Here is a 72,089-nt window from a genome sequence, read left to right as displayed (position 1 = left end):
TCCCAAGGAAACTAATGCCAATCCATCACTTCGTGGATTTAAATGTGAATAAAACATTAGTAAATGTGCTATATGGAAAAATTCTGTAATGGTAGGGACATGGATATCTAGATGAGATTTACTCATATTAATAAATAAAATAAAATAATATAATAATAATATAATATAATATAATAATAAAAAAATAGTGATTTTTCAGCTCTAGATTTTATGGATATTGGGATGTTGAGTTAAAAACTGTGACAAATTACTGTACACTTTTTATGCAAATATCTGAATGCAAATTATGTGGTTATTCCTGTACACCCTCCCAAGAAATCATACCATCTTTTATGTCCTTTCTTCTGCACAGAGAATAGAGGTAGTCACCTGTGACAAATCTGTGCTTTCTGAGAAGCAATATACTGTATTCCTCAGTGGCAAAGAACTGAATGGAGCTGCCATTTGAAAATGTAAATATTTACACACAGAGGGCAATTAAATCAGCTTTATATGATAATGTTATTAATGAAATGCTAATAAGTACTGTGAATGGCCATGTAATCACACCCTATCATTTCCCAATAATTTAACATAAAATGTTACTTTACATGAGCAAATACTGGTACCATTTGATGTGTAATGTAAATTGTTGTGTTTTATGCTATTTGGGCTTCATAGCTACTATTCTTGACAATGTCCAATTTCATCTTTTTATTATCATATCAGTAACAGTAATAATTTGCTCTGATATAGGACTTTCTTCCAAGGGACTCAAACTGACTTATAGAGCTGAAGGCTGGGATTTTCAAGGAGCCAAAGTGACTTAGGGGCCTAGAGTCTACTGAATTTCTGTTAGGGTTGTGGGACCTAACTCCGTTGGGCTTCTTTGAAAATCCCAGTCTAACATCCGAGGTCCAGATCCTGCAAGTTGCAGGTAGTCCCATATGCCCACAATGAGCCCTATTAAAGTCAATTGGGCTGTTCATGGGTTTAGGGGTCTGATTACATGGCACAGCTTGGAGATTCAGGGTCTTAATTAATAAAACTTTATAGTACCGATTAGGAATTGTAGGAAAGTACTGCCAGCCCCATTTTACAGATAGATAAAGAGAAGTTAGAGATTTTAAGGACCAGATCCAACCTCCTTTTCAAGGCAGTGGAAAGACTCAATGGAAGTCAGATCATGCCAGAGCTGATCAAATATTGTAAACAATTACTCATGAATAATTTATTCCATGACTAATGAAAAACCTGAATAAATTATCTGTCAAACTCTGTTCCAGCTGATTAAGGAGTTGATCAAATAATGCAAAATGTTATTTGTTGGATAAAAATGCCCCAAATCCATCAAATAAACTGTTGGCTGAATATTCTTTCACCATATCTATTATAAAATGAGACACTGGGGGAGCCTTGAGTAGAACAAAGAAGCCTTGATTCACTGTCCCATACTCTAGCCGCTCAAGAAAACTTACACAGATAACAGCAGATAGCCTTACGGAGGGTAAAAAATGACAGCACGTCACTATTGTGGCTTGTAAGTACCAGCAGACAACATGCAATGAGGAATCACCCCCGGAGGAGGAGAAGCCATGTACCCCCAGGCTGGGAGAATCACAGCCACCACTCCTAGGAGGAATCATTGGGTAGTGGTGGTTGGTGACTCTCTTCTGAGGGGGACGGAGGCACCCATCTGTCACCCTGATGTAGCATCCTGGGAGGTATGCTGCCTGCCAGGGGCCTGTATCCAAGATGTTACCAAGGAATTGGTCAAGGATCATCCAGCTCTCTGACTACTACCCCATGCTACTCATCCATGTGGGCACTAATGATACTGCGAGGTATGACCCATAGCAGATCAGAAGTGACTACAGGGCTCTGGGAGTAAGGGTGATGGAGTTGGGAGTGCAGGTGGTGTTCTCTTCAGTTCTTCCAGTCAAGGGTAGGGGCCCAGGCAGAGACATGGGATGCTGTTCCAGGAAGAAGGACTGCTAAGCAGAGATGGGGTCCACCTATCGAGGAAGGGGAAGAGCATATTTGGATACAGACTGGCTAACCTACTGAGGAGGGCTTTAAACTAGGTTCAAAGGGGGCAAGTGACCAAAGCCCACAGGTAAGTCAAGAACATGGAGACCTGGGAGAAGGTTTGGAATTTGGAGGGATCATGGGCTATTATAGCAGGGATAAAAGAGAGATAAGACAGAACTGGGAGGGGGGAATCAAATCAGTATCTTAGATGTCCATATACTAATGCAAGAAGAATGGGGAATAAGCAGGAAGAACTCAAAATGCTACTAAATAAACACAACTAAGACATAGTTGGCAGCACAGAGACCTGGTGAGATAATATGCATGACTGGAATAGCCTTCTGGATGGGGGGAGAGGTAGATGTGGTATATCTTGACTTTAGTAAGGCTTTTGATACTGTCTCGCATGACCTTCTCATAAACAAACTAGGGAAATGCAACCTAGATGGAGCTACTATAAGGTGGGTGCAAAACTGGTTGGAAAACCATTCCCAGAAAGTAGTTATCAGTGGATCACAATCATGCTGGAAGGGCATAAGGAGTGGGGTACCACAGGGATCTATTCTGGGTCTGGTTCTGTTCAATATCTTCATCAATGATTTATATAATGGCATAGAGAGTACACTTATAAAGTTTGCAGACGATACCAAACTGGGAGGGGCTGCAAGTGCTTTGGAGGATAAGATGAAAATTCAAAATGATCTGGACAAACTGGAGAAATGGTCTGAAGTAAATAAGATGAAATTCAATAAGGACAAATGCTAAGTACTCCACTTAGGAAGGAACAATCGTTTCACACATACAAAATGGGAAATGACTGCCTAGGAAGGAGTACAGCGGAAAGGGATCTGGGGGTCATAGTGGACCACAAGCTAAATATGAGTCAACAGTGTAACACTATTGCAAAAAAAAGCAAGCATCATTCTGGGATGTGTTAGGAGGAGTGTTGTAAGCAAGACACGAGAAGTAATTCTTCCGCTCGACTCCACACTGATTAGGCCTCATCTCGAGTATTGTGTCCAGTTCTGGGTGCCACATTTCTGGAAGGATGTGGACAAACTGGAGAGAGTCCAGAGAAGAGCTACAAAAATGATTAAAAGTCTAGAAAACATGACCTATGAGGGAAGATTGAAAAAATTGGGTTTGTTTAGTCTGGAAAAGAGAAGACTGAGAGGAGACATGATAACAGTTTTCAAGTATGTAAAAGGTTGTTACAAGGAGGAGGAAGAAAAATTATTTTTCTTAATCTCTGAGGATAGGACAAGAAGCAATGGGCTTAAATTGCAGCAAGGGAGGTTTAGGTTGGATATTAGGAAAAACTTCCTAACTGTCAAGATGGTTATATATTTGGGGTTCTTTTATTGGCCTTTGGGGTTCATATTTTAAAGATCTCTCTACAACCAATTGAATTAGAAACTCTGTAAGTGAAACCTGAGAGTCACACATAATCACATGACTACAGGAACTGGGGCTTTAAGAAAATAACAACAAATATTGGGAGACATGCAATAACTTCATGAGACTTGGCAAGTTTGTTAATGGGTAAGGGGGTGGGAGAGGACAAGGAGCTTGGATTAAAAATTAAACAATATGTACAACAAATGACACAGGAACAATACAAATATCTTAACACAAACTCAGCGCACTTACCCTCTTCCATGAGATGTCATCAGAGAGCTCTGCATGCTGCGTGAGTGTTTAAGGGTAGGGTAATTTACATTGTGTCTGGATTATGGTAATAAACTATACTCCTACAAAAGGGAGAGAGGTCACAGTAGCTTCCAACTCTGCTGTAATCGGCGTTCCCCTTTCTGTGAGGTTTGCCGAGATGCTCACCTTTGGTGTCCAGGGGGTTCTGGTGCTCTTGGAACTTCTTCAGCCTGGGCAGCAGGAGTCAGGCTGCTGTCTGGAACAGCAATCAAGGCAGGATGTGCCTCAACATGGTGCAGTGCGGCATCATCAGCAATCTGGGGGAGAAGCCTAGCTTTGCTGGAGTTGGCAACACACAGCTTCTCTCTCTCTTCACTTCCCAGTCTAGAATCTTCTCTCTCTAAGGCTACATCTACACTACCAGCTAGGGGTGTAATTCCTCTGCTTGTGTACACATACACTGGTGGTAGCTCGCTGAGAGCTATCACGAGTATAAATAGTAGTGTAGCTGCAGAAGCTCAGGCAGTGGCAGCTCATCTTAGCCATGCCACGTACATTTTCAGTAGTGTTTGTAGTTGCCATGGCCTAGCCATACTACTGCTGCCACTGCCTGTGCTACCATCGCTACACTACTATTTATATTTATCGAGTGACAGTGAGTATGTCTGTGCAAGAGTGAGACTCACACCCCTCACTGGTAGTGTAGATGTAGGCTAAGATGGATTCCAAGGAATGACATCTTCCACGTCCACTGCCAGGGATCTGCCAGCAGAGATGGGCAGGGACATAAGGAAGGCTTCCCTGGGAAACCCCACTATGATTCACAACTGGGCCCCCTAGAGTCTGGGAAGAGGTGACATGAAGAGGACAGCTGAGTTACAGTGGTCGATTTTTGCTTTTTATGCTGAAGAAAAGTAAAGGAATCTTGCACTGACTTTTCTGCTAGGCTAACTGTGTTCTACATTCTGTTCCATTATGCAGGAATTGATTATAAGCATTAATCAGGAGAGTATAATAAACATATATAAATATTGTATAGAAGAGAGTAAGTCCACTGAGACTGATGGTAATTAAATTGTAGTTAACAATTTAAAAACATTGCATTTGGTTTAACAACACGACACATATTTTCTTCCAGCTCAGATAGATCAAGCATGACAGACAAAGCCAGAGGACGAGTTTGCTGAGAACCAACATTTTGAGCTAATGCTAGTGCATTAGACTGAAAATATGGTGACAATTTGTCCTTCACTGGCTCGAGTGCAGGGGATGAAGAAAGAGGTCATAGAATTCCCTTTATATATCCACCTTGGCACGACTGAACACTGTCCCCTAATGTTCTAGTTAAACTTGTGGGCAATGTTTTGAACATACATTTGATTTGGCTAGGTTTCTGCCTCACTACAAATTCAATTATCTATTTCCCCTCAGTAGATTAAAGACATACATTTGCCTAACAGCATGGCCAACAATTAGTTCTAACAGTATTATCAGTAGGGCCATAGAAAAAGCTTCAGCATATTTTCTTTCCTCCTAACTAAGATCTAAAATCTTGTTCTGCTCTGTTTTATTCATTCCTTTTTCTCATGACCACATACAGTAACACAGCAGTGCAAATAAAAATTGGCTGGCTAGATGAATTAAAAGTCAGAGCATCAGATTTATCACCTGGCTTTATACAACTGCTCTTTTAGCATGGCTAATCAATACATATTAAACTGCTAAAATGCTTCACTTGGGTTAACAAATGTTTTTAAAATGGCCAGATCCTGCTAATGCCCAGACACAGCCAAAAAGCCAAGTTTAGTGGCACTGCAGGACCAGGCAATGGGAAGCATGCATAGTGAACTCCAAAAAAATACTCTGTCATGAATAAGATCTCCTTAGTACCTCTACACCACAGTACAGTAGGAATTTTGAAAGGCCTGGCCTTCAGGTTCGCACACAGTGCAAATATAGAAGAGGTTGCTTCAACTTCTCCCTACCTTCAGAAGCGGGCTGAAGACCAACTTGTTATCATTGCAGTCTCTGCTCAAAGAATGCCAATACTGGAACTGTGGGGGAATTTACAGGCCAAAGAATTGAGGTGCATTCCATCTATCCACTATATCTAAGGTGCTTCTAAGGCATACATCACAATGTTATCCAAGTGTCAAACAATTAAGAAGTAACTGGCAGTGCCAAAATTGTATTGTATCATGCTTGTTCACATTATGACTGATGATAGTTCTATAGATCCTTCGCACTTCTGGACACCAAATTCCCACATAAGCTTGAGTGAAAACATTAAAATATTCACACATTTCTAAATCGTCACACTCTTATTTCCTGTACTGTACTGTAGTCAATATGGCAAACCACGAGGTTACTACATCAGTGTGCAGGCTGGGTGGTTTTCTATTTGAAATTGAAACTCAGCTTAGAAATAAACGTAGGAATCGAGGAAGTGATCGTCTCAAAAAATGCGGCAGGTGGAATAAGCAGATACCAAAGATCTTAATTGTCTCCTGAACATTAGAAAAACCATATTGGTTATTTACATCAAAATCCAGCATGATTTTGCCAAAAGACTGATTGTTTTAAGTACTAGAAAAATGCTATGAAACATAACATAGCTGAATGGTATACAAGTTTGGAAGACTTTGCAAATCTAGAGAGAGCTAGATATCACCTTATTCATGCAGTTAGGGATTTTGAAAAGTGACTTTGTAAAACTGACCCAGTGAGCATCCACATTTATTGTCCTTTATAATTTCCGAATCAAATCTGACCAGCTTACACGTTAAAATATTTGTATTGCCCTAGCTACGAGCCATACAAACCCAGCCTGGTACTTGAAAGTTAAGATGAGTTCTTTCTGGCTCATGCATCATCAAGAATAAAGATTCTGCTATCTAAATTTAGTTAAAACAATTTTGCTGATTATGCATGAGCCAGAAAAGAATCAGGTCACTGTCCTGTAGTTCAATGGTTTCTGCAGTGCTAACAGGCGTATAAGGTAATAAACACTTGTTTTATTCATTAAAGTAAATGTATAGAACTCTTAATACACACACGTGGCAGACCTGCTGAGTAAGAAAGTGCCATTTTTACACATTGTAGTTATTTTCCAAAATAAAACTGCACATTTTTAGAGAAAAAGAGCATAATAGCTAGGCCAGAAAAATATGTTTAACAGTTGGAGACCCATGTGAAATCATTACATTTCTAATTGGTTGAACACAGCGCTGGAGTATGTGCAAAAGATATAATGCTTTCAGAAAACTGCAACATTCTTGTAACAGTCTGCAGTAGCTAGTCATTGTAGGTGCCATAAGGCGCTAGAAGGTGGGCAATTATAATTGAGCTTCACATAGCTGCCAGCCAAAGTATAAAGAATGTGTAGAGCCTCAGGATTTTCGAATGCGTAGGGGAATATATTGTTTTTATTAAGATGCATTAGGGTCTCATTTGTCTGATTCCTGTTTTAATGATACACCCTCTTGGCAGAAAAATATTTTTTCCATTATTTAACCTGATTCCGTTGAGGGATTTCTGTAAACAAAAAAGCCTTAGCACCAAATTGATTTTTGTTTTATTCAAAATAGATTAGTGCAAATAGAAAGATGTTTTCTGAGATGGTATTTTTTGGTTTTGGCTGGGTTGGTTTTTGTTTGTTTGTTTTTTTCCTGAAATGGATCATCACTAATCTAAGGTATTTTTAATTGTAGGAGCTCATTTCCATGGTCTCATTCCTTAATGAGCTATAGCTTTATTTCAGTGAAAAAATAAACTATGGAGACGCCTCATTTGTTCCTATTTATTTGAACAACAGCCAAAGTCTTAAAGCCCTTTTGTGAATTTCAGTTACATGGCAATAAATTATTGATGTAAACAGCCTCAACATTAAAATACTAAACAGTCAACTTTAGAGAGACTTATTGAGCATTATTTGACTCAAAAGGACAATTGTAAAGGTTGCAAAGCCCAACGTTTTACATACCTTGTTTGTCCTTTTCAGTATTTCTTTGCAAAATCTGTATAATTTTGATATACCTTGTACATTGCTTTTCTTTTCAGATTAAATGCTAGAATGCTCCATTTTCCAAAAATTAAGATGAAATTAAAGACAGCAATGTAGCTAAGTCATGCCAGATTCACAGATAGAGGGGTGTTCTTCTGATTAAGGGAGAAGGAAAAGCTAGAGGAACACGGGGTAAAGGGAGGGAGATGGAGAGAAGAAAGGATGAGGAGGAGCAAGAAGGGCAAGGAGACTGAGGCTGACAGCACAGGGATTGAGGTAAAAAGGAGGCAGAAGGTAGAGGCAAACAACCAAAGAAAATAAAGTCTGGAGTCCAAGGCAAGAATGCACTGTGTTGTCATCACCAGTGTGCCCCACTGGGTAATCCTTACGCCTTAAATGTTCGAGTTAAAGTATAGTCAGTAAGAGGCAGAGATGAGATTAAACTTCCTATGAAGCAAAATGCTATTTTTCCAGATACATCTGTTCTGGAGAACAATCCATTGTGGAGCATCTTATCAGGCTATTATGGGAAGTAGGTCAGCGCAGCTCAGACTATTCAAATGTCACTACCCGCTTCCGAGAATCAATCACCACCAGGTCTCAGATAATAAATGGAAATTCTCTAGCACAAGCAAAATAAAGCAAAGCAATTTCCTAAAACATCAATGGCCTCTCACAAACACAATATTGACTTTCTAGTATCCGCTGATAGATTATTGTTATAAGAAATAACAGGAGTGTCCCCTAGAAGATATCTTTTTTTCCAAATAATACTTCTGATTTACCCATACATCATTTGATGTTGAAGGAGGTTAGTTGGCAACTTGGCTATTGCTAACAGAGACTTCCTTTTTCTTTTATGCTGCTGTTGCTTTTGTTACTAAGCATGGATTAAGTCCATCCCATTATTGCAGGCCATTTGGTTATTCCATCCCTCCACCTACCACCAACTGACAAATGAAATAACACATCTGTCTTCTCTGGTACGGAAAGAAAAACAGCTCACAAGCATTAACAGGATGGCTCAAGTTATTACATGTCACTGCACTGTTTCCACTCAATTTTCTATACTGCCCTTCTCACACGGAACATCAACAATACAGAAACGTTCGAAAATTGTGAAATGTGATAAACATATGTATGGTCAGCTACTGCATTTCTAGATACAGTAAAAATAAAGCTAAATAAAACAGGGATTACCTGCAGTCATAAAAGCTTGAGGTTTATTTTAGCTGGGGATGGGGAATTTACAATCCAATATTTGACTCAATGACTATTTATTGAATTATTTCTGTGGACGCCCACCACTCCTCTGTGAGTGCAAATTCCCTGAGCTGACTCTATGCTACAGGACGTAAAATAGTATTTCCTTTTATTGCTTGTTCCATTTTGTTAAATATCCCCTTACTCTTATAGTTAGGTGCTAGGATGAGAAACACTTGAAGGGCCTGATCCTGAAAGGTGCTAAGCACCTGCAGCTCCCACTGAAGTAATTAAAATAAATACATGATAGGATGGAGAGTGGGCCACTTTCCATTAGCTACATCAAATTGCCTCACAGGCACAGTTGCCAACTTCCACGTAGTAAATCAGCATCCCAACTTTCACAATAAGTCAAAAATCAAGCTAATCCCATTTCAAAACAAGCTACAACAAGCAACAAGCCAAACAAGCAACAAGCCAAAAACTAGCCAACAAGCAACTCACAAGCCAATTAAGCCAAAAACAAGCCCAATTTCTGCATTTTTTTCACGGGTTTGGCATGTCTACTCACAGGGTATGTCTACACTGTAGCTGAGAATGAGCCTCCAAGGCCAGGTGGCCAGATTCTCACTAGTGAGGCTTGAGCTAGCACTCTAAAAAGAGCCATGTAGACATTGCAGCACCAGCAGGACTTGGGCTAGCCACCTGAGCTCAGACCAAGGGACTCACATGGTCCAGGCTTGAATGGCTAGCTCAGGCCTCTGCTGGTGCCACAATGTCCACACTGCAATGTTTAGTGCACTAGCTCGAGCTGCAGTGTAGACATATCCACATTCTTCTCTCTAGGAAAAATTAGTAGTGTTTTGACTGTGTTGTCATTACACACACACACACACACACACACACACACACACACACACACACACACTTCTATGTACTCTACCTATATTCCCTGCAGGCGAGGGTATGTGCATAGTATCACTCCTCCACTGAACTGAACGTCAGACCTTCTAGTATTTGTGGTTATAATTGATCTCTAATTGCTGGGCCAAGGAGATGTAAATTGACAGCTAATAACTATTCCCTATCCAGTGATAGGAAATTATTGGTCTGATGTTTCAGAGGTCCCCAGCACCCACAACTTCCATTAAAGTAAAAAATCAAGCCATGTGTTTTTAGAGCGGAAGACCCAGAATTCTAGCTCCACTTATCCAACCAAGGACCATCTTCTGATACCTTCTTCCTGGTGGATAGCACTTTGCTCCTCTGACGCTCCCACTAACTTCAGCCAAACTAGTTGCATTTGAGTTAATTGGATGATTCCCATTGACTTCAATGGGTTTGGGATCAGGCCCAGAGTAAAGTAACTACTCAGCATGAGTAAGGATGGCAGAATCTGACCCTACGTGGCTGGACAGTAGATAAAGACCATGGAAATGTTACATTCTTCTCTGAACTTTTTAGAATCTCTGCTGTATCATAAGAGTGAGACAACCAAAATATCCACGAGGACGTATCTTTGCCGCGTATTCAGACATCGGATTTGTTTTCCATTTTGATTGCATCTGAACCATCCTGTTCACCTTGTTATGTGCCTCTGGCACTGGGCAAATTTCACTGAGCTACAATGGCCTCAGTTAAGCTCCTTTTAGCTTTATGAGGGTAAGTGAGATGGAACACCTGTTCTACCCATTCGAAGACAGGTAGAATTGTCTTATCTAGTGGTGAAAATTAAAAAGAAACATTTTTAACTGCAACCACTGTATGAAGAATGAGATCAAAAACTTAGAACTTATCAAACGGTCCATAAATTAAAGTTTCACCAGTATATATAGTGCTTGCTATGAAAAAGAGTATCTGAGGTTATGCAGATACTCCCTGTTCTAACGACAGGAACATTGTGATATCTAAGATACCACTTTGTAGTAATTGTTGGTGAATTCTCACTTTATGACTGTATGAAAATGCACACAATACTAACATCTTTATTTTACTTTTATCAGCACTGTTACATTTTTTTAAATCTATTTTTGCTTTATATGAGACACACGTAAGATGCCTTTCTGAAAGTTGTGCTTTAGTCAAATGCAAGCTATTGGGATCTATAAAGAGTAAAGGGATAAAATTCTATGGTCTATGATATACAGGAGGTCAGATTAGATAGTCTAATGGTCCCTTCTAGTCTTAGAAAACTATGAATTTAAATGATCTAATGATCCCTTCTGGCCTTAAAATCCATGAATCTATTAATCAGAATTACTCTCATCCTCCTTACCAGCTACTCAGCAGCAGTGAATCAATTAGCATAAATAACTCTCAACCTTTTGGGAGGAACAGTTTGCATTCTCTGCTTCTGCAGACATCGTTTTCTTGTTCGTTTATAAGAATTCTGAGCTGTAAGGGATAACCCAAACCCATAGGCTCAGCTTGAGTCCACATGACACAAACGGCCCATTCCAACTCGAAGTCCCCTTATTTAATTCACTGGGGAATAGAAGGAGTCTTCAGTGGGAATTTTGCCTGATTAAGGAGCTGGCACCCAAGAGCATGTCCGTGCACCGTGTAAAGACAAAATTAGTGTAGATTAAACACAAAGGTCATGCTTCTGCTATCAAATGTAAATGAAATGGTAATGCTCAATCCAAGGTATTTCTGTAGTTTAACCTGGTTTTCACCTATAAACAGTTGATGGGATATACTATCTATTAGAGAAAAAGCAGGTGGAACAGACTGTGCACTACAGTCCATTGCACTCATAAGCATCTTAACAGATGTTTCTTTATTAATAAAGTGCATATAGAGGTCAAAAAACAAAACAAAAACCCCAAATACCCTTAAGTCTGTACCTTGCTAAGTTAGACATTTCTTTCAAGTATACCCCTTTCAGCCTGGGTGCTGATCTGGCTGAAGTTGATTATAAAAAGTAAGATTCATTCCAATAACCAGTCTTTAGGTCACAGAATCCTTTTAGATGACAGCTCAGGAGACCGGTGAGGACTGATTGTACAGTAACGTTAACATACTATATTAGCATTCCCTATCATTTATGGCTCCTGCCCTGCTCCACTTCCCTTAGCAGACAAAAGCCAAAACCCACAGATCCCAGTGAGGGGCTCACTGAAAAGAAAGTGACTTTTCCTTCCCCCTAACTTCATGGAAACTGCTGTGGGGTGCTCTGCAGAGTTCCAGGTCCACAGGCCACTGGATTGTTCTCCTCCCTCAAACCTTCAGGGCAATTATCCATGCACCATGTTGGCATTTGCACAAATTAACACCAGGGCTGAATTCAGGAGGATATATTTAGAGTGAAAGTTCCCTCCAGAGATAGACTTTAAGGCTTTATGCTTGGAAGGGGAGCAGTTCAGTTCAAAACTTAATCTGTTTCATATGGCTGTTTGTCTACACAGAATAAATTCATCTCAATATGAAATAAAATGCACATCCTTACTAGAGCTGCTACTAGCTTCCAAACTGCAGTTTCACTACTAGTGAAAGAGTATCTTATAGTAGTTTCCCCCCATACACACACACGTGCCCCAAAAATGCTAATTTGGTGTAGGGCTAACTAAGTATCCTCCATCTTTTTGCTTATAGAGAAATATAATGGCACCAGGATGCAACAATAAAAGCACCGCATCGTAATGCAACACAACGTAGAGCTATTACACAAGTGTGTTGTGGCAAAACCTCTTCACCTTCTCATGCCACACCACAATAGGAGTTTAACTTCCACGCCCCAAATTCATCCTGTGGATGTAACACAGCCCTGCCAAGTTTTATGGTGACAGGCACTCTATAAAATGTTAACTCACTTTGCAGGGTTCAGACTTCTCACATTGTTCTTGGGATGATCCGGTCTCAAGATGAGATTGGGGGTTGAACTACCACTGAAATTTGCAGGACACCACGTTCATGCCTTCCAAACAAAAGCCAAGTGATAAGTTCAAGAATTTGAGGCTATTTATTTACACACAGGCACATCCATTCCTGACATTTCACCCATTTCATTTAATTTTTAATACAGATCTTTAACACCATTATATTTCTTTTCCCGACAGCTGGATGTTAAGTGTGACAACTGCCAAAGAAGTATTTCCCCAAACATCAGTATTATGAGCAACACAGCCGGATATAAACAATGCTATAAGCAATGCTAATTTGAACAGCTTCTGAGCTTACATCTACATTGCTGACACCATGACATTATGTATACTAACCTTAATGGCTCCAGTTAAATGATGCCTCAGTAAATTTGCTAACATTAACTTACAACAGTGGCAACTTAGCATTCCCTCATGCTGACTTATATTGATTTGGAAACCTGCTGGTTCAGGAACAAAATAGCACAACCGTTAAACTGATTGCAGCTGTATATCAGTCATAAAGATTTGCTTGTTGGGCGATGTTATAGTTTAGTCTCTATGTGCTCAAAAATAAAATACTGAGCCCTGTTGTCTGTGACTCTGATTTGGCTTGCTGGTAGCTGCTGTAACCTATACTGAAAACACTGTTTCAGATAAAAGAACCAGGCCTGATCCATTTTCAAGTTTCATCTGAAAAAACATCGTTTCACGCTTGCTTGCATATTTTAATGTCTGTCTCTCCCTCTGTATTTACGCTACTATTTAAACTTGACCATTTAACCCCTTTGGGATCCAGCTTGTATGACAGACCCCATGGAAAATAAACTCATGTTGTACAGTAGTAGCATTAGAAGTGTCTGTATCCTAAAACCAGAGTGTTTTCCTTGTGATGTCACAGGATGTCAACAGTCTTGCTTTGTGCAGTTGTGCCCCACTCTCCCACCCCAGGCCAGCTGAGGCATTTTATAAGCTGTCCCCAGAGAGGTGGACATTAGTGTCCAACGGTGTCCAGGGCATGGTGGCCAGGTGCCAGGACCTGTTGTCAAGGAGACCTGTGAGACAAAGGGCCCTAACTGGCTACCTCCTATACCTCCAGCCCAGGGTATGTCTACACTGCAATTAAAAACCCGTGGTTGGTCCATGCCATCTGACTCAGGCTTTCAGGGCTCAAGCTAAGAGGTTGTTTAATTGCAGTGTAGGCTTCTGGGCTCGGGCTGGCACCCAAGCTTTGGGACCCTCCCACCTCACAGGTTCCTAGAGCCTGGGCTCCAGTCTGAGTCCAGAAGTCTATACTGCAATGAAACAGCCCCGCAGCCCAAGCCCAAGTCAGCTGGCATGGGCCAGGCATGGGTGTCTAATTGCAGTGTACTCATACCCTTAGATACTATAGTGATAGGCAGCAGTATAAAACCCTAAGCTTAATATAGCTTGCCCCCTCCACTGCTCTGACACTACTCCATTACAAGTGGAATGGTTTTATCATGGTTCATGAACAAAATTAAATGTTCCATCAACACAGGGATGGGAGGGAGAACTGTTGTATCCAGATCAGGTGACAGTAGGGTGACCAGATGTCCTGTTTTTATAGGGACAGTCCAGTTTTTTCTTTCTTTCTTATACAGGTGCCTATTACCCCCCATCCCCTGTCCCGTTTTTTCACAGTTGCTATCTGGTCACCCTAGGTGACAGGTTTCTAGTCTACTCATCCCCCAGCTTGACTCTGTTTGTGCTGGAGGTGGGGCCTGAAGGTTCACCTCAAATATTGTAACTAGACTGCTGCCAATGGAAATAATACACTTGCCTGGCAAGAGCTTCACATTATGTCCTGAAACTAAATCCTTGCCTTTTTAATCTTGGTCACTTTTTAATGAACTCTCTTTTCTCTGCAGTTTCAAAGTATTGGCGATCAAAGGACAGAATGAATAAAATAAGTGTTGCAGGCCACTTATATCTGGTTTCTTACCGTGTCATTTTGATATGTTGATATTCTGCAGTAGAACATGGTGACATTTTTCAGACAAAGTTTTTTCACCAGAAAATGCATATTCTACAACATTTCACAAATTCTTGTCAAATCTACCAAATTGTTTCTTTCAGGAAAAAAAATTCTGAAATCAGCGTCTCATTTTGACATTTTCAAAACAAAATATTGACTTTTTTTATTGAAGTGAGTGTTAGAAATTTTACTTCAATTTTAATTTTAAAAAGGTATAAAACCATCTAAAACTAAAAGAAGCATTTTCTTTGACCTGAAATTTTTCTTTCAAATTTTTCAGTTCAGCCACTAACCCAAAACAAGCAGTTATTCACACCATTCTAATTCTGGCTTCCTATTTCATTGGCGCTGCTCACATGAACTAAGTCACCAAATTACAATTAAATACACACAAACGCACACCATTTCTCAAGATTTGTGTGTGTGTCTGTACTTCCTGGAGTTGGGGGGAAGGAGAGACACATCCCAGCTGAGCTAGGGGGTAACTGATAGTCTTCAAAAGAAAGCCCCACTCAGTGTTTTTTAGCGATAAAGCAGGGCCTGACTTTGACTGTGATTTTTCTGAAACTCCATCATCAAGCACTTTCCACAAGCCCACAAAATTAACAATTTTCTGCCTATTGTCCTCATGTTTCCCCTCCTTCGACACATTACATACTGCCCCAGAAGTGCTATTAATATTGGCCCTGTGATATGCATCAGGAGCTAGTGAACACAAATCATAGAATTGAAGGATTGGAAGGGACCTCGAGAGGTCATCTAGCCCAGTCCTGCCATGAGCGCAGGGGACTAAGTATTATCTAGCCCATCCCTGACAGGTGTTTGTCTAACCTGCTCTTAAAAATCTCCAGTGATGGAGATTCCACAACCTGCCTAGGCAATTTATTCCAGTGCTTAACCACCCTGACAATTGGGAAGTTTTTCCTAATGTCCAACGTAAGCCTACATTGCTGCAATTTAAGCCCATTGCTTCTTGTCCTATCCTCAGAAATTAAAGAGAACAATTTTTCTCCCTCCTCCTTGTACCAATCAGTTATGTACTTGAAAACTGTTATCATGTCCCCCCTCAGTCTTCTCTTCTCCAGACTAAACAAACCCAATTTTTTCAATCTTCCCTCATAGGTCATGTTTTCTAGACCTTTAATCATTTTTGTTGCTTTTCTCTGGACTTTCTCCAAATTTGTCCACATCTTTCCTCAAACATGGCACCCAGAACTGGACACAGTACTCCAGTTGAGCCCTAATCAGCATGGGGTAGAGTGGAAGAATTACCTCTTGTGTCTTGCTTACAACACTCCTGATAATATATCGCAGAATGATGTTTGCTTTTTTTTTTTTTTTGCAACAGTGTTATGCTGTTGACTCATATTTAGCTTGTGATCCATTATGACCCCCAGATCCTTTTCTGCAATACTCCTTCCTAGGCAGTCATTTTCCATTTTGTATGTGTGCAACTGATTGTCCTTCCTAACTGGAATACCTTGCATTTGTTCTTATTGAATTTCATCCTGTTTACTTTAGACCATTTCTCCAATTTGTCCAGATCATTTTAAATTCTAATCCTATCCTCCAAAGCATTTGCAACTCCTCCCAGCTTGGTATCATCGACAAACTTTATAAGTGTACTCTCTGTGCCATTATCTAAATCATTAATGAAGATATTGAACAGAACCGGACCCAGAACCCATCCCTGCAGGACCCCACTCATTATGCCCTTCCAGGAGGACTGTGAACCACTGATAACTACTCTCTGGCAATGGTTTTCCAAACAGTTATGCAACCACCTTATAGTTGCTCCATCTAGGTTGTATTTCCCAAGTTTGTTTATGAGAAGGTCATGCAAGACAGTATCAAAAACCTTACTAAAGTCAAGATATACCACATCTACCACTTCCCCCCTAGCCACAAGGTGTGTTACCCTGTCAAAGAAAGCTATTGGGTTGGTTTGACACCATGTGTTCTTGACAAATCCATGTTGTTACTTATCACCTCGTTATCTTCTAGGTGTCTGCAAATTGATTTCTTAATTATTTGCTCCTTACTATTGGTAAGGTAGAAGGTGAAATCAATGGGAGAAGGATTGTGGTTTAGAGGTGCTGAGAAAGAACTAGAAAGAAGGAGACTAACAAGAAAGGGAAGAGGGAGGGGGAAAAGGATAGAGAGGTAAAGGCGTAAGAAACTATAGTGTCAGAGAAAAGGAAGGGGAGGAACATAGATAAGGAGAGAAGCAAGAAAAGGAAGCATATCATTTATGCCAGAAAAATCCACATTTTCTTCCATAAAACAGGCACTTTTTAGTGTTTCAGTCAACGATTCAAGTAGGGACCCATTTATGAGGTGCACTGGAGCTTGAACTGCAGAGCTGTTTTCACCACATCGAATCAACACACGTGGACGTTAACATTTATTGCATTGTATGCTCACTGCCTTGAAATTGTCGCAGGCATATGCCTCACAGGGGGTGCTGGGTTTATGCCGTACAAATGGCAGCAAGGATCCAGCTCAGTTGCTTTGTCCTATCAAGCCGCAGGCAGTGAAAAAACATGTAGTTTGCATATCCTCATTAAGAGAGATTATGGTCTGTCCCTGGCACACCTGTAGGCACAATTAACAGAGTCAATCACAGCAGCAAGAAGAAGTCTGAAGTAGGACTTTTCCTTGTGATTTCTTCTTGAGAAAAACTCACAAAGCAATGAGGATCACATTCAGCCTCTCTAGCACCAGAGCAATCCTGTCAAAATCATAAGAATAAACAGCTGAAGGGGAGGGGGGGAGGGGAAAGGGGGTTGCCTTTTGAACTGTTTGCCTTAGTTTCTTAACTATAAAGGCCCAGATTCTGATTTTACAAAAGGTATAAAATCAGAGTAATGCCACTGGGGTTTTATGTGAAACCAGTAGGGTGACCAGATGTCCCAATTTTATAGGGACAGTCCTGATTTTTGGGTCTTTTTTTTATATAGGCTCCTATTACCCCCCACCCTCTGTCCCAATTTTTCACACGTGCTGTCTGGTCACCCTAGAAACCAGCCCCAAACAGAACAGCTGAAAGGCAATGTACCAATCTGAAACACCTAGGCCTTGATTTTCCAAATAACTTTGTATGTTCAAAGGACAGCTCCCAAATGATTTCAGTTGCAGCTGTGACAGCTCAGCACTGCTACAAATCTGACCCCAGGTGTCTCACTTTGGGCATCAAATAATGAGGGACAAACAATTAGGGCTCATCTAGGGTATGTTTTCACTACCCGCCGTATCGGCAGGTAGCAATCGATTTATCCGGGATCGATATATAGCGTCTTGTTAAGACGCGATATATTGATCCCCGAACGCGCTCACTGTCGACTCCGGAACTCCACCAGAGCGAGCGGCGGTAGTGCAGGCGACGGAGGAGCCGCGGCCGTCGATCCCGCGCCGTGTGGACCCCAGGTAATTCGATCCAAGATATTTCGACTTCAGCTACGCTATTCACGTAGCTGAAGTTGCATATCTTGGATCGATTCCCCCCCGTAGTGTAGACCAGCCCCTACACTGGCAAGTTTCTGCGCAGTAAAGCAGCTTTTTGCACTCAAACTGCAGATGTGTACACACGGCCACACCAATTTGTGTTCAGAAAGTCCTCAGTTGCAGCACTGCAGAAAAACCACCTCGACGAGAGTCGTAAGGCTATTTGCGCAGAGGCTCCAGTGCTCTATTGCCAGTGTAGACACTTGTTTGCTTTCTGCGCTGTAATTGGACTCCGGAGATGTCCCATAATGCCTCGAGTGGCCACTCTGCCCATTGTTTTGAACTCGGCTGCCCTGGAGACATGCACCCCTCCCCTTTCAAAGCTCCGTTTCTGACAGCCGTTGGGTGCTGTGCTGATCTGCTCCGGGACACAAAGCAAACCATTAATATTGAATTCTCATGCTGTTTAACACAGAGGCAGGGAGGGGTGTGTGCGTGTGCAGAGAGCCCAGTGAGGGAGGCGGGGGCTGATGTCTGGGTTTCTCCCTCCCCCAGGACTGGTTGCTTCCTGCTGCTGTCTGAACTTACAAGACAGCATGCTGACACACTCTTTGTCCCCCAAAACACGCTGTCTCTCTCCCTGCCCTCCATACACACACACACAACCTGTCACACACTCTTCTCCCGCCCCCACTTCAGTTGAAAAGCAGCTGGCCATGTAGTAGGATGTCCATGGAAAAATGAAATTGGGAAACCTGCATCATGTGACACTGTGCCTGCCCCATGAGGCATTGCAAACCCTTCCCAAAGCAGCCTGCAGCCAGTTGCACAGTGGGATAGCTACCACAATGCACTGCTGTCTTTGCCATTGCAAGGGCTACTAATGTGGCTGCTCTCCAGTGTCACAAAGAGCACAGTGTGGACACGCAACAGCGGTTTAATTCCAGTGGTTTAATAAAACTGGTATAACTTGTGGGGCAGAAACTTGCCAGTGTAGTTTTACCCTTAGTAATCACCTGTGAACAGTCTGGTCTAAGAGGACACCTTAGGTGACTAGCTCACTGTCATACAGAACTCTGTGGCAGAGGCGGAGAAAGAATCCAGTCCTCCAGGGCAGCATTCAACTGTCTTACCCATGAGACCCTCCTTTCTCTTCCTGGAATCCCCTGCCTCATTCACTACAGTTTTGAACTTGTGCAGCAATGAGACAGAGGCCCTACAAGACAACAGCCTCCTTCTCCACCAAACCCAGATTCCTTTTCAGATCACCATCCATCCTGTGCACTGTGGAATGAATCCCTGGAGTCTTGTGGAGAAATAGTATTTGATTATATAATTACAGACTATATCATAATGCACAGCAGGGCCAAATTAACTTTGTGCAGGCAGTCTTAATTGTGGCATTCCCTAACTTTTGAATGCTTGACATTGCTACCTCAAGATTCTTTTAAGGTAGTTTTTTGGATGTAATTTCCTAATTTAAAAAAAGTGAGAAAAAAAATAGAATTTCTATCATGTGTAACAATATTGTTCCCTATCTTGGCTTACCAGCTGGGTCAGGACTTGTAGATACATAGCACAAATGTCTACCACGGGAGCTAACAGAGTAACTGGAAGCAGCAGTAGGCTTTTATCCTTTATGTGCCATGAGGGATGAGACATACACTTCGCCAGTGGGTTTCACAGCTGACAACAGAGGAAGGTAGAGATTCAGGACTCCTTGGTTTAATTCCAAGTCCTGAAGGGCAGTGTTCTCTAGTGGTTACAGATACTTCTGCCTCTGTGCTCTCATCCTAGCTCCTGCCCCACTTCCCATCTTCTCTTATCCACCATCACCCGCCGAGGTCCTGGCTCTTGCCCTCCAAGCCCTCCACTCTTCTCCACCCCTTCCCCCACCTCAGCTCTCCTCACTTTCTGCACCTAACCACCCCTCTACTCATGTCCCCTCCAACTCTGCTCCTATCCCCCAGCACCCTCAATCCTATCTCCATTTCACTCTGTTCCTATTTACTGAGGTTTATAGCGTGGCGATTTTGAGGCAAATTTTCATGGGGATGGCAAAAGGCACATTCCTGGCACCAGTGTGACCACCCTCCCAACTTGCAAACCCTTTCTCCGGCACATAGAAGCACTAGAGCTTCTCAACAAAACAGTAAGAATCTTTCTAACATGGACAAAACAATATATTTCCCCTTAATCTTATTCTCAGAAATGGCTGAGCTGTTTTAGTTGAAACAAAAAACCCGTGTGAAGCAGAAGTCCAGCATGGAAATTTTAGCCAAAATAAAGTTTGGCAAAAGCGAAAGCAGCACTACCAGGTCCTACCTATTTTAAAAAGTCAACATTTACCAGCAGTTGTCAGACCACTTATTTCAAAGTCTGTTAGGAATACTGTATTATCTCACTGATACTATTGTTTGGTAACTGTTGGCATATGTTCCCTTTTTAATGGTGGTCGCTGTATATCACTCATGCAGGTGAAGCTTAAGGAATTTATGAAGCACTTTCAGATCTCTTATGAAAAGTGCTAAGCAAATACAAAATATTATTGTAGAGTTCATGCCCCTATCTCAAGCAACGTTTATGTATGTTCTCAAAGGGTTAAATTATAGCCAAAGCTATTGTTAAGACAGTTCTGTGCTATAGGCTTGTTTTCTACTTGCCCTAGAACATTATCCACAATAAAATCTTTCTGATTGAGACCGCAACCACAAGTTTGGACAGGTGGAAATATACATTTGTCTTCATTTAGCAAGCTTAACGTAATTAAAGACTCCCAGCCCCAGCAGCATTAGGTGATTAACCAATCAATATACTAATACCATTCTCTACAAATATTGATAATCAATTTTCCCATAGTTTCCTGTGGTTTTTAAAAAGCTGCAAAAACAATGAGGCATATCCTGGTGTGCATCTGATCTGCACTGAGGGCAGGCTGCTTAGATTTCACCTTTGCATAGTTCTGAGCCTGCTGAAGCCTCCATGTGAGGCTGGCCTCCCTGATACAGACCAGCCTCGTCTACTTCATCCCAGCCACAAACTGCCTCAAGAAGCTGAAGCCACAGCCAAGAGTGGACATGGAGTTGCAATATAATTTAGCAGCTCTTCCAGCAACCACTGAAGTTGGAGGATAGTGGCTCCTGTTCATGACACGGGGTATTAACCTTTGTAACCCAGATGCCCAGCTGAATCTCTTCCCTGGAATCCAGAGTGTCGGACCTTTTTCTACAGTTCCTGAGGCAGTTTATACTAAATGTATCATGCTTTCTCACAACCCAATCCCATGGTCTTTTTATTCCATTCTTCTCACTGATTGGCTGTGTATTTACTTTAAGTCAGAGAACACAGACCCTCAGAGAGGTTATTGTTCAGTGATTTCCCCTTTAGTTTATGTACCCATATTTGCATAGTTTAGATGCATTCCCACAAGTTCAGAGTTAGAGCTGGACACAGCTCATTTTTTGGTTCTCTGGCCATTCCAAAACAAATTGGTTTGGGTCAACCCACATCTGAAAATACAACAACAACAAAAAAAACAAACATTGGCAAACCAAAAAAATCCATTTTCGGGCAAACAAAACACACCCTTCAACCCAAAATATGTTGGGGGGCATTTTAAAGGACTAGATTCACAAAACAGTTGGAGGAAGATGAGGTGCTGCCACCACCACCCTCATAACTTTTAGCCAAGTGGTTAGGACGTGGGAGACTCATGCTCAATTCCCTGCTGTGCAGAAGGGTTCTGAACTTGGGTCTCTGACCTCTTTAGAAAAGGCCTTAATCACTGAGGTATGGGACATTCTGGGGTGAGGTTCTCTCACTCTCTCCTGTTGAAGCTGTTCCACTTTTTATGAATTATTAAGTAGTCAATGGAGCAGGAGCTTCCCCGCTTCCAGGTCAGTGCCCTAATGAACCAGCAAGCTATAGAGTCCTTCTCAGTCTCTTTTCCCGGCCCAGTAACTATTAATTGCCACTATGAATGTTAACTACTGTCGAGAACTACCTATTATCACATTGATGAATCCAGCTCACTGAACCACCCAGCTGTTTAATTAGACAAATTCCTCCTCAATTCACCACTTGATGACTTCACAGAAAACTTATGTATGCTCCTTGAAGCAGGACCGTGCAAACAGATGTTACTGCCTGCTAAGAATTATGAGCCTGACAACATGACAACAAGCATAGGAACAACATTTTGGTTTTGAATGAAGAGACATGAGATAAAAGAAATTCTCTTATGTGCTGAGGAAAAAGCACTTGCAAAATCTGACTGTGTGATCCATTTTAAATAGCAGAGGTGGATGTCATGTAGATTCTTAACAGTGAGAGGAAAATGGCTCTGTAAGACATCGATGTGAGTGTCATGAGTCTGATGCACACGCTATATTCTTGGGGATATCCTTAGGCACAATCTTTCTGAAAAAAAGTTTCATTTATGTGCAAAATATGGAAATTAAGAACAGAAACAACCTCAGAGAACTGTTTTTAGAGATAAATAAAAAAAGATGTATGCAGAGATGCTACATTCTGCTTCTTGTATTCAAGAAAAAGCCATCTTGGTCACAGTGTTAGTCAAATCAAAACACATAAGAATGGCCATACCTATCCCTCCAGGAGCTTATCTAATTCCTTTTTTAGAACCCAGTTATACTTTTGGCCTTCACAACATCCCCAGGCAACAAGCTCCATAGGTGGACTGTGCGTTGTGTGAAGAAATACTTCCTTATGTTAGTTTTAAACCTGATGCCTATTAGTTTCATTGGGTGACCCCTTGTTCTTGTGTTATGTGAAGGGGTAAATAACACTTCCTTATTCACTTTCTCCACACCATTCATGATTTTATAGACCTCTATCATATTCGCCCCTTAGCGGTCTCTTTTCTAAGGTGAAGTGTCCCACTCTTTTTAATCTCTCCTCATACGGAAGCTATTCCATATCCCCTAATCATTTTTGTTGCCCTTCCCTGCACCTTTTCCAATGCTAATACATCTTTTAACACAGATAATTTAGGCCTTTTTTGGTTCGCAAATCAATTGCAAAACATTCCTGATTTCTACTAATGTATTTGCTATTTGTAAACAAGGCTTGTTAATTCAACTCTGGATCTGTCTGTGAAGTCATTTAAACAAACACTGACTATGAGGTCCAGGATTCAGTGTCTGATCTTTTCCCACACCGCATCTGTCCCAAATTCTTCTACTCTGCCAGCTCTAAAGCAATCTGTCTTCAGCCCCATGATAGGGCATTGGGGGGAAATAAAGAATGCATCCAGAGCTGGGCTGTGTGTTTGCAGAGGGAGATAGGAGAATAGTGGATGCAGATCTTCCATTAAATCAGAAGGTGGTTTATGTAAAATGCCCTAGGCCAGGGGCTGCTAAAGAAAAGCTTCATCCTAATTTATCACAAAGTAGTTCACATATCACACCAGGCAGCCCTAAAGTATACCATGAGCATTTCAACCCATGCCTAGAACCCAGAGGTCCTCTGCAGCTGTAAATCTGTAGCTGTGCGCTGATCGAGCCCTATTCATAAGCATCCACCATATGGCTCAGATGAATAATGTTCATACAATATAGTTTCATGAGCTGTTCAATTTGTGGAGAGAGTTTCCTAATCATATAAATAGCATCTTTTTTTTTTTAACTCATACTGGAAGGTACACGATTTCATTGCTGACTGTAGCCCAAAGTCACAGAAGGTATTGGAGTCACACACATTTTCACAAATAGCACTCATACAAATACCCCATGAATACCAGTGTATGTAACTGGGGAAATTTAGTCACATACATTTGTAGATCTGTCTTCCCCCAACAAAATTTATCACCTCTGCTCTGAAGGCACTTGGAAAGATTTCAAGAGTCACTTACATAAGGAGTGGCAGGAATCTGTGAATGATTGAGAACTTTCCTTAGTTTAATATCTGTGCTCCTCTACCCTGTTTGCCCTCCAGGTGAGGAGATCTTATAGGCTAAAGTATCATCTAATCACTTGAGTATCTATGGTACCCGCTTGTGGAATACCCTGGTACACTAGAGATACGAAAGACAGTCGTCAGAAACATTGTCTGCCAAACCGAGTGGGAAATGTGATATACCCTGATCCAGGGGCTATTTGCCAAAATCAGCTGAAATATATTAGCAGCTTGGATGTATTAACTCCAGCTGGTTATGCTATTTATTTCTTCCAAAGTAGGGAGTCAAAAGTACTCAACTCTCTATAGCTTTATTAAGTTCCTTTGGATCTAGACCAACCCTCAGAAGCTTCTGTGGTTATTCTACCAACCACCAATCAATTGGTTCACTGACTTTATAGCTTTTTAAGATCACCAGCTTGTAAGGTGGATTTAGGTTCACCAGGAGTATTTTAATAGCTGGAGTTACCCTGTGGGTCTACAGAAATATCATGTGCAGCCATTATACAACCAGTTTTATTAGCACAGCTAAACATTCTTCTAGTCTATTATTTTCACATAAGTCCCATTATGTGTGATGAGGCTGAGATTTCACACCGCAAAAAAGTCACAAAATCAGATGATCCCCATTGTTTTTGAAAAATATGTCAAATACTTGGAATAATGGCAAATCTTATAGAAACTAACTTTAAAGGCTTGCTTTACAGGATTTGTGTTATTGTGTACCATGCTGTACGTATCTGATGTACTTCCACTAAGGTTACTGATACCACTGCTTGGTGCTCTCATGACATTACATGCATAAAGGTCATACATATTTTAAGGACATTGCTTCCATAAGCTACATGTAGCATTAGTACAGAAGGATGCGATCAACAAAATGTGCATTAAGACGACTTACCTCTTCTGGTTATTTTTATTCCCAATGGACAAGTGCGCTCCCAAGAAGTGGGCAAGTGTGCTCCCATGCTACGGTATGCAAAATAAATAAATGAACATCCAATGCCAGATCAATACATTACAATAACAGTTTTGCATTGTTATATATCACTTGTCACCTGTAGATCGCCAAGTGTTCTACAAATGGGGTAGGTATTATCCCATTTGACAGATCAGGAAACTGAGGCACAAAGCAGTTAAGTGCCTTGCCCATCAATAGGACCTTCAATAACAGAACCCAGGTTTGACTCCCAGCCTGGTACCTTATTCACTAGGGACTTGATCATTTCCCCACTGACGTGCATGGTGCAGTTGTTAGAACATAATGCATTTTTCACTCACATAGCAGAACATACAACACGGGGCAATAGGGTTTTTTTTGGGGGGGGGGGTTAAACCTGATATTGGACATTTTAACTAACTTGTCATCTACTAAGCCAAATACTTTTTACATGTAACTTTGTTGTACTATAGCAGCAGCACAATATCAGTGTGTGGCTCCTTGTTAACTACACCGGACCCTCGCTGGAACATGGGACTTGGGATCCATGCGCAGTACCGCGTTAATGCGGGGACCGCGTTATAGCTGGGACCACGTTAAAATGAATTGCAATTAAAGTAATTACATTTGGGATCCACGGCCGCGACCACGTTATATGCAAATTCGAGCTATACAGACGCGCGTTCTAGCGAGGGTCTGGTGTATTATAATTGATTTCTATTTACAACAATTCCCTTACGGTACTTCCCTTCAAGAGTTGAGATGGATTCAAAGATATAACAAATGTATTGAACTGATCACAGGTTATGCTTTGAATTTTTTTCCCCTACCAATAACAACTACTACTGTTTTTCAGTGGTGTTACCCGAATCATAAGAGAATGCTTAAAGGACTGGAAAATATGCCTTATGGTGAAAGACTCAAGAAGCTCAATCTATTTAGTTTATCAAAGAGAAAAGATTAAAGGGTGACTTGATCACAATCTATAAAAATCTACATGGGGAACAGAAATCTGATAATAGAGAGCTCTTCAGTCTACCAGACAAAGGTGTAACATGATCCAGTGGCTGAAAACTGAAACAAGACAAATTCAGACTAGAAAAAAGGTACAATTTTTGCACAGTGAGGGTAATTAACCATTGGAACAATTTACCAGTGAGTGTGGTGGATTCTCCATCGCTGCAAATCTTTAAATGAAGACTGGATGTTTTCTAGAAAAAATGTTTTTCTTCAACCCCAATTATTAGATTTGAGGCAGGAATTAATTCATGGAAGTCTTATGGACTAGGTCAGAGGTGGGCAAACTACGGCCCGCGGGACCGTCCTGACTGGCCCTTGAGCTCCAGGCTGGGGAGACTAGCCCCCAGCCCCTCCCCTGCTGTCCCACCTCCCCCGCAGCCTCAGCTTGCCCTGCTGCCAGCTCTGCGGCTGCCAGTTCTGCTTCTCTGAGCGGCATGGTAAGAGGGTTGGGGGATTGGATAAGGGGCAGAGGGTCCCGGGGGGCAGTCAGGGGACAGGGAGCAGCGGGCGGTTGGATGGGGCGAAGGTTCAGGGGGGAGGCGGTCAGGGGATGGGGAACAGGGGGGGGTTGGATAGGCATGGGAGTCCTGGAGGGCCTGTCAGGGGGCAAAGGTGTGGATAGGGGTCGGGACAGTCAGGGGACAGGGAGCAGGGGGGTTGGATAGGGAGTGGGGTCCTGGGGGGGCAGCGGTTAGGGGTGGGGTGTCCTGGGAGAGGGCTGTCAGGGGAAAAGGAATGGGGGAGTTGGATGAGCCAGGGGTTTTGAGGGGGGCAGTCAGGGGGTGGGAAGTGGGAGGGTTCAGATACGGGGCAGGGGCCAGGCTGTTTGGGGAGGCACAGCCTTCCCAACCTGGCCCTCCATAGTTTCGGAACCCTGATGTGGTCCTCAGGCCAAAACGTTTGCCCACCCCTGGCCTAGGTTATACAGGAAGTCTGATTAAACGATCACAGTGGTTTCTTTTGGACTTAAAAAAAATAAATCTATGAATCATAAGCCTTTAAATCTGAATCTCACTCATTTCCAGATGCAAATCTCCAGTTTCTCCCTACTCCTCTTAGATTCACTATGACTATCTGATGTTTGTTTAGATTAAGTCATAGTTAGAGCTCAACCAGTAAAATGATTTTTTGATTTAGTGACCGAACCAAAATATCTGAAAAAAAAAAAAAAAATTTCAGATTGCTCTGAAACAATCTCTCTCTTTCTTTCTAAAACAAAAACACACCACAAAAATTTGTTTTTGGGTTGAACAAAACATTTAATTCTGCCCAAAACTAAATCTTTCACTCTGAGGTGTTTTTTTTACCACTTTTCTTCAATTAAATCTAGCTAAATTTCAAAACAAGAAGTCAAAATATTTCATTTTTAATATATAAAAATGAACATTTTGACTTTTTTGCATCCCCCCCCCCCCACTTTTCAGCAGAAATTATTAGCTGAATTGACCAGAATTCATGAATAGTTTGCATTTTTAGGCAAATAAACTATTCAAGCAAAAAAAAAAAAATTCACCCAGCTCTAATACAAGAAATTTACTTAAACATGTGATCCCAATTTTCACCTCTGTAGGATGAAGTATTTTAATTTGAAACAGAATCAAGACAATAACCATAGACGACTGGTACCTCCCCATATCGGGGGGAAAACAATCTAAAGGGGAGGACATGTGACCGCTCATGCGCCTCCTCTGCCCAGTGACCTCACTGCCCTGTGCCTATCCCCCCCATGCTCTCCCCGCCCACATTACCTGCAGGGGGGGTTCCAGCCGTCTCTCCCTGTGCCTCCTCCCTGCACGTTTATCTGCTCTCCCTGGCAGCTGGGCAGGGAATGGGACAAATCCGCTTCTGTCTGAGAGAACCTGGCGGGGAGGCAGCGGCGGCCCTCTCCCTGCCCGGGCTCGGCTGCCAGGGACAGGGGCAGAGCATTCTGGGGGAGGAGCAGGGAAAGGACAGAGCCCCTTTCCCTCCCCACTCCCAACAGGCCAATCTGGGGGTGGGTGTACTTGACCTCCACATGCCCCCTCCTATGTGTTGCCTCTAAGAAAGACATTCAGACAAATATTTCTTCTGATATTTCTTCAGTTTATTTTATTAAACAATCATGTTTTACATGTCATCAGACCTAACCCCTGAAGTGCAAAAAATTGTTTCTGAGGTATTAAGACTGGAGGAAAACATGCACAGTGTTGTTGTAAAAGATCCTACACTACAACAGGCTGGATAATTTCTGAACAGGCCTTTATACAGCATTGTCTAGATCAGAGAAGAGTGATATGACATGTCTGTATTTGCATTTAGTCTTGAGATTCAGAGACCCCTGAACATTAACCACTTGTGTCACATCCTAGAAAGCAGACACATCATTAATATGGGGAAAAGTGATAAATAACAATGAGGTGCTGCTGAGCCAATATGTACAGTACATGGTAAGTGAAGTTAAGAATTTACTTACTGATCTTAGACCCAAATCCTAACTGTTTAGCAATCAAATTAATATATATACTGTATCTACCACTGCCTCGCTTGTTATCAGTACCAATATCCTCTTCCAGATTCCTGGATAGATGTACCTAAATTCCTATTCATAGACACCTATTGAAAGAGACACATGATCATTCACACTTAATTCAGATGATCTGAGGTTTATCAGATTAGCTGGAGCTGAGAGTCTGGTAAGGCACATGGCCTGTTCTTGCAAGGCTTTCCCCCAAACAGGGAGGAAGTCTAGTTCATAGGGGAAACAGCCAAAGGGAAGCATCACTCTGTGGAAAGTTCTGTGTTGAAGGACCACCTTATTTTTTGAACTGTGCAACTGATGTGACAGAATTGGTCCTTTCAAATTACTTCAGTGGGGTTTTTGCTCAAACTGCAGAATTTGGCCCAAAATCATCCTTTTGGCTGGACAAGTGTTGGGGTTTTTTGTTGTTGTTCGGGGATGGGAGGGGTTTTAGAAATAAAGGAATAAATTCTTTTCACCCTAGCATGTCCATGAGAGCAGAGTTTAACTCAAGGCAATAGTAGTGCTGACTGCATCTAAGACTGCATCTAGGCTTAGCAAAAATTGAACAACTGATGATGCAGGCAAGCTCCCATTAAAGTTGTCAAAGACTTCCCTGTGAGAGTTTTTTGTCTCAGTGAATGACAGGATTGTGCCCTAGGAACGGCTTTGAATTTTCAGCACTAAACAATTTGACAGACAGATACCATGCCAAATTTTGACTCGACTTAAACTGTGTGCAATCCCACTGAATTCAATGGAATTAGAAGACGGAGCAGACTTCTGCCCACTGTGTCATATGATCCCATTTCCACATGAATGATAATCACTGTCCACTTATTTTGATTCTTTCTGCAGTTATTTTTAGTCCAGATAGAAAATAAAAATGTAGGTTCTGAGCTACAATAATTTGTTCGATAAGCTCCCACAATAAAGTGGGTAAATACAGAAAAAAGGTAAAAGTAGAGGCAGTCTTTATCAAAAGCAGTGGTTAAACATGAATGTGGCAGGTTGGCCAGGCCTGGTTTAATAATGGTGTATTTAAAGGTGTTTTCTCTTAAGCATCTTTAAATGTTAAGACCCCAGTTGGAAGTAGGACACCAATTGTATTGTCAGTACACCCACAGGCAAAATGTTCAATAGTCTGATCACAAACACAAATGAGAGGAATTACGTAGGATTCTTGCCATCACTATGACTGTTTAGCTATACAATAAAGTCTATAACACTACAAATAAGACTAGCTGAAGTTTGATACAGACAGAATGTTGCCTTGGTAAATTTATAACAAAGTATATTTCATGGACAACGAAGGCAATCCCCCACCCCCAAAACAAGTGCAAATTAATTGTTCCTATTAGTTGAAAACTGGGTTTCGTATGCCACCCAAAACTGAGCTGCTGGGCCATTTCCTGCGCAGCAGGGTGAGGGAACATACAAAAAAGAAAATGCTCATAATCCCTAGAATGACTATTCCTGAAATCAGTGCACTGGTGACTGAGTTCAGCTGGAAAGGAGGTCCATTTGGATGAGCTGCAAGAGAAAAAAAGGTTCAGAAAGGTCTCATCAGAATCTCTCTCTGCAGAGCTGTGTCTTCCTGCCACAACGCCTTCATATACAAAAATTACAGTTAACAGGCTGATACTGAACTGCACATTAAGTCTATCTAATGTATTTAGGGAGTGGCTGCAGATGCATAGCTCCTTCACACACACACTTACAATGATGGTGTGTGTGTGTATGTGTGTGTAAGACAAGATGACAATATTTAACGCATAAGCTGACCTGAACTCCATACTCAGGTGTGCAGGATGTCAGCTGACAGGAACACAAAATCTTTCTATTGAATGCCAGGTTTCTGTTATACATGAATTTATTATGGAGGAGGAACCTTAACATGCTTCTGGAGTCCCCACCATTCAAATGTGTTGGAGGAAGGGAGAACTGGGGGAGGGGAGGGGTTCTCTCCCAGTTGCCTTAGGCTTCATGAGGGATAGCAGCTGAATTTTGTTACATGGTTCCCTAGTAAATATTGACAAAGAGTGATCAGCCAGACAACAGTAACAGAGAAACCAGGAACACACTACAGATTTATTTCTCCACCCAAAAGAATTCCAGGTGATCAGGAGGAGGAGCACTCTGACAATCTGAAGACCTCCTCTCCCCTATACTACCCCATTATTTTTCTATACAGCCTACTTCCTCAACCACCAGAGCAGAAGCACTGGGATCTGTAACATAAGAATGTCCATACTGGGTCAGACCAAAGGTCCATCTAGCCCAGTATCCTGTCTTCCAACAGTGACCAATGCTAGGTGCCCCAGAGGGAATGAAGAGAACAGGTAATCATCAAGTGATCCATCCCCTGTTGCCCATTCCCATCTGCCTTACCACAGACCATTTGTGTGGTTCCTATGGTTACATCCAGGACAAAGGTCAGGGACTACAGGAACTGAAACAGGATTCTTTTACCTTTTTGAGCTGTGAAGCCAGTCAGGCTAGGCTGCACCATAACGACCATTTTGTGGTTCAATTAATCTGTTGTAGGAAATGACTTTATTGCGTAAACCTGTCATTTTGCTTCTGGTAGTTGCACTGTTTCCTAATGTGCCATAGCAGCATAAATAGGGTTGCATTTGATTTGTAATTTCAGTTCCATAGTAGAGATTGGAATTTGCTAAACTGTTGGGCATATGAATTTAACTGAGCATTCCAGATTTACCAATTGCTTTCTTTAGAACACATTCATATTTTTTCATTTTAAATTAATGGTAATAAGGAAAACTTCAACACATATAGCTGAATCCAAATGGTTTACCTACTCATTAGTGTAGCACTCCTGTAATACCCCTGTTTTGTGTTTTTCTTATTCTGATTAACTTACCTAGCTGTGAATTGTTGGTTGGTGTCTCATCTGTATAAAAATATAAAAATGGAGCTATTATATTTTAGAGACATCAATATCTGCATCCTCTGCACTCCCACTAAAACCAGACAAAAATAAAGTTAGGACTATCCTAAAACTCAGCAACTGTGTTGGAAATGGTGGCTTGTCACAATCAATGTCTCTGATCAAGTCAGGATAGGAACATTAACTATAAGAAACTTCCTAATTTTTACTGTGAGGATATTGGTCTTATGCACCGCTTACTACGCTGCAAAAAAAAAAAAAATCTTTATTCAAGGTCCAGTTATGTTAACGTGTTGCTAATTCTCTTATGTCCCATTTCATAAAAATATGACCAAAACAATGCAGCAGGAACTACTTCTTCTCACCATTTGCTGTATTAGGGGGAAGGATCTTTGCAATGGTGGAGGTACTTTATCTTCGTTTCTTCAAGGAAATCTGTGACTACAAAGCATTAGAAAACTTCTCTTCCTTCACACAAACTTTTTTCTTAACAGGAGCACAGAAGGATGAGTTTACGTTTTTAGGGATGCATTTAAGTTTTTTCCCTAATTTTCACTTACTCCCCATTGTCAGTCTTGAAACTAAATATCTTATCTTTGTTTGTTTTTGCTTTTCTGTTTGTAAGCCTCAATCACAGCTCAAAAGTATATTTATTTCAAGGTCCTGACTTGTATTTATTTTTAACTAGGGCTACGTCCTCACTATGGGGGGGGGCTCGATTTAAGATACGCAAATTCAGCTACGCGAATAGCGTAGCTGAATTCGACGTATCTGAGCCGACTTACCCCGCTGTCAGGATGGCGGCAAATCGACCTCCGCGGCTCCCCCATTGACGGCGCTTACTCCTACCTCCGCTGGTGGAGTACAAGCGTCGATTCGGGGATCGATTGTCGCGTCCTGACGAGACGCAATAATTCAATCCCCGAGAGATCGATTTCTACCTGCCGATTCAGGCGGGTAGTGTAGACGTAGCCTAGGACATACAACGGCTACCATTATTTTTAACACTTTTGCCTTCACAAGTAGATAACTATTTTGTTTCCGTACGCAGAGAGAAAACCATGTATTTTGTCTAAAATGACTTATTATAGATAAACAAACAAGTGCAAGGTCTCTGTGAAAGGGCACAGTGTTAGAATAGCTTAAAACATACATGAGTGAGACAGGATTGCTGCTGCTTGTGACTATCTAGGTTTCTATATGGCTCCTCATAACCGTAATACCTGACAGCCCTACAATCATTAATAGATTTTAGCCTCAAGGTAGGGAAGTACCATTCCCCACATTTCACAAAAGGGGAACTGAGGCACAAGGTAGATTGAGTTGCCCAAAGTCATGCTGGAAACTTGTGGCAGTCAGGAACTGAACCCAGGCCTCCCAAGTCATAGTCCAGTGCTTCATAGACCCAACTATCTTTCCTACCTGTGCAACCTAAAAGCCAGAAATAAAAGTAAAATTGTCCTCTATATATTCCATAACATGTTTGAATTCCAGTTCTGAAATAGACGACAATTGCAAAATGATTATTTAAGAACATAAGAATGGCCATACTGGGTCAGAACAAAGGTCCATCCAGCCCAGTATCCTGTCTACTGACAGTGGCCAATGCCAGGTGCCCTAGAGGGAGTGAACCTAACAGGTAATGATCAAGTGATCTCTCTCCTGCCATCCATCTCCAGCCTCTGACAAACAGAGGCTAGGGACACCATTCCTTACCCATCCTGACTAATAGCCATTAATGGACTTAACGTCCATGAATTTATCTAGTTCTCTTTTAAACCCTGTTATAGTCCTAGCCTTCACAACCTCCTCAGGCAAGGAGTTCCACAGGTTGACTGCGCTGTGTGAAGAACTTCCTTTTATTTGTTTTAAACCTGTTGCCCATTAATTTCATTTGGTGGCCCCTAGTTCTCATATTATGGGAACAAATAAATAACTTTTCCTTATTCACTTTCTCCACACCACTCATGATTTTATATATCTCTACCATATCCCCCCTTAGTCTCCTCTATTTCCCCTTTTCATATCTATTCATGGCTAAACTAGAGCTAAGCAAAGAATTTTCAACAATCATGTATTTAAAGAATTTAGCCACCTCTTCTGCTCATGGAATATCCATGAACTTTTTGTGGTTTACTTGAAGGTATTCAATATCCAAAGGCAACTGATTAATATTTTTCTATTTTTGTAAACTCTATAGATTGATCCCAAATATTTGAAATTTGAGCTGTATTGCTTATGACTGCTCAGATAAATCCTGCCATCTTGTTTCTATTCCCTGATTGAATGATCAAATAACTGCAAATCTGAAATTCAGTTTCCTGATGCTTGCAACTCTGAAATTAGTTTTCCCCAGATATTTTTAAACTAAGTGAACGTTCATGAAAAGTGAACTCAAAAGGGCCATGAGCATGGCTGAAGTAAATGCCTGATCTACTTCAAATATGTGCAGAATTTTTTGGCATTATTCATCCAATTCTACTAAAAAAAACCTTTTCTAACCAGGCACATACAAAAAAAACTGAATGCATTCTCAATTCTCTATGGGCAAATTTCTCTTCTTGCATATGTCCATGCATCCACCACTGCATAGTAATTCTTTTCCCTCTATGGAATCACATTCTGCTCTCAGTTTCATTGGTTTCAATCCAGACTGACTCCACTGAAACCATTGACCCAATGACAGTTACTTACATGCATCTGACAGCAGAATTTGGCTCAAAATATTTTATCTTTACTAGTTACCACAGGTATTCACAAAATTAATGCTTCTCAGAAATTCCAAGATGTATTTGAAACACTTTAAAATTCTAGGAGAACGGAAATCAGTGGAATTACACTCTGGATAGGTATCAGTTTAAGTGAGAACAGAATCTGGGCAATCGCCTTTAAATTGAAAACCTGAACTATTTGCCTCAGGCTCTCTTTACAGCTGAAAGCTGAGCAAAAAGTATATTACCAACGCAAGTCATAGTTAATGTCATTAAAGTTACATCTACACTGCAAAAAAATGGTGTGTTCTTTACTCGGCTTATCTAAATTGGGTTAAAATAGCAGTGAATGCACAGCCACTTGGGTTTTAACTCAGGTTAGCAGCCCTATAGGCTTTAATTCAAACTTTTAAAGTGAGTTAAGAGCTAAGTTCCTGTGTCTTCACTGCTAACTTAAATCAAGTGAGCTAACCCTAGTTAAGAACACACCATTTTTTGCAGTGTAGACATACCCTAAGATGGAAGTGGAAGAGCCAGGCAAGTAGTAGTCAGTGTTAGAGTGGGTGTTCATTAGCTTCTAAACAATTTTTCCCATTTTGTGGCTTTCCCATCTTGAGCTGTGATTTTAAGCAAAATGAATCAGGCTCATTTTTTTCTTAGTTAGATGGGTGCACCTTCCATTATCTTCAATGAAGGCTGAATCTGTATGACCAACAAGAATTTAGCCTGTTGAGTTTAGGTGTTTAAGGTGGCCTCAGACAAATGCACATAATCCACAATGACTTCATTAAGTGTTTTGAGTGCATATATGACCAAAACAATTGGCTCAGAACTTTTACATGAAAGTTTAGTCTAGCAGTAGGAATAGACCCAAATAAGTTAGCTGGGTTTTTTATTTGAGTCACTGCAAACTCTTATTAAACAGCAAAGCATTTCCTCATGTTTTTTAAATTCCTGCAATATACAGAAAGGTTTGAGAATTCCTACCGCTCCTTGTAATGATGGGGCCAGCAGAGATTACAGCATTTCCAGAGGTGCTCTGAGCGCTCCAAGTTGTTCTCCTAACAGCATCTCTTCTTTCTCTGTTACTGCAAATCTGAGCGGTTAATCAAAACAATCACAGTTTCAGAGTGGAGTAGAATTATTGCCTTCCTGTGCTTCCATTTTTAATGCCAGCTCTTTTAAAAGTGATACTACAATTTTATTTCTTGTATGCATTCAATTACTTTGCAATAAAAAGAGATGCAATATCCCCTAAGAGTGCATGTTGTAAATGATTGGCTTCCAGTTGTATTTTGCCTCATTCATTTATGGAACTGCATTGCTCTCATGTACAATATCCATATTACAGTATAATAAACTTTTCAGTAATTAATTTACCAAGGCTTTGTTCATAGCCCCCATCCCAGCTGATGTTTATGTGCTAGACTAGGGACATACAAGATATGACAGTTGAGATCCTAGAAAACCCTTTAAGTTGTTTGTTTTTTTTAAGGGCAGCTATGTTGGATTACTCATATTCTGAACAATAGCATGAAGTTGGGTTGAAATTTTATTATTAGTTTTCATATTAGAATAGTCTCACATTGGAGTGTCTGTAATCCATCCTTAATTCACCCTCCTCTCTTTCCCATTCACCATGGACACACATATCTTAGGGATGCAAACCATGCTGAGATCTAAAATCAATCATTCCAATTTGACTCTTTTCATGCTTCATGTTTCAGGCCCTGATTCAGCAATGCACTCAAGCACATTCTTAACTTTAAGAACATGCTTTAAGTTCTTTCCTAAATTGGGCCTTAGATGAGTAAATTTTTATATGGTTTTTCTATCAAACATTTTTAGAGGTCATGAAAGCTGATGGACAGAGCTGTGTGGGAACCAGAATTTCCATTTCATGGGAAATTCTGCAATTTCAAAATTTGTTTAATTCCAAATTGCAATGAAAACAAAGAACTTTAAAATTTCCCACAAAACAAAATTTTTTAAAAAATCATATCAGAACGTTTTCTTTTGATCAAATAGTTTTGTTTCCATTTCAACTTTTCATTTTTCTATTATAAAAAATGTCTAAATGAAATGTTTTCAACAATAAAAATCAAAATGGTCATTTCTATAAAATGTCAAACAGATAGTTCTGACCTTATCAAAATTCCCCACTCACACATTTTTTTTCCTGAAATAAAATTTCATCAAAATAGACATATTCCCACGGGAAGTTTGAGTTTCAGTGGCATTTTCTGATGGAAAAAATGATCTATCAGAATATTTTTGACCAGTTCTACTGCCAGGTGAGGGGTATCAAAGACTCAAACTCTACCCACTAAATAGGTATAGCAGGGGGAAGTGATCATGCAACATTTCCCCAAACACTCTATGAATGTTCTTCAACTTTGTTTTGTGGGGATCACATCTAGAAATGAGCGGATAGGTCAGTCTAAGGCTCAAACTTATTCTCTATCCTTGAGCTTTCTATTGATGTCATTCCCAAGACACACTTATGGTTTCTTGTGATGCAAATAACCTTTTTCTAGGAGCTATACTGAGACCACCAGCTCATTTTTCATAAACTATCTGAATGGCTTTCTGACAGTGGTCACCTTTGGTCTCTATCATCCGAGGCATGATTTGACCCAGAGACCTAAAGGTGAACACTCCTTATGCCAAGCCCAATTCCCCGAGCTTTACAGTTCCCAGTGTTACGTCACACAATGGTGATGACATTGAAATGCCGCTCTTCATTTGTTGCATTCACATTCTCTAGAGACAGATGAAAAGTTCAAATTCTAGGTGCTGTCTTCATCTGCACAACCCAGATGCCCTCCACCTCCCCTATCCATCTGCAAATTACAGGTGTAGAATGGTCCTACAGTTCTGCTTCTGGCACAGCACAGATTCATAAAGATTATTGACAGAGCCCCCCTCAAAACTTACAGGTACAAGAAAGGGACAGTCATCCGTTCTGCACAGCTTTGTCACACAATGGAGGAAGACTGTAGACATCTTCTGGTTCTTGTGCTTCACAAAGCGGAACACCTCAAAGGAAAACCGGCCCATCTGGCTCTTGCCATTCTCAATTACAGTGGTCTGTGGGTCCTTGTCACAGCTAATTGTTATAAAAGATTAAAACTGGGATGACCATGTGTACCTCTGATTTATAGCCCCTAACTGAGAATAAGGGACTATAAGTAACAAGATCAACGCTTAAGATCTGTGCAAAACAAGACAGCACCATGATGTCCAAAATGGGCAGCTATGAGAGTCTCATGTGTGCTATAGTAGGTCAAGTGCTGAGATGGCATGGCAGGGAGCACTGCTCAGATGCACAGGCAGGCAGAGAATGACAATGAACAAAAGGTTCAGAGTCAGAATTACTCTTAGAAACATTAAAAAGGATCTGTGTTCAAGAATGCCACGTCTCCAATATTTTCTTTAGGTGATTCACTTGCCTTAGACTGTCTGGAACACACAGGATGTGAGATAACTAGCCCTGATCCTGCAGTGTTTACACCCGTTGACATTAGTGGGAGTTATGCCAGAGCACAATTTTGTCCCATTGCTTTTGCATTCTTAGCTAATGCAGATAGGGACCCAACAATACTGACAATTGGAAATCAAGTCTGCTTGACATTGTATGTATAAGGGCACTCTGTCACAAACTGACCTGGCCCTTTAAGAGGGTTTAAGCTGAACCTGTGCCAGATTTGGCCTGCCTCCCTAGGTGGAGGCAATAAATCCAGTCACCTGACAAGGAGTCAGGTGACTAGGAGATGGGCCTGCTGGTGGGGGATGAAAAGAGGAGTCTTGGGACAAGAAAGAAGGCAACTGGTGGTGGCTGCTGAAAGGAGGGCCACTGTTGAAGAGCCCCACAAAGGGTATGTATGTATATATGTCTCTCTCTCACACACTTCTTTAAAGCAGTATTGAATTGTGTATTTTGCAACATCAAAACCAAAACTAAGGTAGCTCAGCTCCAGGTTCCATTTAAATTCAAATCTACAAATAATTATGAGACCTGAAACAAAAAGTTGTCAGGTAAGCTAATTTATATAGATAAGCACCTCTGAAGGAAGGTAGCAGCTCCATCAAGAGCCACTGATCTGATTTAATCTGTGGTGTTGCTGAGACACCAAGCTGCTCTTTGCTAGCCTTTTTAAGGTCCCAGTTCAGGAAGTGATTGCCATTCAGGACAGCACTTAAGCTTGTGCTTAAGCACCTTCCTGAATCAGCACCTTAGACATGTCAGATGGTTATCATCTACCCATAGGACATCCTCCCACTTGCTTGCATTAAAATAAACGTTAATACATACCCACTGAAATTTGAGTAGAAGGCCCCTGGTATGTGCACACAAAATGACTATTTCTACATCTACATTGGTGCACACAATTTTCATGCCTGTGCACACTTACCCAATATTTATGTTCACAAATAGCTAGGTAAGTGACTAATAAGTTATTTACGAGCTTAGACATTGGGCCTTCCTTAAAAACCTCATGCCCGTCAAGAAATGTAGCATCACGCCATCATACAGAGGCTCATAATTGCACTCTTAAAAGGAGGGCATTTACATACAAATGCTGGATTTGCAAAGTACCTACCTAAAGAAGAGATCGTATCGAAGCTCATCATTGGGATTACCAGATGGAGTGGTGTAACAATAGTCCATCAAAACATTCCATCTACATGAGAAGCAAGATAATTGTCAGAGAAAAAGATTTAAAAAAACCTGAGGTACAAGTTGATAGTACTAGCTGATGAACTGAACCTACACAGTTGTGTACAATTATGAGCCATGTGTAGAATCCCTGCATTCTCACTGAGACCATTCTATGTCAGCATAATAGTTTTTATTTTTCTGCATTACTTACATAACTGCACAGTGTATGAATGATACAATTCAACCAACATGATTTTACACCCATCTGTTCCACAGTAAAGAAGCTGTTACAAATCAGTGGCCACATAGCACTTCAATGGGTATCACTTTGCTGCACATCATCTCCACTAAGAATTTCATGGCAGCATTGGACAGGATTTACATCCTCATAAAAACAGCCATACTAGGTCAGACGAATAGTCCATCTAGCCCAGTATCCTGTCTTACAACAGTGGCCAATGCCAGGTGCTTCAGAGGGAAAGAACAGAACAGGTAATCATCAAGTGATCCATCCCCTGTCGCCTATTCCCAGCTTCCGGCAAACAGAGGCTAGGGACACTTCAGAGCATGGTTTTGCATCCCTGCCCATCCTGGCTATTAGCCACTGATGGACGTACCCTCCAGGAACTTACCTAGTTCTTTTTTTAACCCTGATATAGTCTCGGCCTTCACAACATCCTTTGGCAAAGAGTTTGAAAGGCTGGCTGTGCGTTGTGTGAAGAAATACTTCCTTTTCTTTGTTTTAAACCTGCTGCCTATTAATTTCATTGGGTGACCCCCTAGTTCTTGTGTTATGAGAAGGAGTAAATAACACTTCCTTATTTACTTTCTCCACACCAGTCATGATTTTACAGACCTCTATCATATCCCTCCTTAGTCGTCTCTTTTCCAAGTTGAAAAGTCCCAGTCTTTTTAATCTCTCCTCATACGGAAGCTGTTCCATACCCCTAATCATTTTTGTTGCCCTTTTCTGTACCTTTTCCAATTCCAATATATCTTTTTTGAGATGTGATGACCACATCTGCACTCGGTATTCAAGATGTGGGCATACGATGGATTTATATAGTGGCATTATGATATTTTCTGTCTTGTTATCTATCTCTTTCCTAATGATTCCAAACATTCTGTTCGATTTTTTGACTGCCGCTGCACACTGAGTGGATGTTTTCAGAGAATTATCCACAATGACTCCAAGATCTCTTTCTTCAGTGCGTAACAGCTAATTTAGACCCCCGTCATTTTGTATGTTGTTGAGATTATGTTTTCCAATGTGTATTACTTTGCATTTATCAACACTGAATTTCATCTGCCATTTTGTTGCCTAGTCACCCAGTTTTGTGAGATCCTTTTGTAACTCCTTGCAATCCATCTTGACTAGTTTTATATCATCTGAAAATTTTGTCACCTCACCGTTTACCCCTTTTTCCAGACCATTTATGAATCTGTTGAATAGGACTGTTCCCAGTACAGACCCCTGGGGGACACCACTATTTACCTCTCTCCATTCTGGAAACTGACCATTTATTCCTACCCTTTTGTTTCCTTTGTTTCCTCCTCTTACAAAAGCCCCAGACTCCCTCCCTTGAGCTCAAGGAGAATCTTTGTTGATGATTACCAATAAAAGGCCTGTGACACATAACAAAACAGATCTGATTCCGTCCAACAGAGGGAAGTGATTCACCATTTCATTACTTGTAAATAGGCTTGGAAGTATTAGATTTTTATCAGTAAACATGGATTTCACCGTACAGACACAAATCTACAAAAAACATTTCCATCGATAATCCTCAAAATGTACAGGTAGAAAAAGTAAGAAAATGCTTGAGAACTTATTAGAGTTTGATGTAAGGATATTTACTTTATATATTTTGACATGATGTTGATAGTTTGTATTTTAACAGTTATAAAGATTTAACTTTTTGAATCTCAATGTGTACTGTCATTAAATAATTGACTCTCCTATTGTCTGACACTCCCGTAGTTTTCACACCTGTAAAAATTTAAATTAATAAAAAGCAATGCTTGAAAATAATCAGTTATCTATCAAAATTATTTTTAAAAAAATCAAATTCTACCAAGCCTCAATATAAAAGACTGTCCAAAAAAAAAAGAGCCATACAGAATTATAAATTTACATGGTGATTGATGCTGCTCAAGAGCTGCAAAAATTAGAAAGGGAAGAAACAACATCTTTTACTGTACCTGCCATCTAGGTTGGTTGCTCGCACTGCTGCATATATTTTTGTTTTCAAAGGTAAACCTATACTGGGGATAACCAGCAGCTGGCTGTAGGTTGAGTCCTGGAAAAACAAACACACAGTTGCTGTAACACAATGGCAATACCAACACCATGCAACACAAAAGCTTTTTCGGTCAGTTGGTTTAATGGAAACAGCAGTGCTATCAAGTTTCGCACAGTTCAAGTTTTCCCTCAGATGATTAGAACAGATGTTTTGCTCTCCACAATGCAGCTTTAGTGGGAAATGACACGTTAAAAGTGTTGGGTAACAAACAAAGAATGTATTAAAAAAATGATTTCCTTTCAGAAGCTCCATTACCAAACTAGTGTAAGTGTGTGTACAGAGAGAGAGAGAGAGAATCACAGCTTGTACAATGTTGTAAAATGAATGTGGTGTGTCAGACTGTGACAGGGTGCTGTTAGCAGTTATAAACTGAGCTCTTTGGAAGCCAGCACCCTGGTCACTTAGAACACCCAGGGCACTGGGTATAGTTAGAGTAGAAGGGACTTAGGTCGTTTGGATTTGGAAGGGTAAAAGGGATCACTTGCACCTGTAGAGAGCCTGATGAGCTAATGAAGTAATTAGCTCACCAGCTGGGTACTCCTGAGAAGAAATCAAGCCGTGTAAATAGTTGAGACAGGGAGCAGGAAGGGAGCATAATTCTCACCATGTTGTGATGTACCTGGAGTATAAACAATCAAAGACACTTGGTGGATGTACCCTGGTGCTCTGTGTATGCTGCTAAATTCACAAAGAGGGCCTACCAGCCAGGATTTCCAGGAGCTGAAGTAGGAACCCGTTCACAAAGACATAATTTAGCAATACAAAACGCACTTAGGGGGGACATCATTTAATATATTGCAGATGAGCATTAGAAAGAAGGGATTGGTGGGAGAGGTTCAGCATATGGGAGAAAGATCTCTAGTGGGAGATGAGGATATCCAAGACTCAGTCCACATTTTCAAAAAGTCCTGCCTTGCACAAGCTGTGTCACAATAAAACCAGGATGGTGTAGCAGACACCAGAAAGTTTGGAAAATATTAAATTAAATGTGCAAAGCATGTGATTTTTTCTAATGGAATGAAAAACAGAATTTATAACTTTCTATATACTTCACCCCTATGGAAGTGTCCTTTAGAATATTAAAGAGAAGGAGAGAAAACTGGCTATAGAACTTTTAAACCAGGCGGTAGAATTTGATAGCAGGGGTGTACTTCTCTGTTAAATTTGTAGGTTGGTTAAGAGAATCTGTAGAAAAGATCTCACTCTTATTATGTCCTACAGATTTTTAGAGCAATTTCTATAGATCGCTATTGGTTTAGGCTGAGATTTTCAAAGGAGCCTAAAGACAGATCTTGTACTGCAATTGGGAGGGGCGACTGCAACACGTATAGCTAAATTTGATCACGCTATCTTGCTAAATATAGCTGCAGCAGCAGAGACCGTAGCATGGGCTAGTTGCCTGAGTATTTACCCAGGGACTAAGAAGGGATTGTACTTGGGCAGCTAGCCTGTGGCACTGCCTGTGCTGCCATGACAACAGTGCTATTTTTAGCAAACTAATTGGAGCAAAGCTAACTCAATACCTGAGCTACACATGCTGCAGTCACACCCAAAGATTTACACATGGGTATCTAAATCCCTTAGGCTCCTTTGAAAATCCAAACCTTAATCCCTATTAATCTCTTTAGGTCTTTTCCATAATGGGTAGCTTTGTGCTTGCGTCCAGAAATTTTGCAGATGGATTCACACACGGCAAAGGCACAAAGTAGCACAACAGAACCAGGGCCGGCTCTAGGTTTTTTGCCGCCCCAAGCAAAAAAATGTTTGGCTGCCCCCCACCCCAGCTCTGGGCTACCCCCCCCACCCCCCTCCCGCCCCCCCCCCCCCCCCCCCCCCCTGCCACCTCAGCCATGGGCTCTCCCCCGCCAACTGTACCCTCCTTCTGCCTCAGCCCTGGGTCACTGGTAACTCGCTCCCAGGGCGGGTCATTGATCAGGAATTTTAGATGTGCACAGAACACAGACAGGATTGGTTCCCATATGGTTACAGAACTCTAGTAAAGTGGAACAGTTTTCAGCTTGTGTGATTGGAGGATATCTGGATGCATATAATAAGACTGTCCTCCATAAATGAGGAAAAGTTAAGATGCCTTTATTATTCTTTTCTTCCACTCTTTGTTTCTATGGGGAATTTGCCAGTGCAATATCACTGTCTTCCTTTTAAACAAATAAAACTAAAAAAAAAAAAAAAATGGCAATGGCTGTTGAAAATAGCAATTCCAGTCCTAATAACCACTGGGAAGCATTTCTTGCTCAATTTTATCCTACTTTTTCTACAGCAAGTTACAGTGGATCAGTATATTTGATTTGGGAGAAATGAAGTAACAGCTGCCCAAATTGAGCTTGAGCACTCCTGAATTTTGAGGGTGTTCAAATCTGGAAGGCAGGTGCTAGATTCCCTTTCTGAATATTAGTTAAATCTGGAAAAGAAAAGTCAATTTCTGCTTCCATGGCTCAGACGCGGAAATCCTCCTACGTGCCTGGTTCTGTATCTAAAGCTGCCCAGGTCCAGAGCCTCCCCTCCCTTACTTTTCATTTTAAATTCGAGTGGGATCCACGTACCTCCCTTGCTAGGCTTCAGATAGAGAGGTGCACTGTCCATTTAGTCCACCCAATTTTTCTTTGGGGGCTGCAAGGTGAGGTCACACCAGTATCCCTAATCCAGTCTGGGGATGTCTTCAGAAGGGGATAGCTGGGCCAAAGCCTTCTACTCCTTGGGCACACTTGTTCCCAGGGCCACCCCGCTCTAGCAGTGAGCTCTCCATTCACAGCAAGCTGCAGCATGAGGTTTCAGCTACCTCACTCCCTCCCCCTCCCTTTCCTGTTGATAGCAGCCAAGGGAATGCTGGGAAATGTAGTTCTTTCCCTGCTCCAGGGCTGGCTCTATAGGCAGGGAGCTAACCAAGGAACTACAGCTCCCAGGGCACCCTGTTGGTTCTCAGCTCCCATGATGGATCCTGCCGCCCCTGCAAATGGGCTGTCCCAAGCACCTGCTTGCTTTGCTGGTGCCTAGAGCCGCCCCTGAACAGAACAAATGAAAACATCAACAAGTCGGGGGGGAGGGAGAGAGGGATTTGAGGATAAGGAGTATAAACATTAGAGAAATAAGTGACAAAAAACAAACAGCCTGTCTAAAGCGTTCAAACATAGGTGTCTGAACGTAGGCACCTAAAAAGTAGCTTGATTTTCACGGTCACAGAGTCTTTGGGTGCTACAAATGCACCACACCTTTGACAACCAGGACTCTTATATACTTAAATATGGCTTTAAATGTCTGGTTTTAGGGTCTGCATTTGTAAATGTTGGTCTTTAATAACAGGAGCAAAATATACTGTATAGATCATCTATGTACAAGTGCCTAAAAATAGTTACAATTGCTAAGATTATCTTAATACTTTTGTTTGGTTGCTTTTTCGTGCTTCTGTGAATTGCAGGATTTCTTCTAGGAGCATCTCACAAGATCAAAACCCAGAGTAAATTACCAATGATTTCATTCTTAATTACTTAAATACCTTGGATCTGACCTTATTGATCAGGCCCTTTAAGTTTGGGCACTTCATTTGGGGCATATTCTGGCATGATATTAATTCATGATATTATTCTCTCACTGCAGAAACTATGAATGGCTCTTCCTATCCACTATTCAATTCCTGTAGTTTTGAGGAAGTTGGCTCTCTTGCCTTTTGACTACACATTTATTTAAAAATGAGAGAAATATAATCTTCATTCTAACACATTTTAATCTGTTTTTAAGAACTCAGCTCTGCAAAATGACAAACTTATAAACATGAATTTAAAAAAAATGCCTTTGGAAAATGTCCTGTTACAATATTTATAGCTCATTATATTCCAAGAAAAAAGCACCGACTTTTAAATCAGTTGCATGAATTATAACTCAGCATCACGATGACATGAATAATAAAGCGGGAAAAAAACAGATTCATAATTTACAAAAATGTTGCTTGATAGATTGAAAAATTGATATTTAAATCAGGTATTTATAATGTATGAATAAAAATTTTAATCAACAAAAAAGATTTCAGGGATTAATGTTGCTGTTATAAATAGAAGTCCGCACATTTTTTTACGTTTTACTGTCGTTGTCCATATTTACATAATAAAAGTTTATACCGTGATGTATATTCAAACCCAATTATCTGAAAAAGTATGAGAGAAGTGTCAGCAGCCAAAAGCTGTTATTAAAAATATTAACCCGTGCAGTATCCAAAGTACATGCAATAAAGCACCTGTATGGATGTATAGATTGGGGCGAAATCCTGCATACTTCACTCCTATTTAAAATGGTCAACATACTTGGACAAGGCTTGAATCTATATATGTTTGTGAGAAATTTAACATATCAATATTGTTATAAGATCATATTTAGAATAGATATAATATGCAGGTACAATATGCAATAGATATGAATTCTAGTGCATCATTTATTATAATTTGTACTGCGATAGGGTCTGGAGGCCCTAATTGTTGATCAGGACCCCATTGCGCTAGGCACTGTGCAAACGCAGAATAAAAGAAGAGAGATGGTAGGTCATTCAGGGCAGACACTAAGAAGAGAGACAATAGGTACATTCCAAAAAAAAAAAAAAAAGGACAAGCACAAGGTAATAATTAGATGAATGACAACTGTATGAAAGGCCTGCTTCCCTTCCGGGGAAAATAGAACATAATATACACATAAGGAGCTTAATTCTGCTCTGTCAATGAGAGTTGCAGCCATGTAATTCAGAGAATATTACATATAAATTGTTTACTAATTTTATACTTACATTGTAAAGCAGCAAACTCAGAGTGCTGATAAATGTCCCATTGTTCTCTTTTACAGAAATAGCAGCTGATGACCTAAAAGAGATTTAGAAACCAGAAACTGCTTAAGGGTTTTGTTTGTTTGTTTGTTTTTGCTTGTGTTTTCCTATTTCAGTTCTTGAGACACATCATAAGGAGTGATTTTTTTAAGGTTTGTGTTAGAAGCTTCTGAAAATAGGAATTTATAGTGGAGACAATGACAGGACCTTAACTATACTGGAAGTAATGGAGGCTATTAAAAACATGAATCAGGCAAATAATTAGCAGAAAGGCAAAATGGCATAAAAGAACCAGTTCTCCATGATGTAGTGTGTCTGCTCATGGAAAATGTGTTTCCTTGTACTACATATTCACAGATTACCCAACACAAAAAAATTATATTGCATGGGAAATTTAAAATGTGTATGCAGGTACTATTCAGTCATAAAACCACATGGATTTAGAAGGCAAATTTTTACACTAGTCAGGCAACAAATTACAGTAGCTTTTGGTAAATTATTTTATTATACAGATCCTCTAGTAAACTTTTCTTCTTTCTTCAGTCTCCCCTTTCACCCTGCCACTTCTTCCCACAATCTTGGTTTTACTTTTTTCACCATCAGTACAAGAGCACGATTTTTATGGAGATAAATGTTGGGGTGTGCAGATGCATGGAGACAGATACCCTGACCCTTATACATATAAATATATATGAATGAATGAAAAGCATACTTACGAAGCCAATTGTGTATTGTTGACCAAGTATTCCAATGGGTAGCTACAGCTAAATTTGTACAGAAGCCCTGGTAAGTAGCTGATGATCGTTGGTGGATCTGGCGTATCTATGTAACCTGAAACGTTACCTATCTGTACCACTGATACATTCCCATATGCATTGATGCCTGGAACGGAGGATACCTATTGAGGAAGGTATGAAAACAGACATTACCCGAAGGTTAAGCACATAAAAAGAGAGAGAGAAAGAAAGAAAAATACAAACACATTGAAAAATTCTGCCAGTTTGAGCCCAATTCAACCTTGGTGTAACTTCATTCAGTACACCAGGGATGAATTGGGCTTACTAAATCAGATTCTGTTTTCTATTTTACCTGCAGAGCCTGTAGTCAATTGGGATTACAGGGGTCTGACTGAATGCAAAATATGGCTCACCATAGCACCTAAAACACAGATCTGGAATGTCCTGAGGTCCCATGAATAATTTTTCAGATGGGCATTTTCTCTGACCATTCCTGATGAATTCCCATGGATCACTGGGGGGGGGGGGAGCTGAAGAAGCAGTTCTTTTCAGTTTGAAAGGTAACAAAATATGGGAGCTTTTAATACTTGAAAATGAAGTTATTTTACAAAGAATCCCACTCACTGAAATGATGCGTGGCCACTACTGGTATGTTGGCTTGTGAAGGATTCCAAATCACATAATAGATGATGGAAATGGGAGAGTTATAGTATTTTTAAAGTGATATTAATGAGACAGTAAAGCAATTCAAGCCGAACAATTGAATTTCTGGTCAATGCTTGTGTCTGTCTGTACAGAGATGCATATCTATATATGATAAATTACTCACACAAAAACTAAGTTAAAAGAATGCCAATGCTGCAAATCCAAGCACTCAATATTTAGACAATGCCACAATTAAAGTTGCCTGTGTAACCTTAATTCAGCCCCCTGGCATGTCTGCATTATGACTGATTTGCTCAACATCACATAAGTATGTAGTTGACACAGAAATAGTACCCAGCTCTCCTGGGTCCCCATCCAATGCCTTCAAAACACAAGTGAACATCCTTTCTCTTCCTGCAACCCACTGATTCATTCACCATGTATCCCATGTACTATGTGAGTTAATGGTCATGTGGAGAAAATAGTATGTGAATATGTAATTTTATAATGCATGTACACAACAGGGTCACATCGAGGTTGCATGAGATTAATTGTGGCGTTACCTAACTGTTGCTTGATTTTGCATTGTTTTGATGTGGTTTTTGTATGTAATCTCCTATATTTTTAAAAAAGAAAAACTGGGGAAAAAACAGGAATTCATCAAATCATGCTGCCCACTGCACACCTGGGTAGTTCATCAGGGTTTGAACCCAGGACCTTTAGATTCATAGCACAACTTGATTTCTTGAACTAAAGGAAAACCTGATAGCAATAGTAGGCTCTTATTCCCTGTACATTTTGCCAGTGGTGTACATAACCATTTGCTAGACAGCAGAAAAATGTTGGGAATCCAGATTCCTAGGTTCTGTTCCTGGCTCTGGAGGAGAGAGTGGCCTAGAGGTTACAGACAGTACAGCCTAGCACACAAATGTCACACATTAATTCTGAAAGCTGGCATGGTTAAGAGGATGTCAAGGGAGTCTACCGCATTAGAGTTCTGCGTTCTATTCCCAACCTTTCTAGAAGTACAGCCTCTCAATTACACCATCTGTAAAATGACGGATGCCTGCCTCCCTCATGAAGTAGAGGTATGAGTCTTGCTTAGCAATAAGGGCTATGAAATGTGTGGTATATTAACACCTGTGACTGGAAGAGCTAAGATCAGTATTCATGGTCTCTTCTTGACTCACAGCCCAGCACTCCTAAGCCATAGGGGTTGCGGGTGGTGGGTTGCTATTGTTCCCCCCCCCCAAGCTGTTTCTTTGTCTTTGCACATAGGGCTACACATAGGGAGCCCTGCAGGGCGTGAGCGCACATTCAGAGAATTTGCTATATAGGGAGCTCCAAAGGGAATGAGAGCCTGCACAGAGCAATCGGAATGTTCGGAGATTTTAACAGCAAATTTCTAACACGCTCTATGAACATGTCAAAATGGCAATTTTCAGAGGCTTATAATTTTGCCCAATCTGGGTAATTTTCATGGGGACAGCAAAATACATTTATCTGACCCTAGAGCTATCTGCCAAATTTCAAGGCCTTGCTCCAAACTATGGAGGGGGTAGAGCTCTTTTTAAAAAATAAAAAAGCCACACAGTTTAGGGTTTTCTTAGCATTGGCAACACTACCCATTTTTCCTAACCTTACCCTTGGAAACAACTGAACTATTTTTGCTGAACCTTTAAAAAGAAAATTCAGTCTGAGACAGAGAATGTACATAGAAAGTTTCAGCCCGAACACTTTGGCAAACTTATAAGCAACTGAAAACAGGGACATATAACAGAAAGTACTAGGAGAACTTAAGTTTAAGTGTCATTACCAACTCTGGCTATAAATGGCAACCTGGCAAAATATTATAAATTGTTATTCTTTTGTAAATTACTCAATAAAGATTTTGGCATCTTCAGTGACCCAGACCATCCCTGTGTGTGTCAGAAACCCCCACCTTACATCTGAAAGCATACTGCAGAGATTCTACCTATAGCGAAAAGTTGAACAACAATTCTTAAAGGATAAAAGGAAATTCAAGTCTAAAATCTGGGCTTGCCCCACAGATTGAGGCATTGTTGGATACAACAGTTTAGAAGACTGAGGGCCTGATTCTGCTCTCATTCACACTGGTGTAAATTAGAAGTAACTCCATTAAAGTTAATTAAATTACAGCGCTGCAAAAAAGGTACCAGAATCTTGCCTTAAGTGACAATCTGAGTATAACAAATCTGCGGCTGTCTGCACACAGCCAGATATCATAGCTGTCATTTATGCTGCATAGCATATCAAGTCTAAGATGTTTGGCTCTAGAAACACAAGTATTTACCCCTTCCGCTAAAAGAGAATCTCAACTAGTTGTTAGCACTATTAAGGCTTCCATCCTTCTGCTGACCAACCACTACAGAGCAACATAAATCAGACATTTGAGCAGGTCTTACACCATCCAGCAGAAGTTGTGGTACATACACTCGCAGTATATTAAATAAGAATTAGAGCTGAGTGAGAATCTGAATTTCCTTCCTGTGGGAAATTCCGACGTTTCAAAGTTTATTTTTGTCCTGAAATCGGATGAAAAATTCAAATATTGAAATGAGAAGTTCTAAAAACATTTGATTCAGAAATGGCAAAGCATTTGTTTCAGGTCAATTCAGCATTACACAACATTTCCCAGGGGTGGTGCCTCTTGGGAGCTGTAGTTCAGATACCTGATGTCTCCATTCTCCACTCAGGGTCAGCATTCCTGGCCAGATTACATCTCACATGATAAACCTGCAGACACGTTACTCCCATGATGCACCATGCCACTCAGAGGGCAGACTATGTTGTGCCATGGGAAATGTAGTTAAGTCAGGGAGCTTGAACTACAATTCTCATGAAAAACCAACCCAAATAAAATATTTGTTTCATTTTTCCAGATGGAAATTTGGAAAACTTACACAAAATTGAACCATTCCTGCAGAAAGTTTTGATTGTGAAGAAACTGCATTTTCCAGTGAAAAAGCCTTTTGAAGGAAAATTCCCAACTAGCTCTATAAGAATAAAGTTGTTGTCTACCAGTATATCCTAGTCCTTGGCTTCTTATTAGCACTCAAATTGACGAGCTGTCCATTTCTTTCAAAAAGCAAATTTTTGTGTAGTGAACTATTTTACTAAGTGTATAAGACTGTTTCAGAGGTTTTTGTAAAGGATACAATGCTGGAGTACCCCCCACACTCTATTCCAGGCACTACTAGCGATTATACAATCTGTCGGTGATCTTGCCTTACCACTAGAGTGCTTCCACAGGACTCCAAAGTGCTGAGATTGATGATGAAAATGACCACTGCTGGAAAGGTGTTGTTATTTATAAACCCCTTGCAGTGAGCGTCCCCATGTTTCCCATTCAGGGCCAGATCAGTTTCAGAATAACCAGAAAAAAGAACTGTGCAAAAATTAATCTTCATAGTAATTGCCTGTACTCCACAGTAGACACTGATATCTCGTTCAGCTGTAAGGAAAATACAGGAAAAGCAAATGTCAGAACTGGGATTTCATTTGACAACTATATAGGAATGCTAGGATGACTCCTACGTCAGCTAGTCTGGTTATATTCTACAGATCTATCAAATCACTCTTCATACTATTGTCAGAGGGTTTGATCCGTATTGTGTTATCAGGTAAAAACCTCACTAATCTGTTCTTTAACTAGGCTGATGAAGAATCAGAACTAAAATACTTGGCAATATAATCTACCATGGAATTTAAGTGATTACCCAAAATCTCACCATTAAATAAATCATAATCTCATTGATAAACTGAGAGAATGCCAAGGGATACAAATGGGCAAAGGGTTAAATGTATAGGGCCTGATCCTGAAGCCTTTATTTTTTGTGGAACACCATTGTGCTAGGCATTGTATAAACACATTTGTAATTCCCACTGATTTCAATAGAAATTCAGGGAGCTGAATTCTGCCCTCCATTGCAACTGTACAACTCTCATAGAAGCTGAGAGTGCTTATCTAAGGCAGGATAGAGTCCACTTCAGGTGCCAAGTAAAGGCTCAAACAGGACAGTTAAAGGACTGAAGTGCAATCAACAGTTTAAAGAGTAATTCATTATGACTGTTCTGAAGCTTTCCTTTTTAAGAACACTCAGCGTTAGCATTAATACAAATCAGTTGGCTTGTGAGAGATAGTGATCAATACAGTGAAGTATGTTGGAGATTTACCATATTGCACATTGTAACACCTCGAATACAAACCAACTAGAAAATGGCAATTAGAGCTAGTCACATCTTTCTGTTCCAAACATTTTTAGATGAAGAATGGCCTTGTGTTTGAAAGTCCTGAAGACTCTTGTGATCTTCAGTGAAAAAAATGTACACATCACAACAGGCTTGAGCAGCAGTTCTCAAACTTTTGTACTGGTAACCCCTTTCACATAGCAAGCCTCTGAGTGCAACCTCCCCTTATAAATTAAAACCACTGTTTTACATATTTAAATACTGGAGGCAAAGCGGGGTTGGGGTGGAGGCTGACATCTCGCAACCCCCCCATGTAATGAACTCATGACCCCCTGAGGGGTCCCAACTCCCAGTTTGAGAACCCCTGGGCTAGAGGAACAAGTGATAGTTATGTTTAGCTTCAGTGCAAGATAATGTAGCTTTTGTCTTCAGACGCATTCCTGACTGCACACTATTAAACATTTTTTTCAATGCTCTACAAAGAGACATTTTCCAGCATGTTAAATGCAGGCATTACTCCTTTAAACAACAACTAGTTTATTGCATTTGCTTAATGATTTAGTGCTATTAAAAATGGCAGAACAACTTCAGTCAATACTATACCATTACGACTGCTCAAATAAATTGTTGTGCTGCATTTGCCACAGCAGAACGTAATGAATCTCCATTACAATGCACTGGCTCTTCCCCATGCAACAGAAACCCAGGCAATTTCATTTAGATAGCCTTAATAGTGAGACAAGGTGGGTGTCTAATATCCTGGGATCAGCACAGCTACAGCAACACTACATGCAGCCTTAAATGGTGGCATTAAAGAAAAAATAATCAAATACAGTACATAACAGGCCAAACTCTGTCCTGCTCTACACATTAGACATTACGCACTGGGCAGAAATGGGTGTGGGAGGCAAGTAGGAGGAGTTGGACTGACTTGGGCTCGGATTTTCCTCACACGTAAGCTTATGCAATTCTGTTGAGTTCCGTGGAATTACTCCCCAATTGACAAAGGTATGAGAAAAATCAGGCCCTTTGCCTTCAGTAGATACAGGTGCCAAGTCACTCATTCCAGTTATGTGTTAAGGAGGAGGGGGCAGCAGGAAAAGAGGACATAGCAACAGGAATGTGCCGTTAAGTTTATCCTGCAGTGTTACCACCAGCCAAATGTAAATGCAAAATAAAAGTGTTCACCCTCACTCCTACCAACTTTTGAAGTGTGCTTTTACTTTACCTTTAAAGTCATTTTCAAATCTCCCACTGACTTTAAGAGGAGCAGTGCCCTAGCTCTGTTAATTATATATTTATTACCTCTGGATTATATTATAACAATCTGGCCTTTCCCAATACCAAGTTTTTCCCTGTCACTGTACCTAGGGTTACTCTTGTATAATTTTCCCATTCTGCAACACAAAAACAGAGGACAGATGTTAGAGATGAGTCTGAACCCAGAGGCAAATACCCCTACCACCTCTCCCTGAATGCTCTAATTCAGGCTCGTTTCTACTGAATTTATGACACTGAACACTAGTAATTTACATGTGTGGGCTTAATTTACAAATTTTTCACACTCCCACTGCAACATGCATGTCCTTTGTGTTATTCATAAACAACAGGAGCAGAGAGAAAGGATGGTCTAGTGGTGCTAGCCTGGGACTTGGGAGACCTGCATTCAAGTCCCTGTTCTGCCACAGACTTCCCGTGTGACCTTGGGAAAGTTATTTAGTCTCTGTGCCTCAGTCCCCCAGCTATACAATGGGGATAATAGCACTGTCTTTCCTCACAGGAGTGTTTGTTGGATAAATACATTGAAGACTGCAAAGTGCTCAGATACTGTGTACTGAGGGGCATATATATTCATAGATATAGATTCAGAACAGTATGACCCACATCCAGGAAGATTCTTAGCTCAATTTTATTCAGGCACACTTCCATATGCTGCCAAAAGTTTGCCTTAGAACCAACTGAATTAAAAGTAGACTAAGGAAGCTAGTTGGAACACTTCAGACGCCATAAAATTTAATCAAAATATTCGGCTTTGACAAAGCCAGAACATTTTGAAGAGATTATCTGTTTTGATGAAGTTTTCATCAAGATGGTTTTTGAGGTCTACTGCTCTCTGGTCATTTCTGAGAAGAGAGAGAGAGAGAAACATCTAAATTGAAAATTTGAGCCTTTCAACCAGACATGCCAACCCCGGGTTAAAAACGCAGAAATTGGGCTTGTTTTTGGCTTAATTGGCTTGTGAGTTGCTTGTTGGCTAGTTTTTGGCTTGTAGCTTGTTTGGCTTGTAGCTTGCTGCTTGTTGTAGCTTGTTGCTTCTTCTTTTTGTTTTTTTTATCGGTTCCCGGCAAGCAAGGGCAAGGGGGGGCAAGCAGGGGCAAAGGGGGGAGAGAGTCAGGGCTGCACAGCGGGCCCACCACCGTCCCAGACTGCATGCAGCGGAGACCTCCTCGCCGGTCACATAGAGTGTTGGGGTTCTTAGGGATTGGCTTGTTTTGGCATTGTTTTGAAATGGGATTAGCTTGATATTTGGCTTATTGTGAAAGTCGGGGTGCTTATTTACCGCGTGAAAGTTGGCAACTGTGCTTTCAACCCAAAGACAGCTGTTTAGTCTGAGAGCACATGTAATTCCGTGGGCACAGGGGAGGCTCCAGGCACCAGCGCAGCAAGCGCGTGCCTAGGGTGACCAGACGTCCCGATATTATCGGGACAGTCCCGATTTTAGGGGACTTGTCCCACGTCCCGACCTTACATCGGTTGGGACGCACTTTGTCCCAATATCGGGGGACAGTCTGGTGGAGGATGCAAGCCGGCGCTGCCGGCGCCACTCACCTCTTCTTCGTGGGCCCTGGGGCAGCGCAGCTGAACTCCCGGCACCCGCCCGCCCGCCGGCCGGCAGGAGCATGCAGAGTGCTGCAGCCCCACTCCCCAGGCACGCACAGAGGCGGCGAGGAGGTCTCCACTGTATGCTGCAGGGGCGGGGCTTGTAGGCACCGGCAGCCGGCAGTGGGCAGAGAGCCCCCCCGTCCCCCTCGACCCGACCCGCGTGACCTTAGGAGCCAGAGGGATGGGACGTGCCTGCTGGATGCTTCCTGGGAGCCGCTCCAGGTAAGGCTAGCACTGCTGGGACTCACCTGGCCCCCTGGCAGGTCCCTCTGGCTGGGGAGGAGGGGCTCTGTGTGCTGCTCCCTCCTGAGGGGGGAGGTGGAGACAGAGCGGAGGCAAGCTGGTGCGGGGTGGGGGGCGTGGAGCTGCCGGTGGGTTCTCAGCCACCACCAATTTTTCCTGTGCTGCGGTGGGTTTTTTTGTTTTTTTGTTTTGCTACGCAGCCGGCTTGGTTGTTTTTTTTTTTTTTTTTTTCCCCCCCCCCCCTCCCGTTATTTCTCCTCTGTCATCTGGTGACCCCCCGCGTGCCGGGGGCGGCGAGCCGCGGAGGGACGGCCTCCCGGTCGCTGTGAGGGCGGCAATCAGGCTGCCCTCGGCGGCATGCCTACGGGAGGTCCACCGGTGCCGTGGTTTCGGCGGCAATTCGGCGTGGGGACGCTGAAGGCGCGGCACCGGCGGACCTCCCGCAGGCATGCCGCCGAATCTGCGTGACCAGTGGACCGTGCCGCTGAAAGCCGCCTGACTGCCGTGCTTGGGGCAGCAAAAAACAGAGCCGCCCCTGCGTGGGCAAGACAGAAAGGTAAGGGAGGTGTCATTTGATTCATAAAAATCTACAGAATCAAGAAGAACAGCCTAAAGCTGTGCTCTAATGCAAAGAAGACATTCAGAATGATGGTGGCAGGGACTATTACAGAGCTGACCACAGACAGGTCATTGTTTGCTCATCTCCTGATCACGTCAAGATCTCATCGTGATGTTTCCCAAAGTCTCACATAGGTCAAGTACAAGTTCTCCATGGTACCAAATTGATGTTTGAATGCGACAGAACAATGCGTGTTTGCTAGGTGAACAGCAAACATGCACTTCTTGCATGGTCTTCCTAAGACAGCATCTACTGACAGTATGACCAGTACTTTATGCCAGCAGAGGCCTTTCAGTGTAGCAATCTAGATGACACAGCTGAGGTAGAAGCTCTCAACAAACCAGAAACTAACACTTGCCAAGAGTTGGCTGATCACTTCATTATGAGGCTACAGAGAAAATACTGGACCTATGATGACGTCCACCTCTTATTTGACATGTATGCAGAGGAATCAATTAAAAATATTACCAGAAAGAAGAGATTCCATGGTATTACACTTGTGCAATATAAAATGATTGACTCCATAAACATCTCCAATGTCACAATGGAGAAGCTACTGTCCCATACTCACATGAAGGATGAGTTAAGCATATATCTGGCAAGAGAAATGCTCCAGATTGTGAAGAATTGCTTGAAGAGTTTCACCATTGCATGGCATAATGAAGCTGCTGTCTTGCACTGCTCAGTGGAATTTCTTCGTCATTTCCATGAGGAGGCTGACACTAAAACGATCTTGCCTGCGATCAGTGCCAGAGAGAGAAGTGCTGCTAAACTCTGGATTTTTGCACAAGACACAGATGTTCTAGTGCTCTTTGTAAGACTCTACCCAAAACTTCCACCAGATTCTATTTTTATGCAGGCTGCTGGGGCACAGAATCACTGTATGTCCCTCACAGATGTTTTCCTATCACTCGGGCTATTAAAAGCTGACACACTGCTAGCTTTCCATGCCCTTTCAGAATGTGACATTTCTGGCAGGTTGGTTGGAAAGACCAAATTATCTTACCAGAAGGCATTTGATTCAGCCTCTGAAGACTCTTCCAAGCACTTTCATAGCAAGGGACAGCTGAAACAGTCACTGATGAGTTCATAAATGCACTCCAGGGATTTATCTGCAGAGTTTACCATTTGAAGACCAACACTGTGACACTTGCAGCGCTATAATCAGTGAATATTTTCCAAGAAGCAGACAGACAAAGAAAAATTGCCACCAACAAGCTGTGTATTTATCAATGTCCTCTTGCATTTTCTACCAAGAGGGCAGATTATCAAGCAGGATGGTCGAGTGCATCCAAAACTACCCTCCCCTATTGGGCATGGATGAGTCTTGGAGGATGAGCTGATCACACCAGCCATCTGTCAAATGCTTTGCCCTCATGAATCAATCCTTCAGCTAATTAAATGCTCATGTCCAAAGACCAGATCCACACCACCCTGCAAATGTTTGGCGAACAGCCTCCCTTGTAGGAAAACATCCAAGTGCAGCATGGACAAGGATCAGTATGATAATATATCGCCCTAGATGAAGACGACACTGAAGACTTCAATGGGTAAATGAATTTCAGTCCTACATTTCAATGCTAACTTTTCTAGGGTTACCAAAGAACAATGTCATTTTTATTTAAGTAAAGCATCCTTGAAAGTATAATTTGAAAAATCAACCTTGATTTTTAAACACTGTTGGGTCTACACTGGCGGTTTTGCAAGCATAGCTATCTCAGCTAAAGGGAGTGATTATTTTTTTCACACCCCTAGCTGACAGAACTATGCCAGCAAAATTTAGTCTGTGCTACAACGTTCTAGTCTTCAAATATTAAGGTATATGATTTTCAGTTCATCAGAATAACACTTTTTCTTCCATCCAACAGACTAGTTCAAGCCTTAGCTTGGAATCAACCTTCAAACAGCATAAATCAAAATTGTGTGAGATTATTTATGCAACGCCATAGGTGTGCAAGATGCCACCCCAGCAATAAATGATAAAAACATAATCAAATGAAAAATGGATACGCTGCTACTGCTGCTTTTCTGATTTTGCTTTAGGGAGATTTTATTTCCTTTGTTTTCATCTGCAGAAGCCAAACTTGCATATATTTGCCAACCTTTTTTCATTATTTTTGTGCAAAACAACTTTCAGGAACAAAACCTCATCTGGAATCTGCAGGGCAGTTCTCAGTTGGAAATTCTGCACTTGCCAGTGGGGAATTCCAAGCAAGAAACATCAAGGGAAATTCTGCATGTGGAACAAATGGTAATCTCTACCATACTAAGGCTCGGGGACTGCTGTCACACCTTCATCATTGCAATAGTCTTGGTGGCACATCCATTCCCCCTACTCGCCTCATCTGAGAAGAGGCAGGTCAGAGGCTCCATGATTCATACCCATGTCAAGCCCATAAGCTGTGCCAAGCCCTGCATGCTGGAACAGAGGGAGTTCCCACAGACCACATCTCCCCAGCAGGCGGGTGTATGAGCTCACAGTGATGTCCATGAACCCCACAAAGCAGAACTACATCAGCTTCACTGCATAACATATATCTGTTCTGTATGTGTATTTACAGTGTGATGGGTGGAGTAGGCCCAGAGGCCCTCTGCTGGAGGCCTCAGGGTCCTATCACACCCATCCCAGGAAAGAAGCAGTGGAGCTAAGTCCTCCAAGCTGCCTAGAGAGACTGTGAAGAAAGCAGCCAATCAGGAGGGAAAGTTGCAAGGGGTTAGCCAAGCAGAGGGTTTAAGGTTAATATAAAAGGAACTGTATTGCAGACAACAGTCAGGTCCTTGCTGGAGCCAGAAGAGTATAGAGGTTGATCCTGACTGGCCAAAGGGAACTGCAGCACTACAGACAGCTCAGGGCTGGCAGGGACCAGGGGAGTGAGGAAGAGCTCCTGGATGGCTGCAGGGGATGAACATATAAGAGCCCTGAGGTAAGGGTGAAGCATCGGTGAAGGCTGGGGATGCGGGGAAGTGGCACAGGGAACTGAAAGCAGTTTTGTTAAAGAGACAGAGCAGCACATGGCTGCTATTCTCAGGGTGCCTGGGCTGGGACCCAGAGTAGTGGATGGGCCAGGTCCCCTCCACCCCCCACTCCCCACCCCCGCCATAGGCCACTGGGGAAGTGACCTACAATTGAACAATAATAAACCCCCAGAAGGGGATCTGAACTACTTAGTGGCCCAGTGGAGACCTGAGGCCATAAGGGCCCACAGAGGGCAAAACTACTGCCTCCAGGGAGGAAGCTCTGGGGGTATGGCTCAATATCAGGGCTGGGACTGTTTAAAGACTGCAGACACACCTGACTAGAATGGGTGCTCTCGACAGGTGGGTGCCACACCATTATATTTGGTATCAGAAGTGGTGATCTTTCAGACCAACCCCTGATCAACAAGGGGCATGACTATGGAAGAGGCGATTCACCTGTGGATGGAAGGCCAGCAGTTGCAGGGGGCTGCTATGCAGCAGAAGCGGACCCAGGCCCTGCTGATGCAATTGATGGAGAACCTGCTGAAACAGGAATCTCAGGTTGCAGCACAGAGGTGATGGCAGGAGATCCACTCCAGCCAGCAGGAGTGGATACAGAGGTGGCTGGGTCATGCCACACCCAGGAACCCAGTTGGTGATGGAACTGGTGGTCCATAAGCTCACAAGGGGGAAAAGCCCCAAGGCTTCTAGACTTAGGGGTTGCACTGCAACAGCAAGGGGTCCAGGAAGCTCTGCAGCCTATAGGAAGTACTAGTGGGAAGGAGCTAGGAGACCCGATAGTCTGCTACAGATGTGGCCAGCACAGGCATATTAAAAGGAACTGCCCAGTAATGGAGTGTGACTAAACTCGTTACAGTGGGACCAATCTGTGGGGGTATACTCCAAAGATCAGGGTGTTCCCACCATGGGTAGTGACAGTCAGGATGGGAGGAACCATAGTTAAGGGTCTGGTAGACTCAGAGTGTGGATACACTTTTGTGTGGGACCACCATGTGACGGCAATTGGCCTGGATTGGCACCTCCCAGTATGTCTCCTGTGTACAATCGGGAGACCCCAGTCTACCCCACAGCAGAAGTTGGGCTGGAGATAAAGGGCTGGAGAGCTCAACTGTGCTGGTGTGGTCAAGGACCTGCCATGGCCCACGATTTTGGGAAGAGACTGGGGAGTTACTCAGCCCTCATGTGGGAAAGACCAGGAGAGTGACCCAGGACATCAAGGGTCCAAGCTCAGCTGGGCAGGAAAGCAGAAGGGCTGGGATCCAGGGTAAGGAGATCCCAGAAAAGAGCCTGAAGGCGAGATCAGAATACCCCAGATGTGAGGGACCCACTGAGGAAGTGCCAACAAGAGTTGGATGCAGCCAACATCTCCTGAGGGAAAAGTAATTAGCCAGCTGGTCCAGTAGAGCAGGAGTTGGCCCAGGCACAGCTGGAAGTCCAGGGGCAGAGGGACCAGTGCTTGGCTTTGCAGGAAGCATTGGCCCAGGCCCAGAGGGAGAGAACAGTGGGAACACAGATGGAGCCCTGGAACTCAGACTCAAATAACCAGTGTGCTAACTAGCACAAAGGCCCAGACAGAATCGCCCTAATGGGGAGAGGTGAAAGAAGGGTGGGGGTACAGAACAGGACACTAGGATAGGGAGGGGAGTAGCACAGGCAGGCTTCATGAACTCCCTCCTAAGAGAGGATGACCTGATAAAACAACTGGAGGCAGCCGAAAGGGAGCTGGAGGATCTCATGTTCAAGAATGAGCAGCTGACCAAAGATCTCTGGTTCACCGAAGATGAAAAACAGCACTTGCTCAACACAGTATATGATTATGTGATGCATCTAGAGGATCGGCATACAGAGACCCCAAAATCCAGGAGAAGCAAGTGAGTCAGGGACCACAGACATGATCTCCAGGTAAGAAATACCTGGGAGACTAAAGCCTGAGAGATCAGCGCAAAGACCAGGTACAGGCTCTCCAGACAGAGAAGTCTGGGGGAGAGAAAGAGAGCCCTGATTGAAAGGGGCAAGGACTAAGGCTAGGTCTACACTACGGGGGGGGGGGTCGACCTAAGATACGCAACTTCAGCTACGTGAATAGCGTAGCTGAAGTTGCGTATTTTAGGTCAACTTACCTGGCTGTGAGGACAGCGGCCAGTCGACCGCTGCCGCTCCGCTGTCGACTCCGCTTCCGCCTCTTGCCGCGGTGGATTTCCGGAGTCGACGGCAGAGCAATCAGGGATCGATTTTATTGCGTCTTCACTAGACGCGATATGTCGATCCCTGATAGATCGATTGCTACCCGCTGATCCTGCGGGTAGTGAAGACGTGCCCTAAGACAAGTTCTCAAGGCAAAGAGGCATGAGAAAAAAGGACCCTGGTAGATCGCAGCCCAGACACTATTACTAGTAGCTCTCCAGACAGAGCTTCCCTGGTCTCTGGCAGCACTGAGCTGTCCATGGTGCTGCAATTGCTTTTGGCCGGCCAGGAACACCCTCTGCACTCCTCTGGCTCCAGCAAGAACCTGACTCAGGTGTGTGTTGCAGCTCCTTTTATACTAGCCTGAAACCTCTGATTGGATAGCCCCTTGCAACTTCCCCTCCTGATTGGTTCCTTCCTGCACAGTCTCTCTAGGTGGCTTGGAGGACTTAGCTCCACTGCCCCTTTCCTGGGATGGATGTGGCAGGACCCTGAGGCTTCTGAGCCTAGTCCATCCTGTTACACTGTGAATACACACGCAGAGCAGATATATGTTATGCAGTGAAGCTGATGTAGTTCTGCTTTGTGGGGTTCATGGACATGACTGTGAGCCCACCTGTGAGCTCATGCACCTGCCTGCTGGGGAGATGTGCTCTGTCTGAGGGAACTCCCTCTGGTCCAGCATGCAGGGCTTTGTGCACCACCAACAATAACTCAGCTTGACTCACATCCCAGGGTTAGTTTGGAGAATGGCAGTAGGGGGGGAAAGCATCTTTTTACTGGTAAACTGAACAAATTTTATCTGGAATCATTGAGACCATAGACATGACATCCAACAGGGCCATTGCTACGGAGACATTTTCAGAGTGGGAACCACATCCTCTGGATGCACACAATAAACTAATACAAGTAGTTTGAGTAGTTCGTGAGTATCAAATAGCAAATATACACCTCTCGATGCATATACAATGGAAAGGATTATCCGAACAGAGTTTGTCACACACTGAGAGGAAAGCGTACACCCAACATTGTTAAAAAGTTAATTTAAGAAGCCTGAAACAGACTTCCACGTATAATAATTAAAGATGGGCCTGAGACACAAAGGGCATGATTCTCCACTGCTTCACTTTGGTTTTATGCCAGTGTAACCCCAATTAAACCTAGCCTAAATGAGCAGCCAAAGATCCCTCTGCCACAGGGGAATTGTCATCTGGAATAAAGATGGTGTAAGCTGGGTCTATGCCACTCATTCTCTTCCCTCCACCATATAGTGGGCATGCCATCTGGTGCAGTGGCTAGCTAAGTTGTTTTGGCTCCAAGATGACCAGGAACAGGGGCACAGAAAGTTGGCTTGGAGCTACTTTCCTCTCCTATCCTGTGCTCAGAGTGTAAATTCTGCTCAGCTGTAGAATGAGCTCTAATTTTGTTATCAAAAACACACATCTATGTTTCAGCGGGCTTGACATCAGGGACGAAATTGCTTTTCCCAAGATAACCTCATAGCATACAGTCATGCTGGCAGTGCTGTGAACACTACAGCTGCAGGGCTGCTCTAAACCACAGGCGTGTTTTACTTTAATTTTTTTAAAACTCGCCAATACATAGAATCATAGAACTGGAAGGGAACTTGAGAGGTCATTTAGTCCAGTCCCCTGCACTCATGGCAGGACTAAGTATTATCTAGACCATTCCTGACAGGTGTTTGTCCAACCTGCTCTTAAAAATCCCCAATGATGGAGATTCCACAACCTCCCTAGGCAATTTATTCCAGTGCATAAACACTCTGTCAGTTAGGAAGTTTTTCCTAATGTCCAACCTAAACCTCCCTTGCTGCAATTTAAGCCCATTGCTTCTAGTCCTATCCTCAGAGGTTAAGAAGAACAATTTTTCTCCCTCCTCCTTCTAACAACATTTTATGTACTTGAAAACTGTTATGTCCCCTCTCAGTCTTGTCTTCTCCAGACTAAACAAACCCAATTTTTTCAATCTTCCCTCATAGGTCATGTTTTCTAAACCTTTAATCATTTTTGTTGCTCTTCTCTGGACTTTCTCCAATTTGTCCACATCTTTCCTGAAATGTGGTGCCCAGAACTGGACACAATACTCCAGTTGTGGCCTAATCAGCGTGGAGTAGAGCGGAAGAATTACTTCTCGTGTCTTGCTTTTAATACTCCTGCTAATACATCCCAGAATGATATTTGCTTTTTTTGCAATAGCGTTACACTGTTGACTCATATTTAGCTTGTGATCCACTATGACCCCCAGACTACTTTCCTGCAGTACTCCTTCCTGGGCAGTCATTTCCCATTTTTTATGTGTGCAACTGATTGTTCCTTCCTAAGTGGAGTACTTTGCATTTGTCCTTATTGAATTTCATCCTGTTTACTTCAGACCATTTCTCCAGTTTGTCCAGATCATTTTGAACTTTAATCCTATCCTCCAAAGCACTTGCGACCCCTCCCAGCTTGGTATCATCCACAAACTTTATAAGTGTACTCTCTATGCCAGGGGTAGGCAACCTATGGCACGCGTGCCAAAGGCAGCACGCAAACTGATTTTCAGTGGCACTCACACTGCCCGGGTCCTGGCCACCAGTTGGGGGGCTTTGCATTTTAATTTAATTTTAAATGAAGCTTCTTTAAACATTTTAAAACCTTATTTACTTTACATACAACAATAGCTTAGATATATATTATAGACTTGTAGAAAGAGACCTTCTAAAAATGTTAAAATGCATGACTGGCACACAAAACCTTAAATTAGAGTGAATAAATGAAGACTCAGCACACAACTTCTGAAAGGTTGCTGACCCCTGCTCTATGCCATCATCTAAATCATTGATGAAGATATTGAACGGAACCGGACCCAGAACCCATCCTTGCGGGACCCCAGTCGTTATGCCCTTCCAGCATGGACTGTGAACCACTGATAACTACTCTCTGGGAATGATTTTCCAACCAGTTATGCACCCACCTTATAGTAGCTCCATCTAAGATGTATTTCCCTAGTTCGTTTATGAGAAGGTCATGCGAGACAGTATCAAAAGCCTTACTAAAGTCAAGCTATACCACGTCTACCACTTCCCCTCTATCTACAGAGCTTGTTACCTTGTCAAAGAAAGCTATCTGGTTGGTTTGACATGATTTGTTCTTGACATGAATGATACTTATAAGTTACATTACGTCTGGCCTGGCCATGTCCCTTTCTTTGCCAGACACACCCTCTTTTCCGCCCCCCTACACCAGAAAGGAGACAGATAAGTGGAATGAGAGTCCACTTTATGCTGCTGATGAATCAGGCAGCCACAAGTTCTGATTGTCTGAGGAGAATTACCCAGTCTTAAGCTTGGTCTACACTACCAATTTATGTCAGTATAACTATGTCACTCAGGGGTGTGGATTTTCCATGCCCCTGAGCAATGTAGTTATATCAACCTAACCTCCAGCATAGACAGTGGTACCTCAACAGGAGGGCTTCTCCCATCGACATAGTTACTGCCTCTTGGAGAGGTGGTGTACCTATGTTCATGGGAGAAGCTCTACCGACAGCAGAGATTGCGTCTTCACTAAGTGCTGCAGCTGCAGAGGTGTAAATGTAGACAAGTTCGTAGAGTAAACCTGGAGTAAGTTTCAAGCTGTACTTTTAATGTAATGCGCCGATGAATCTGGTATTTGAATTCAAGATCTAGTTCAGGCCACTATTTACAAATAACATGTTGGTCTCCTCATTAACATTTAGAAGCAAGGAGCCTTGAATGGTACCAATAAAAAAACATATACAGTGAACAGCTGCACAACTCTAGCAATGTCAGTAACTAACAAGAGTTAAATTTTGTAATGCAAGCTCTCCCTGTAGGTGTATTTAGATAATAAACTCTTTAGGGTAGATCCAATGCACTTGATCCTATAAAAATAAATTAATGGAGATATCCTATCTCCTAGAACTGGAAAGGTCATCGAGTCCAGCCCCCTGCCTTCACTAGCAGGACCAAGTACTGATTTTGCCCTAGATCCCTAAGTGGCCCCCTCAAGGATTGAACTCATAACCCTGAGTTGAGCTATCCCTCCCCCCTATCCTCCTCTCCCACCATGTGTAACTCCATTAACTTCAGCAGAGTTACCCATGATTTATATCAGTTTAAGTGAGATGAGAATCAAACCTATTGTCTTTAAACATGCCCACAGGCACCTAGCACACTGTTGGCAGTATGGAAAAAATAGCAATACTACATATTGTAGATTTGCTGCTGGCTCATAATTTTGACAATAACAACTGACTCGTGCTAGCAAATCCAAGCTATAATTGTAAAAAGTATGTGTATATATACACACACACACACACACACACTGGCTTACTCATGTGTCTAGTTATTAAGGTCCTGATCCTGAAGTCAATAGCAAAACTCTGTGCGAGCCCTAATTTATGCTTCCTCAATATTAGATTTTTTTTAAAATGTATTGTCGTAAGGAGGCACTAAACGACCATATTATGCTACCAGAGTAAAAATTGTAAAAAGTAAAAAAATTCCAGTTTAAAATGTCTAAGAAGTTAGCTGCACCCAGTTTTATACCAAGTGGCCAATCCTTTTAAATTTGGGAGCAATCATTCTAGCAACATTAACTCTGGTGAACTTTCTGGATACAATATAAGGGCATAAATGGGTTAAACCCCAGTGATGTCAATGTAATTACACCTGCCTGTACCAGAACTGAATTTGGCCTTTTCCCCATTAATGTTGGCATAACATGCAACTACAGAGGAGTTTCATTGTCACTTAGACAGTTAACATTCCTTAATGTGAAGGTCTGTTTCTAGACTTCTTAGGGCTGGTCTACACTTACCCCCCAAATCGAAGTAAGGTACGCAAATTCAGCTACGTGAATAACGTAGCTGAATTCGACATACCTTACTTCGACCTTACCGCGGTTCAGACGCGGTCCACACGCGGCAGGCAGGCTCCCCGTCGACTTCGTGGTACTCCTCTCGCCGAGCTGGAGTACAGCAGTCGACGGGGATCACTTCCTGGTTCGATTTATCGCGTCCAGACCAGACGCGATAAATCGAACTCGGAACTTCGATCCGCAGCCGTCGAACTAACCGGTAAGTGTAGACTAGCCCTTACAGATTAAAGCTTTGTACTTAAAAATAATCATTACTGGAAATCATAATAAAGAGCCCATTCTAAAAAGCCCATTAACACTTACCAGGAAACCTGCTATGTAGGTTGGCCTCACAGTTATATCCATTGAACTGTGCAGTCACCGAAAGCACCTGAATTGTCAGGAGGAGCAGTAACCATATTCGTTCCATTGCAAAACCTAGCAAGACATTATGAAGTTATTGCATGCATCTGTTTATTGCATTAAAGAGACTTAATGCAAAGATTTAACGATTCTATAGCCACTCAGGTTTTCTACCCAGGAATCAGAAACAAGATAGATAACACACCACGGAGAGGGGGTCCCATTTCTCTGACTGCTGGATAGGAGTTTCTACAGAGTTGACCTATATCCTATGGCAAACAAAAAGCTCCTAAAACAGCTAAGAAATAAAGGCTTCACAAGTATATGACAGATTTAATAGAGCATTTAACTGTTAAATACAGAGAGTATTTTTGTTCTTTTAATTTCAGATACTTAAGGAGAGGTAATGCCAAATTAGATAGATCTGATAGAACAACAGTTTTGCTTCAGTAAACCATTGAAAACAATACAGCTAAATGTATGTAAGTTACTTCTCAAGTTTAAGGTGCTGGAATAAATCTGTCTTTTTATATCTTATCACCAAATTCTGCTCTTGGAAGCATGACTGCAGTTGCACTGGCCTTTACTAGAGAGAATTTGCATAGAAACGGAAAACATTATTTTAAATTAAATTTGGCAACCAGGCTACGAAATCAAAACAAATGGACATCTTAGAGTACACCTTGACTGACAGAAAACCCTCAAGGTATAGTGTATATGCAATAGATATATAACACAGGCCAATCAGGAAGAATGTTTGCTTTACCAAAATGTCAAAAATGTTTGACAAAAGATCTACAACTTGCAGAATTTAAAAGAAATGGAACATTTTCATTTTAGGAAAGAACTCTGCACCCTAGTATAGCTCTTAAGATACTCCATATGTTTCCAGACAGTAGATGCTGTGAAATTCTAAGAGGTGGTAAATTATGAAGTTTGGGTTTCTGTAATGCTGGTACTATTGATACATTACTCAGATTACTATCATCAGTGTTTCATCCCAAATAATCTCAAAGTCCTTCACAAGCTGTATAAATACAACATGACTGAAAAGCAGCCATTTCTAGCATGGCGAACGGCAGCCATAGCGCAGAAGAGTTGACAACTGTAGGGTGAGGGAAAGTTCTAGCCAGTGACATTAGGTTAAACCCATTACTCTTGCAAAAGTACCAATGGATCTTTACTGCCTGCACAAGGTTTGATCCAAAGCGCACTGACATTAATGGAAATGCTCCCATGAATTCCATTGGGTTTTGGATGGGCCCCATAGAGCCAACAAAACATGAGTTTTTAAAAGGCTCATGCAGAGAGCGCCTCATATGGTACATTCCCTGTATACAAAAACTCCTCCTGCCCTCCAAGCAAAATTTAAGCAACTGGAGCATATACAATCTTGAACCAAATTCTGCTCTCATTTACACTTTTGCAATCCCAGCACAGTCAAGGGAGTTACATGAGTGTAATCGGGAGAAATTTGACCCATTAATTTCTGTGCAACTTTGCTTGAATAAGCAAGGAGTAAAAATGGAATACTGTACACAGTAGATTCTTATTAGACGTGGTACTTTATAATCAAACTAGATTTTTGATTGGTCCATACAAAAGACGCTTGGTCTTACAGCAATTGTGCAGCTTCTGGGCCAAATTAGCTCGGTCACAAAAGTTTGATCCCACTTTATTTCAAGCGTTGTTAATGAGAGCACATTTTGGCCTTCTTATTTCATTCATTAGATCCTATTGTCAGTGAATGTTGACAAGAAGAGTTGAAAATGCTATGAAAGAAAATGGCTAAATGGGTTGCTGCAGAAACCTTTACCTGCACTCTCACACTTTCTCCTCCTCGCCCTCTGTTTCCCACTGCTGGAAATGCTCTTTCCCCTACAATTTGTATTTTTATTTTGTAAGAACCATATTTTTCATTCAGGAAAATGACATCTCTCCTGCAGTAAAAGATCCCGGCGCCTCTGCTTTCACAGTACAGGCTGGACAAAGTTGCAATTATTGTTCTGCTGTATATGGGCCAGATTCTGATCCAGTTACATTGTGATCTCAGTGAATGACTCTGGATTTACACCCATCTGGCTTTACCTCTCTAGCTGCTACACTGGTTTTCTTACTACCAAAATCTCTGATCTGAAAAGCAGCTAAGGAAAACACTGAATAACAGTAACCTTTCCAGTTTCAATGGAAAACAGATTTTACGGTCAATTCTAAATTTTTAAATATTTAACCCAACCTCAGCTGCTGATGTTTTATTTGTCTTAGCAGGGGAGGAGCAAAACAGAAGAAAGAAATGAACCCAAATAAACAAATTTTTTTGCAGCACTTCTTCTCCAGTAACCTCTTGAGTAGTCCAGAATCTAATGAGCCTACTCAGTTTTTAGTTACTTTTACTCACTGGACTTCCATGTAAGTACTGTGGATGCACTCCGCCTTCTTAATGGTCTTAAGTGGGGACACACACAATCGACTGTATCAACTCGATTTCTAAAAAATCGACTTATATTAAAATCGACCTAATTTCGTAGTGTAGACATACCGTAAGGGAAGAGAGCTCAATTGCTCCTCATCTTCCCACCCCTACCAACCCTTCGAAAACCAGTGTTTACACTAAGGGATAGCATGCATCTCTGAGATTTTTATGGAACCCCGCACTCATGAGTCATCTTTTAAGCAGCGCAGGACAAGATGGAGGTATGGGGGGGCAGAGGCAGCCCACACCCTTTCCATTTAGTGGAGGTGAGATTCATGCATGGATTGTCCCTTCCACAGATGCATAAGGAGAGTACAATTGGGCCCTGAGTAAATACTGAAGAAGAACCTCAAGATTTGGCCTGGGAACTGCAGTCTTATCTGCAGTATAAAGGCAGAATTAGAGAGCCTTGAAGTGAAGCATATTAAATCAGAAAGACAGTAATCAGACATTCTACACCATAATCTCTAGGACTCAGCTTGCTCCCCTTAAAGTCAATGACAACTCCAACAGGTTTCATAGGGGCAGGAACAGGCATTGGCAGGATTCTACTGTATATTTCTGACTAGCATGTTAAAGACAGACATACTCAGATTGTTATGGGTATAATATACTCTAGTGGATCCTTCATTTCATATTCATGCCCAGGCAATCTGATTTGGGGGCCTGACTACTTTTTTGTTCAACTTATGTTTTTCAAAAAATTAGATAAAAAAATGCCAATAGCTTCATGTTACCCATCTTATTTTTAAACAACAATTTAAAGGTGGGACTTTGGTTATTTTCCATTGAGGCGTAGGATTTCTTCTCCCAGGAGGTATAAAAAGTAGCACGCATTCCTAACTTGTATAAGCTGAGACACATAATCAGTTGCATCTTCAGTAGTTATGTTGCTTATTCCACACCTAAGGAAATATTTATATACAACATGAGATGGAGTAGATCTTATGGCAGATAATACAAGTGATGCGTGCAGTATTAAAAACCTGTGCAAAAACAGAATTAGAACAGCCTCAGCAACCATTGGCTCAAGTTTAGTACACCATATTTTGGATTAACAACTGTGTTTGGTGGGACCACTAGTCCAGGCTAGCCAGGGGTGAAAGTAACTTAAAGGACTTACCGGTACGCTGGAGTCCTGAGCGGGGGCAGGGCCCCAACCGGAAGAGGTGGGGCCTTTCAATATTTAAAGGCTCTGATGCTCTGGCTGTGGCTGGGAGCCCCAGAGCCTTTAAATCACCCCGGAGCTACCAGCTGCAGAGGCGACTGGGAGCCCCAGGGCTCAGGGGCAAATTAAAGGGCCCGGGGCTCCAGCCGCCATGGAGCTCCAGGCCCTTTAAATCACCATGGGAGCCCTGCCACCGCAACCTGGGGGCGGCAGGGCTCCAGCAGTGATTTAAAGGGCCTGGGGCTCCCCGCAGCGGCTGGAGCCCTGGGCCCTTTAAATCACTGCCAGGGAAGCCGGTCCAGTCCGTACTGGCTTACTTTCACCTCTGGGGCTAGCCTCCCACGGTGCAAGCACACCTACAGCCAACTCTCCCCATCACCTGTCCACCGTCTATTAAAACACACAGTACTCATTGCAATACTCCAGTACAAAAGTGCTAGTGACTACCCAGCTGGTGAATGGACCAACACCAGCACCAAACAGTCCATGTAAAATTATATACCTATATAACCTCATATGGCCAGACTATTATAATTATCAACCTCATCATTTTACCTGGTCTATTTGCTGACTGTTATATAGATACGGATTCATAGATTTTAAGGCCAGAAGCAACAATTAGATCATTAGTCTGCCCTCCTGAATTACAGAGGCCATAGAATTTCATCCAGTTACTCCTGTTTTAAGCCCAGTAATGTGTGTTTGACTAAAGCATATCTTCTAGAAAGACTTCAAGAGATAGAGAATCCATCACTTTTCCTTGGTAGTTTGTTCCAGTGGTTAATCCCCCCACCATTAAAAACATGTGCCTTATTTCTAATTTGTCTGACTAATTTCCAGCCATTAGATCTCATAATGCCTCTTTCTGCTAGATTAAAAAGCCCTTTAGTATCCTGTATTTTCTCGTTGTGAAGATATTTATACACTGTAATCAAGTCACGACTGATTTTTTTTTTTGTGGGCGTTAAGTCTAGTTTCAGTATTTAGATTCAAGGTACAGAAAATATTTTTTTTCTATTTAAACAAGACAAAAATGAGCATCTAATCATAGTATACATCATTTTGCTATTTTTTTAACCCTACTATGTGAAGTCCTTTGAGTCTATTTTGAAAAAGAAAAACACACACAGCACATTCCTGAAAATGCTGCTTAGCCTAGGAAAGAAATATAGTCAGTTGTCAAAAAGACAGTTTGAAGTTTGAAGTTTTATGACTTTAAAGATGCTGACATATGCCATAAGGGAAATATGATCCTTAATGGCTATGAAATCCTTAGCTGAAAAACCTGATCCAATTTCGACTGACACACGCTGAGTTCTCATTTATTTTTCCAAGTCCTCCTTTCCCATTGGTGTCTCTGCTGAGGGTTTTCTCAAGTAATCTTTAATGATTTGAAGTGTTTTGTTTATAAAAAAACACTGTAATGCTTTGGCTTTGTGAAGAAAACTGACGATGTGGCCCAAACACACCAAAATATTTTCCTAAACAGTTTAATAATTTTACTTCTAAATGATTTTCCCCCTATCCCCTCCCTCGTATTAAGTATGGTATTTTCTGCTTTGAAAGGCTCTATTTTCCCTATGGATTTAGGGGCAGAGGTGAAATTTGTGTACAAGACTTCCATTAACACCAACAGACGTTCACTTGATTAATATCTCAAGCATTAATAGAAAGGACACGGACAAAGGGACAGTCAGAGATTTAAAAAGACCCATCAAGCCAGGTTAATTAAGTCATTTTGTAAACTGCAGTTTATTCCGTTCTTTTAAACAATAATCAATTCAAAATGTAAATTGTCCTACAAATTAAAGGCCCTATTTAATGAAACAATAAATTTTCACAACATAGAAACAGCTAGCAGTGATTTTTACTGAATCAAGTTGGTTCTTTATATGCACAGCACAGAGGCAGTTCTGACTGTTCTACACTTTGCATCATAAAGAAATAGATCATGGTGACAACAACCTCCCAGTAACATCATTATCACCATTTTTTGGAACCTTGACCCTGCTTTCCCAAGTTTTGCCATGCCAGAAAATCTTCACAAATGCCCAGAATTAAATGTATTATTTTTGATTGAATACAAAAACATTTTGTTTAAATCAATCTATAACTTGACGTTTATGGCAAAGTAATTGTCTGTGGATTATCCAGCTAGAGCTCCTCTCTCTGATTTTCTACAGCGGACAAATAAGCTCTATGTCTATCATACTTATTTTCTTCTGTTCACATCCTTCCATCTTGAAATCAAGATCTGATATGATTCTTTGGTAGGGCTGGCTGGATTTTCATTATAAACAAGATTCGTTACTAATTTAGCCCTATGTTTTGATCACAATTCATTTGTGAGCCAATCCTGATTTCCATGAATATATTTATTATTTTTAAGTATTCACCAAATAATTTATGAGAGAAATCTATCATTATTCACAGTGTATGACAGATCAGCAAACTCACATGATACTGTTTATGCTCCCTCATTGGATGACTCAAACATGTCTTTTTTAAAGGAATTAATAATGAAGAAAACTTTTCCAACACAAATTTTCTGACATGAAAAATCCATGATAAAAATTACAAAACATTTGAAGTTTGCAAGCATTTTCACACATGCCTACTAGCTGTCTGAATGCTATTGAACAATGTATAATATGACTCTACAAATCACAGCATACAGAAATCACTACTTTTATTCAAGAAAATACTGTATCTGATTCCAAACCTCGAGTCTGTATCAGTGATGGATGCGGT

General features: G+C 41.7%; 1 protein-coding gene across 1 annotated transcript; it reads right to left on the bottom strand.

The window, feature by feature from the left end:
* Nucleotides 1-29,899: 29,899 nt before the first annotated feature.
* Nucleotides 29,900-65,776, bottom strand: ZPLD1 (zona pellucida like domain containing 1). The gene is made up of 10 exons (XM_026659052.1): nucleotides 65,659-65,776; nucleotides 50,589-50,809; nucleotides 46,669-46,850; nucleotides 45,917-45,989; nucleotides 41,030-41,127; nucleotides 38,769-38,849; nucleotides 37,102-37,273; nucleotides 35,152-35,260; nucleotides 31,427-31,456; nucleotides 29,900-30,075 (listed from the first exon to the last, which is right to left on the bottom strand). The coding sequence occupies exons 1-10, from the start codon at nucleotides 65,762-65,764 to the stop codon at nucleotides 29,900-29,902; spliced, it is 1,248 nt and encodes a 415-aa protein (XP_026514837.1). The 5' UTR covers nucleotides 65,765-65,776.
* Between the last annotated feature and the right edge of the window lie 6,313 nt (nucleotides 65,777-72,089).

This window comes from Terrapene carolina, unplaced genomic scaffold (genome assembly GCF_002925995.2).
Source record: "Terrapene carolina triunguis isolate 2854851 unplaced genomic scaffold, T_m_triunguis-2.0 Scaffold558, whole genome shotgun sequence".
In the NCBI taxonomy this organism is placed as follows: domain Eukaryota; kingdom Metazoa; phylum Chordata; order Testudines; family Emydidae; genus Terrapene; species Terrapene triunguis.
Note: the sequence above shows the minus strand (reverse complement) of the source record. Positions and strands in the feature narration are given on the sequence as shown.

Coding starts and splice junctions, on each gene's coding strand:
- ZPLD1 (XM_026659052.1), bottom strand. CDS start 65,764: ATGGAACGAATATGGTTACTGCTCCTCCTGACAATTCAGGTGCTTTCG. Junction 37,274..38,768: donor CGATACGATCTCTTCTTTAG/GTAGGTACTTTG, acceptor TATAACAATTAG/CTGTGACAAGGACCCACAGA. Junction 35,261..37,101: donor ACTGTCCCTTTCTTGTACCT/GTAAGTTTTGAG, acceptor TTAACCGCTCAG/ATTTGCAGTAACAGAGAAAG.